At 41.9% G+C, this 72,089-nt stretch overlaps 1 protein-coding gene across 1 annotated transcript; it reads left to right on the forward strand.

The window, feature by feature from the left end:
* Positions 1-7,593: 7,593 nt before the first annotated feature.
* LOC126480698 (E3 ubiquitin-protein ligase Praja-1-like) lies at positions 7,594-59,274 on the forward strand. The gene is made up of 5 exons (XM_050103938.1): positions 7,594-7,663; positions 39,599-40,436; positions 50,474-50,583; positions 50,669-50,770; positions 56,566-59,274. Exons 1-4 carry the CDS (start codon positions 7,604-7,606, stop codon positions 50,765-50,767), a joined length of 1,107 nt encoding a protein of 368 aa, XP_049959895.1. The 5' UTR covers positions 7,594-7,603; the 3' UTR covers positions 50,768-50,770; positions 56,566-59,274.
* The last annotated feature ends 12,815 nt before the right edge of the window (positions 59,275-72,089 follow it).

A 72,089-nucleotide genomic window follows, 5' to 3' on the forward strand; every position in this document is an offset into this window, starting at 1 on the left:
GATGATGTTCTTGTCACGAAACACTATTAAGAAAATTTTGCAATCAAGCATTTGTGGCTGACTGCAGAGCAATTTTACTGCCATTAACATATATTTCAAGACAAAATCGGAGAAATTAGGACTCAAATGGAAGCATACAGACAGTTTTTCCCCTCACTCTATTTGTCAGCGGTATAAGATATGAAATGACAAGCAGTGGTACAATGTACTTGCAGAGTATGTGTGTAGATGTAGATTTGTGGCTTCAGAATCTGTTGTAATTAAAGTGGAAAGCAATAAATGCAGCCACTTGGACTTAGAAAAAGGAAATAAATAGAAATTATTTTCACCATAGAGTAAAGTTCCTAAGGACATTTAGTGCCATGAGGAGGCTTGTTTTCAAACCCAACTGCAACCATAAAAAATGATTGAAAGCATCACCGTTTCATTCTCCTTGAGAACAAGGCCCTTCATTACTAGGTTTTAGTAGGGCCATTGCTGCCAGTTATACACAAATCTGGAGTGTCCAACTTTGCCACATTTGTTCCCACCTGTTACTGCATCATCTCTGCTTGGATGTGGTTTTTTGGCATTTAAAATGTGTGCCTTCTCTATACAAAGACTACTTACATTAGGACATAACCTGAGAGACAAATAGGGCAGATGAGTGTGTGCTTGGGCAGGTTCTGCCAGGCTTAATAGCATTATGACCTGAAATTATATCCCTTGCAATAAATTTGCAACATCAAGAAGTCACCTTATTTTTAGTCTAGCACTCGTGCACGGCAAACAAGTTTTAAAATATCTTAAGATTTGGAATAAGGAATATTATATTTTCAGAAATAGTTGCAAGCAAGGATGCGTACGCATTGTGGCTGTTAAAATTGCTACACCAGGAATGATAGTAAATAATGAAATTTTAATTATTGTGTGGATACACTATAATTGTTAATTTATATGAATCAGTTTGTAGTGAAAATTTAGTACACAGAGCTGTCTCTCTGGCAGCAACAATGGTTCTAATCCAGCTCGGCAGTGAGTAAAAGTGAGCTTGGATGGCAGACACAGTTACACTGTTCCACACTGCTTCCACTGTATGCCACAGTTCATCCTTTGTAGTGTGGCTGACGCATGGTGGCATTCCATTTCTTGACAACCCATGACCTGATGTTTTCAGTGGGTGAGTAAATTGGAGAACATGCTCATCAGGGCAACAGTTGAGCACACACTCTATCAAGGTAGTCTAGAAATTTATGAACAACATATCTTATGTTATCTTGTTGAGAAATACCATCAGGAAGCACTCAAAAATGGGGCAAAGCTACCCATCAAAAATGTAATGGCTGCTGTTCCAAACTACTGGCTATTTAAACCATGAGTGATTGTGCTGTGTACCCAATGGCACACCACACCATCACTCAAGGTGAAGGGCCTGTAGTATGATGACAAATGCTATTTGGCAATATTTGACCTTCTCGGAGTCTCCACAAATAGATGCATCCATTTCTAACCCGCACGCAGAACTCTTATAAAAAAAAGATGACATGGTGACACCTTTGTGTCCAGTATTGTTTTTAGACACACCACTGTTGGAGCGCCTCTCCCTCAATTGTTACTTCAAGAAAAGCTGCAACAATGACTGACATGCTGACAGTTGTGGTGCTTTAGATGTCTTTGTATTTTGTGTCGATGCTTTTCTTGCTGTAAACAAGCCCATTTCCTGATTTGAGGTACTGCACAGCGGAGCAAAAACAATGTGTCTGTCTGCTCAGACATTATATGCACAGGACCATTGAGATCTTGCCTGATATGGAGTATGGTCCTCCTTCGCCTACTGACATTCGCGTGGCAGCCATGTGATCCCAACCAATGTGAGCAGCAATCTCACAGAATGACAAATAACAATCCTGATAGGTGATAATTCTGTCACTGTTGAATTCCAACAGTTGTTGGTTGATGTTTCTCCTACTTACATGGGACCTATCACTAGCTCACAAGCAACCAACATTCTTAATGAGGAATCTGCTGCATAATCTTTCCTTGTATACAGAATGTAGATGGAATTATTTCTACCTACTTTGTGTCATTATGCAGAAATGCTAATCATTTGCATATCCAAGCATGTAATACCCTTCATGCCTGTTTGATATTTGGTGCACACCATCTTTATGGTGTTGCAATTTTAATGGTCAACAGTGCTTACGCCTGACACTGTGTTAGAAGAAAATGAAGGTTGCTGACTCAGAGAACAGACTGGAACCATGCTGAGAAAGATAAGAAGACGGCTCGCTTTTCAGAAGACAATTAGTAAAACTATATATGCTTCACGTGAAAGCTAATATTATTAACCTAGGAAAACAACTCCAGAACAGCTATCTGCTTAATGAGTGTAAATACAGCAACAAAGAATTATCTGATAACTGTGAAATAAATACAAAAGAATTGCAAACTTTTGCTAGCTTTCAGCGTGAATTCCACACACACAGCCAAAAAAGGAATGATGTTTGGGAAGGAGGACAAGGTATTCATAATATGAAACGATTTCAGCAAGCAACCCATAGTATTTATTATTCAAGTTACTGATGATAACAATATAAGTACGTAGTTACGGCTCTTCCATTTTCAAAACAACTGGTCAGTAGCCCAAAGACATCCTATCATAACAGCAACAGGCTTTATTTATCCTACACAGTTCCTGACTACTGAAATTTATACGTGTATACTGTAGGATAAACTGAACTTCATTCCATATATTTTATATTGGTGACACTTCAGATGATGCTGCGGGAAGAGGGTGGTAGATGTTGAACATAAAAACTGAAGTGGCAATTTTATAGACCTTGACCCAGACAGCACACTCATGAGTGGTATGGCAACTGGTTGTGAGATTTCTTCAACATAGGACCATGCTCTTAATGTCAATGGAATAAATACAAGCCGTGATTCGATGCTATGGGAAACTGTACCGTCACACTATGATACCGCCCCTTTGAGTATTATTATACTCTAAAATAAACTGTATTATTTGATTCTGGCCTAGGGAACTCTTTAGATGGATTAACTGGTCATTTTGTCCTAGATACATGCAGGATTACCAGTGATACAACTTTCCCCAGTGCTTATCCAAGCTCTAATCTTCAAGTGTATGCTGGTAACACTTGTTGCAAGAGATCATGGGAAGTTGTAATGGCAGTACAGTTGATTTGTATGTCCAATGAAGTAATTATATGTTTTTTTTTATGATCACAGAAGAAATATTAGTACTTAATGCGCCATCAACTTTAACATACTAGACGTTACAGAGCGATGAAATTGAACTTCAAGGGGGACAGCATAAAATAAAGAAAAAGAAGACAAAGACAATTCATTTGCAGGAGAAAATACAATGAATTTTTTCTTTCTGTTTTCAGTCAGCTTCTAAGCTAACATAAGACTTCTGGCTATACTACAGATCATTCTGTCACTGCATCCAAGATTTCAAATCCACATTTCTTGGCTTCATAAACTCACAACTGAACTGTAGCCATCTAACTAAAACTAGACCTGTATGTACACTACAGATCAGTCTGTCACCATAACCTAGGGTACACACTTAAGACAAAAAATTAATAACATTTCAACACAAAAGGAACAAATGTGCTATTCAGAAAAGTCGATATGTGGCAAAATCAAAATGTGAAGGAAAGGCCAGTAACAAAATGTGATTAATTCATATGTAACATATAAAGGTATGTTTGATTAACAGTAGTTTATTAATACCTCTAACTTGAAAGACACAAGGACACTGCCAACATCTACCTTATAGCACAGAAAGTGCAATATATGGATGGCCCTTTGTAAAGTTTAGCCCTACCAATTTTGTGCTGTCCATGGCATCACTACACAATACCATTACAAACTTTTGCTGACACTAGTGTGTGTATTTCTTTTATTCACTGCTTCCATCATCAACTTATGTTGCTGTGTGTGATCTATGCAATGCAGGAAGTGTCAAAAATATCCAAAGACCACACTCTACACCTAATCCAGCTGCTGCTACCACATGCAGTCTTTTGCTTAAACATGTTTTATTCCAATGACTTCTGTTAAAGGAGAAAAATATGCAACAGTGACAGATAGATGTGACAAGACTCCCTTTAGAGATCAGCCTGAGTTAGACAATAACACACTTTCTTCTAAACCATGATGGGCAATGAGCTATTGTTTGTAATGACATTAGTGGTAAGGGTCTTCACACACTTCGCTGGGACACACCTAAACTTAATTCTACATCTGTGAGGTCCACGAGAAAGACAGGCCATGCTGCATACGTCACAGATAGTGACACTGCAGGTCTTAAGAGTGCCAACAGCCATATCTGGCAGAGAGGGAATAGCTGTTTCAGACATGTTTAATAATTCTTGACTGCATGTTTAAATGCATGTATGTTTTCAATAGCACATGACAAAATTAAGTTCTGTAGTGTGTACATTTTCAGTTACATATTGATTTACAATGGGCCCTACAGAGAGCCAAGTGTTTGCAACGTGTGGCAGACAAGCCAGCTAGAGTGATATCACAAATTCATTGCAGGGCTCGTGTATCTCAATGGCCCCATACGACTGTGAATGACTCTCCCTCCAGTGAATGAAGATTTATCCTCCCCACCAAGTAATTTCAGTTCACCAACAAATTCTGTTTGATACCTCATATGATCACTTTCACTAATAATTGTTGGTATGGTACTGAACAAAACGCTCTTTGGGTGTACAAATAAATAAATAAAATAAGAAGTAAATGCTGCATCCTCCCTGCTTAATCGACAGCTTTCAGAAAGTCATGTGACACAAAGGTGGGTTGAGCTTAACAGAACAAATGGTTTTTGAGTCTATTCTGGTTGATATGGAGGAATTCATTCTCTTTGTGTTTCTTCATTACCCATTCCTGTTACTGGTACAGCAGAAGAGTGTTCAGGTCTACACACCACTGGATATTGAAATTAAAGAAATATCATCACTGTCATCTTTTAATACACAGAATTTCAACTGCATTAAGGTGCATTCAAGTGTGTTTAGAAGCAACAGTAATTTTTCTGTATAAGCACAAGGTGCAAAAGAATTGCTTCCCTCACACCAATCCATTCCTTAGAATGATAGTTCCCAGAGTCTGAAGAACGATAAACATCAAACTCACATTAAATGGTGCCACTGTGCAGGTGACATCTACAATTGATGTTCTCTACCCATCTCATCTCTCTGTGTGGAGAGACTTGTTGATCAACCTAGTCACCTCATTTCATCAAATGCAGTTATCTTCTACAGAGATAATCTGGAATATAGACATGTCAGTTTTGGAACTAATGAAGTAATTTATGGGGACTTAACATCATTCAATCTGAGATGAGGCAAAAGCCATGGGCAACTTCCTTAAATTGTTTCAACAGTGTCTCGTGAGCAATGGCTGTTACTTTAATGATGTTCTTTTGAAGTGATTTAAATAACTGTATTACATGTACTTAAAATAAGTGGACATTATTTTTGGGTTATGTATTTTAGTTGATTTTATTGAACTTTAAAAAGTGGAAGTATTGTCAATTGTGAAAGTTATTTCTTCTACTGCCTGCATTTATTCAAGAGGATTTTAGTTCTAAGTCGGAGTTTCTGAAAGGATAAGGCAACCTATAGTAAAACAGTGAAGTACAGCAAACTGTCACAAAAGGGAAACAAGTTAAAGGACTTTCAAAAAATGATGCAACTTTATTGAAGGAAGTTTACTTTTTGTAAGTATGACCCTCAATTAACAGAGGAAAAAAATGGGCTACATATTAAAGCAGAGTGTATTTACACAACCAATACATTTGATGTGTCAGTTTTGCCAACATTCAGAAAACTTTAATGAAAAGTAAGTTAAGGAGGCACAAAACAAATCCACCATCCAGAGGGCACAACAAACAACAACACGACATCTACAAACACGCCACACTCACAAACCAAACTCCGCGCCGTAATGACGTCACACACCACAACACCCTTACGTCACGGGTCAAAGCCGACGCGTGAGATCGGATGTTTCTGTTGACCCCTATTTGCAGAAACAGACAGCTTTGCTTTTTATGAAGGCATCATCACTAACTTGCTATCTATGTGTGTGAATTACTGCTGCTAAATTTTAGATGTGTCTGGCTATCAAGTAACAAAGTAAGCAGCTCATTCAGCACATAGACTACAATGTCCATTTCACAACCTATGTCACCTGGACATGCTCCACGCCTCCACCCAAGCATAAGCTCTATAATATCACCTTGACTATATAGTAATGGCATTTATACGATAGCCACTTATTAAATACAAAATACATTACACCTGAAGCAGGTTTTACATGCATGTCTTCCTATAACTGCGGAAAAAAACAAAAAAAAGTGGTGGCATATTAAATAAAAGTACAATCCACATTCATGTTCTCGTCAATATTTTAATCCTGAGAGTACTACAGTAGCCTACTTCGAAGCACACTTACAATGTTTCCCTGGTCCAGTGGCTTTACAAATTTAAAAATAGTATTTGTCATTTGTATTGACCTGACAGATAAAAGCATGCGCAACGCTTCTACGCAAGTCCACATTGGACGCCACAGAAATATATAGTGCAATTAAATACAATTTTGATTACCAGGAACGACAGCAAACAGGTTATATATTAAGAATGGGTGCGAGTAAGAGGTTACAGCTAAAATTTTCGAAGAAAAATTACGAAGCGAAAAACCGAGAAACGTCCTTGTGACGAACTCTTACTCCAGGGCCAATAGGCGAGACCAAGTAAACAAAATTATTTGGTGTCTTTGGAGTGCTTAGGTAATCCGTGAGAATGGAAACAAACTCGTGACACTTATCACCAGCGGCTGCGATAACTAATGACGGGCCAGTTTTCTAATGTGCACATCCAAGATCAAAGTTGGCGGTAGGGCAGGAAAGAGCAACATCGTACAGTTTGAAAGCCATCAGATTTATTTATGGATACGTTAGGAACAGAATGAACGCTTTAACATCGTAATATATTTACCTATTAATAAATGCCAGTTCTCAAACTGGTTAATTACAGCTTTTCCTGTACTATACTCCGAAAGCTACATACACACTTTGTTCTGAACAGAGTACTGTGGTCTTCCGTTGTAGGACAATCTTTATAGACCTATTTGCGACATTAATCGGATTCGTTTCAATTTATGCTAAGAACCGCTCATACTTTCACCATCTAAGGTTTCATAGTAACAAATATAGCGGCTACGTTTTGTTTCACACAAGAGCCTGGGAACAACAGACGCAAGTATTTGAATTGAAGGCTCCCGAATGAAGTAAGTTCTGCTATCTGAAGCATAATAGAGGTCACGTGGTGCTACTGAGATAAAAATTAATTGTATTGTTATCAGTCTGGGAATCATGTCCAAATCGACTCAGGCGTGTATTAATAAGTAGTTTGTAACTTGTAAAAAGCATCAGCAAATAATTTTCATAGTGAAAATGTAGTTATTTTATGAGAATCAGAATAAAAAGCGACAAAAGCTGAGTACCTTATCTTCTTGAAGTACCGGAAAGAAATGAAGGAAAACTCTCATGTTGGCATGCCTGAAAGACGCTTATTTTGGGGTCATGTGTCATTCCACTAATCAAAGAAGAAAACAAGTAGTACTGTTGATTAGCAGGTGGGAAGTAAGTGTCACAATATTTTTACATATACAATAGTTCACGATTTCATGGGTTGCCTTTTAATTTGACTTGGGCATAGATTCATTATATTAAATGATTCATGTTTCGACGTGCATCACAGGAGTAATTTAAAAAAAATATTTTAACTGACGATATTAGGATTGAGATGTTAATGTTGGGATTATTATAGAGCTTTTACTATCTTTAAATTGCCCTCCTCGTGTACATATAATATTCTTTTCTGTCGGCACTTCTTACATCAGTGGCGTGAAGATAATAGCGTATAAAATTTGTTTTGTCGGAAAAAACGAAGAAAAGACATCATTAATAGTGAATGCCTTTATTTATGTATAAAGGGGTAAGGCCTTGTACTATTTATTCATATAACTTCACCTACCTGTGGTGGGGATAGGTTCCAACGGTACATCCAATAACAAGGAAGTATAGACTAGTTGATATGAAATTAGGTCATTGACAAGCAGTGCATTATCACCAGCACCATGGTAAGTATCATCCATACAGAAAAGTTACTTTTAGAAGGTAAAGTTACAGAATAAAAAGCAATTTATCAAGATATTTTAAAAGTTTTTCTTACACAATAAGACTTAAATTGTAATTTTTTGTACATGAGCTGCCATTTCAGAATATCAAAGTTGTTTTCTAAATACTTGACATTGCTAATATCTAAAGTACTGCATTATGATTTTTCACGAAGAGAATTGTATGAATTTATATAGCACTCCTGAGATGTAGTATTTTTTATTGATCCTGTCACTTACAAAAGTAGCATAAGACATTGAGCAAGTCATTTTGTATGTATAAAGGCAAAAGTGATTTATGTGCATACATATTTAAAATTACTGCTAATACGCTTCTTCATACAGTTAAATATTCTTCAGTGGAGTAAAAGAAGTGATGCTGTAAATATGATTTTAAAGATTTTCCAAGGATTTGGGCTTTAGTATTTGCTTTTATGTTTTTGGGAAGTTTGTCATAAACTTTAACTTTCAAAATGAAACTATTGGGTCATTTGAAGTTGCCTGGTAAAGTGGTCATAAATATGTCTTTCTTTGTACAATCTGATGTCCTTACTTATCAAATTTCTTTTAAAGACCATAAGGGTTTCCAGAATACAGATATATGGTGAAGGAGGGTCTATAGGGTTGCGTCCAAATGTGATTCTAATAGCCCTTTCTTGCAGGTTGACTGTGCTGATAGATGCTTTAGAGTTTTCTCAAAATGTAACCCTTTCAGATGATAATGAAACTAGGTGTGATATGCAGTCTTTACTATTTTCTCTGTGCAGCACGATTTTAGTGAGCAAAGAAGGTGACATGCCTTGTTCAATTTTGCATCAAGATATTGTAATAAATAAATAAAATAAAATATATGGTTATCCCATTTTACATTGCTTTGCACCCATAATCTAAGCTTTCCAAAATAAAATGTAATTTATTGGCTATTCCAAATTTCATTCTTATCAGCAGTGACAGACTGGTTAGACGGGTCAAACTTGTTTCTAATTAAGTTTTCTGGCCCAAGAAACACACACTCATGATCGAAAAATGTCAGAATGGCTTCAAATTCTTTTGTAACAATTGTTACCTCATGTCTGTAATACATAATATTAAACTCCACTCAGTATGCAAATGAACTATCATGTCTCTTAAATTGTGCATAATGTTAGAGAACTACATACTTACAGCCAAGAATGTAAGATAATTTTTAAATCAATAGTACCCACCTACCACTGAACGATAAAGATACTGCCAAAGGGTGCTTATTATACAACAGATTACCAGGCAGTTTCAAAAATGTAAAAGCACTTCCCATCTTCAAAAGAAAACTATGAGAGTGCTTTAATACGGCATGTTTGTACAGTTTTAAGGAATATTTTGAGACTATCCCAAAAAATCTTCAAGGACTTTGTAGTACTAAGGCATTACCCTGAGACGTGTGCTTCATACAGGGTGTCTCGGGAGGATTGCGTAGTATTCAGGAATATGACAGAAACACGCATTTGAAGCAAAAATAATCACACAGACACAAGCCCTATTTCAAGTGGTGTCCAAGGTAGAACACATTTAATGTACATTTGTTTTTGGGCTAGTGGCACATGTGCTTCTTACGCACCCAGTTTTTGGCAAATTCATTTGTTGAATACCTTGAGGGCTTTCATTTGGCCACACAGACTGCAATGTACTTCCAGAATGATGAAGCCCCTCCACATTTTACCAGATGTGTGAAGGAACATCTCTACTGCATTCACTCTAATCACTGGACTGGTCATGATAGTACAGTTAACTGGCCACCAAAGTCATAGAACATTACACCATTATGTTTTTGTTTATGCAATTGGATGAACTCTTAAGGTGTACAAACAAATCGTGAATATGTAGATGAACTGTATGGTCGCATCATAGATGTCCTTACTAGGGAACAGTGGAGGCACTCAGATAATCAACACAGCATATTCTTCCAAGAATACACAAATGCATTGCAGTTGGCGGTAGGATACTGGAACATTTGTTGTTAACTGCACAATGGCCGTAATGTAATGTGATGTGTGCAATCATGCTTATAGATGAATGTGTTAAAATACGTATTTTTGAATTGATACTTTGTAAAATGCATTTTGTAAAGTGTAATGACTGTTGTACATGTGTACGTATGTAAACCTGACAGTATGTTGATTGCTACAGAAAATAAGCAACAATGTACATTAAATGTATTCTGTCTTGGAAACCTTTCAGAATGGGGCATACGTTACACGAAGTTTTATTCTTCAAATGGTTGTCCCTGTCATATCCGTGAATGTTGATTATTACTCCTGGGACGTGCTGTGTACTGCCAATGAAAAGTACACATGAAATTTTAATGAGCATTGTAGCAGAAAATGAAATTAGGTGACCATACCTAGGAAATTACTTAAGCAATAAAGCTTCCATTTTGGTTTTCCTAGTTAATTTTGTAGTAAATTTCAGAGTTGCCTCCTTGAAACGTACAGAAAGTTTTCTATCGCATGTTTACCGTGTCCAAGTTTCTGCTCAATCTCCAATGTCCTCATCGAAAACCCCCTAACCAACCTTCATTTTCTTCATGATCAGCAAACAGAATATACCAAGTCAACACTAAAGAGTACATGAATTGGTTTTTAGGCTGTAGTACTTTATTCACTTTAGAAATGATATAAGAGAATTTAATCAGATTTAATTAACAGTGTGAGCCATTGGTATATTCTTTGAAGTATGGTGTCATATATTATGTAGATGGTATCTTAAATGTATTGGTATGTTTAATTTGTGATAGCTTTGATCATGTTCTATACTAAATCGAAATGTGACAGTTTGTGAGTTGAAGAAGTCAAATAATGTTGTGGCAATAGTTTTTACATATATATTCATTGCATTGTGTGGAACCGGGGACCTAGAAACAATGGAGAGGCTTTGTCCTCGCTGTAGCCCTCTGTGGTACACAACAGGCTACAGCAGTGCAGTTCGGCCCCCAGTGGACAGACCCCCCCCCTCCCTCCCCCCCTCCCCCCCCCCCCCCCCCCCGCGCGCACACACACACACACACACACACACACACACACACACACATACACACACACACACGGGAATGTTTCACACCAGACGAGTGTAACCCCAATGTTCGTGTGGTAGAGTAATTACGGTGTACACGCACATGGAGAAAGTGTTTGCGCAGGAATTGCTGACATAGTGTAACTGAGGCGGAATTAGGGGAACCAGACCGCATTCACCAAGGCAGATGGAAAACTGCCTTAAAAACCATCCACAGGCTGGCTGGCACACCGGACCGTGACACTAATCTACTGGGAGGATTCGTGCTGGGGACCGGCACGCCTTCCCGCCTGGAAAGCAGTGCGTTAGACTGCACGGCTAACTGGACGGGCGCACATTACATACTTAAATTTGTTTTTAATCAAAATCTGTATCATCTCTGATTTTTTTAGAGTTTTAAATATATTTTAAGGTGTTATTAACAGGAACATTATTAGCTCACAATACCTTGTTCCCACAAAGGTTCCATTAGTGCATCTTATTTTTTTAATGTCAAAACCACTCCCAAAACCCTGAATGACTCATAATAACCAGATACTGACAACCACTCTTATCTTCTATTTGTCATAGAAGTACTTTGTCCTCAATCCTGCATAGATATTTGTGGCGTGCACACTAACCAGTTTTGTCTGATCTTAGCTGTCTTTATCCCAATGTGTTTTCATGGTAGTGACCAGTGTGATGGCTTCATGAAAATCTGTAAATATTAAAAGTTGTGTAATATCAATAATAATTCAGGTTTTACAGCTGTTAAACATTTATAAATAGTGGCCATTAACTTTTATTTTTGGTTGTTAAACTGTAACCTTCCTTTGTGATTCTGTATTGGCAGCTGCAAAATCATATCCTCAAGTTGTCTTTCCTGGCATTCCCCATGGCTCTGTTGCACATACAATTCTCATATTTGCTGCCAGATAACGGTGTGCAGAGTCCCACAACATTGCTGTGAAACCAAGTTACTCCTCTTCAGGAGTTTATAGTTGTTATCCTACTGCTACAAGGTGGTGATTGCAATCTTGTAACAGGCAGTACCATAACCAAATGTAGATCTTGAACAGTCCCTTCAAAGAAGTCTTATGTGAAATTACACAGTGTCAGTTTGGGGGGGGGGTACAAACTTGAAGTGTATTTACATTACATCTATTTTGTAGCATTCATGAGCTGGGTATCAAAAGCTGCATACCAGTTTTAATGGGTAAGAGAAGATTGCTGTCCCTTCAGTAAAACTTTTTAACAGAGGCAGCCTTATTTGCACTTGTTACCAGCATTATCTTATTTCAAATCCTTAAGTGTGAAATTATAGAATGATTACATTTTTGCCTTTTGTGGTTTACAGATGCAAAGCCATTTGATTTCATCTCCCACTACATCAGCCTTCAATTATGTCACACCGACATATCCAAAGCTTACCTATATTCTTTTTATCTTGTAGAATCTCACACTGACATCTCAAAATTTAGGTCATAAACATGTATATTAATGTCACTGGATAACATGCTAAGACTCAAACTACCAGCATTTTGAAAATGAATTTTTGTTACATGGTCATGGGCATCAGATTGCTGGCATGGTTTCTACCATCTGTTTCAGCCTTGTCAAGTCTGTCTGGACTTGATTGTCTTTTATAACTCCTAGTATTGCCCTTATGACTTAATAGTCAGTGATTTCTTTCTATCAATTTTGATGTCACTATGATTACGAAAATTCATTCACTTAATTGAAAAAAGGACTGGGGATTTGGGGATTATATTCTCCGCCACTGTCATTCCAAAATGTAATAAAGGATTTTTTTTTTTTTTTTTTTTTACTCATCAACCCAAGCTAAAGTTTTCAGGGTTGAAACATGTATAATAAATTATTGGTACTGTGAGCTCAAGAACATCCTGAAGAAGCCTGTTTAGAGAACTACGGATATTAACTTAATGCTTTACAATATATTAATCCATTAGTTAAATTTGTCATAAAAATCTTTTTCCCCAAACCAACAGTTCAGTTATTGGAATCACTACTAGAAATAAGAATAATCTTCACAAAGATTTAAAATCACTTACTTTACTCCAGAAATATGTCCATTATTCGAGAACACACATTTTTACTAATTTGCCAGCCGCCATAAAAAGTGTAACTGCCAATGAAGTTTGATTTAAGAGGAACATAAAGTATTTACACTCTCTCTCTCTCTCTCTCTCTCTCTCTCTCTCTCTCTCTCTCTCTCTCTCTCTCTCTAAAACCCTGAAACCCTGCCCCCCCCCCCACCTGCTTCCTCTCTCTCTCTCTCTCTCTCTCTCTCCCTCTCTCCCCCCCTCCCCCCACTCTCTCTCTCCCCCCCCCCCCACACTGTGTCTCCATCTTCACCCCCCCCCCCCCCCCCCCCATGTCCATTTCCCTCCTGCCTCTCACTGTCATTTTTCTTCCACTTTTTTTGTCCACCTCATCCTCTCCCCATCCGTCACCATCCATTTTTATCTCCTCTCTGCTTCTATGTGCCCATCCCTATATACAGCTTGTGCGAAACAAGTCAATAAAACGTGCCTGTTGTGCAGCATAGCCTAACATTAGGGACTGTAAAACTGGTTCTTGTTCCTGATGTCTAGGCTATCATGCAAAGCAGTTCAGTAAGGCAGGCTAATGCTATTCCCACACTACATACACACTTGTTGTGCAGGGGCTGAAGAAACAATTTTTTGCCTGTATTTCCACTGCTATTGAAGCTAGAAGGTTACAAATATCGCACTCCTGAGGCTTTTGAAGATTGTGGTGTGTGTGTGTGTGTGCGTGCGTGCGTGCCGAATTTGACTAAAATTGATACAGGGATTTGGAAGGAGATCCTGGACATGCATCTGTACAGTCTGCTTTACACAACCTGAAATGTTATAGCTGGCCTTCATGAACCATTGGTGGAATTTCCATATTATCTTGCTCACTATGCAAACTGTTAATGCTACATAAAGAATGAACAGGACCTTTTGTAGGACCTTTTTTGTAATGGGATATGTTTTCGCTACAAGCCATAGTTCGTGTTATTAAAGAAAAACGTACAAAAGTGACATTTAAACACACCCCAACTCCCACATTCAGCTGTCACTGGTCAGGATTTCTAGTATGTTGTTCATGGCACTCCCTCCTGCCACTGTACAAATATTTGCAACTTCTCAAATTATTTTCACATTCAGTCTTGCTCACCTTTATTGACTGGCCTTATTGTGCCGCCATCTTAGTCGAGCAGTTAGAAATTGTAAAATTGACATTTGTGTAAAATCCAGGATGTAATGTAACAGCCCAATCAGTAGAGTCAAAAAACAGTTGACTGTCGGGAATATTTTGTATCATCAGAAATTTTTGTACAGTGTTAGCAGGGAGTACCACAAACATACTAGACATCATGACTGGTGAAGGGAGTGCATTGGAAGGTCATTTCTGTACATTTTTCTTGAATAACTCAAAAGTCTCCAGTAGAAACATATCCCAGTTCAAAATTTAACATCAAACTTGCTACAAAAAGGTCTTAGTAATTTTTTTCTGTAGGACTAATAATTTGCACAATGCCAGCAAGAATGTAAGAAAATCTCATGCATGGTTATGAAGGCTAGCCATAACATTGTGTACAGCATAAAATGACAGCAGTAGGGGCAGCTGAATCATCCTGTATATATTAGCCTTTTCTGCGAGGTTTCACCCACATACATATTTGACATGTATATTGCATACACCATCTCCTTCCACCTGCTTCTGCCAATATTCTTCTTCCCCTTCTCTCCTTGTCTGCCTCGTCCTCCCTCTTCTCCCGGTCCCTCTCCTCCTGCTCCCCTCTCCATGCATCACCTCCTTCAGACCTCACATTAACTTATCCCCTCCTATCTACTCTCCCTGTCTGTCTCCAGGTCTCCTCTTCCTATTTGTCTTCTTCCCTCCCTCTCTGCCACTATCCTTCCCCCTCACCCTGTCCATCTCCTCCACTCCCTCACTCTGTCACACCCTCCTGCCTCTTCTCTCTATCTCCTCCTGCCCCACCTTCCCATTATCGCCCCCCTCCTGCTCCTCTCTCTATCCATTCCCCTGCAGTCCATTTCAACCTTCAACCAGCTGTGTCCATCTGCATGTGTAACCTGAGCCCAACAGAACTGGTCGGAGTGGGTGGTATCTGCGTGGATGTTTCGCAGATGAAATGTCAACATGCATCAGGTCGCTCTGCGGCCACGTCTTCTAAGAGGAAAGGTTCTGTCTCTGGTTCTGGTACTTCTGCCTTTTCCCCCTTGGCCACTCCCTGGGAGGAAGGACAGGTCTGCCAGCTTGGGGCGAAATACTTCCCCCGCTATTTAATCTGTTCTCGGAGCGATGGGGGGACGTTCGCCACCCCCAAGCCCATGTTCTTTGTACAGCATATCGAGAATATCTTCGGAGAAATCGAGGCTCTTAGTAAAATGCGTTCGGGGTCCATTCTCATAAAGATCACCTCCGCTACAGTCAGCGGCGAACCAGGCATGCGGCCCACTAGGGGACATCCCAGTGTCCATTGTCCCACATCTGGCGCTCAATAGGGCGCAGGGGATTATTTTCCATTGGGACCTCTTGCTGCAATCTGATGAGGAGCTCAGAGCCAACCAGAAGCGCCGTGGCGTGCATTTTGTCCGGCGAGTCCAGCACGGCCCCAAAGACCGTCGCGTCAACACTGGGGCCATTATCCTCGCCTTCGAGGGGATGTTCTCCCCGAGAAGGTAAAGGTGATGTGCTACCGTTGCGACATGCGACCTTACGACCCGCCTCCTATGTGATGCTTTCGATGTTTGCGCTTTGGGCACGTCGTCACGGTGTCAAGCTGAGCCCCTTTGTGGCGATTGTGGACGTCCTCTTCTTGAGGGACATACATGCACCCCACCAACTTGGTGTGTCAATTGTCCTGGCCTCCACTCACCTAGAACTTTCGACTGCCCCGCATATCAGAAGGAGAAGAAGATACAAGAATTGAAAACCTCGGACCGTCTGTCTTATTCTGAGGCCAGAAAGAAATATGACTGCCTCCATCCCGTGATGTTGACAACGTCGTTTACTTCGGTCGTGTCCACTCCTTCCACAGCATCTTCACCCCTATCCTGTCCCCCTTCCACCTCCTCACCCCATCCGGGGTCTATGCCTCCGCCTCCCAAATCCCTCCCTTCCAAACCCTCCTCCCTTGCGGCCCCTGCCCCCTTTGCCCCAGGGGCCACCCTTCCTCCTCCCTCTTCCCCCCCTCCTCCCTCTTCCCCCCCTCCTCCCTCTTCCCCCCCTCCTCCCTCTTCCCCCCCTCCTCCCTCTTCCCCCCCTCCTCCCTCTTCCCCCCCTCCTCCCTCTTCCCCCCCTCCTCCCTCTTCCCCTCCTCCTGCTCCCCTCCTCCTGCTCCCCTCCTCCTGCTCCCCTCCTCCTGCTCCCCTCCTCCTGCTCCCCCCCCACCTCCTCCCCCCTTCCTCCCCCCCTTCCTCCCCCCCCCGCTTCCTCCCCCCCCGCTTCCTCCTCCCCCCCCCCCCCCCGCTTCCTCCTCCCCCCACTCCCGCCCCCCACTTCCTCCTGACCCCCCCCCCCCCCCCACTTCCTCCTGACCCCCCCCCCCCCACTTCCTCCTGACACCCCCCCCCCCCCCCACTTCCTCCTGACCCCCCCCCCCCCCCCCCCCCCACTTCCTTCTGACACCCCCCCCCACCCCACTTACTCCTGACCCCCCCCCCCCCCACTTCCTCCTGACACCCCCCCCCCCCCCCCCCCACTTCCTCCTGACACCCCCCCCCCCACCCCACTTACTCCTGACCCCCCCCCCACACTTACTCCTGACCCCCCCCCCACTTCCGCCCCCCCCCCCCCCCACTTCCTCCCCCCCCCCCCCCCCCCACTTCCTCCCCCCATCCTCCCCCCCCCCGCCACTTCCTCCCCCCCCACTTCCTCCCCCTCCCCACTTCCTCCCCTCCCCCACTTCCTCCTCCCCTCCCCCACTTCCTCCTCCCCTCCCCCACTTCCTCCTCCCCTCCCCCACTTCCTCCTCCCCTCCCCCACTTCGTCCTCCCCCCTCTTCCTCCTCCCCCCCACTTTTCCTCCCCCCCCACTTTTCCTTCCCCCCACTTCCTCCTCCCCCCCCACTTCCTCCTCCCCCCCACTTCCTCCCCCCCACTTCCTCCCCCCCACTTCCTCCTCCCCCCCACTTCCTCCTCCCCCCCACTTCCTCCTCCCCCCACTTCCTTCTCCCCCCCACCCCCACCCCACTTCCTCCTCCCCCCCCCCACTTCCTCCCCCCACTTCCTCCTCCTCCCCCTCCCCCTCCCCCCAACTTCCTCCTCCCCACTTCCTCCTCCTCCTCCCCCCAACTTCCTCCTCCTCCTCCTCCCCACTTCCTCCTCCTCCTCCTCCCCCCAACTTCCTCCTCCTCCTCCTCCTCCCAACTTCCTCCTCCTCCTCCTCCTCCTCCCCCCAACTTCCTCCTCCTCCTCCTCCCCCCAACTTCCTCCTCCTCCTCCTCCCCCCAACTTCCTCCTCCTCCTCCTCCCCCCAACTTCCTCCTCCTCCTCCTCCCCACTTCCTCCTCCTCCTCCTCCCCACTTCCTCCTCCTCCTCCTCCCCCCTCACTTCCTCCTCCTCCCCCCCTCACTTCCTCCTCCTCCCCTCCCCCAACTTCCTCTTCCTCCCCCCCTCACTTCCTCCTCCTCCCCCCACTTCCTCCTCCCCCCACTTCCTCCTCCCCCCCCCCCACTTCCTCACCCCCCCCCCCCCCCCACCCCCCCCCCCCCCACTTCCTCCCCCCCCACTTCCTCCTCCCCCCCCCCCCCACTTCCTCCTCCTCCCCCCCCCCACTTCTTCCTCCTCCTCCCCCCCACTTCTTCCTCCTACTCCCCCCACCTCCTCCTACTCCCCCCACCTCCTCCTACTCCGCCCCCTGCTACTCCGCCCCCGCCCCCTCCCCCTCCGACGCCTGAGAAGCGATCCTCTACTCAGGCGTCCACCGGGGAAACGTTACGGACCCCGGCTTCCGAGGTCCAGTGTTCCAAAAAGGACCCAGAGCATGAGGACTTTCTTCGGGTCCAGCCCCCACAGCCCACCGTCCCTGTGACTCATCTGCGAAGGCCTCAAAGAAGAAGTCTTTATCCCCATCTCCACCCTGGCGCATTTCATCTGATGCTCCATCCGACAGTCGCTGCTCTCGGCCGTCCTCAGTTTTGCCGGGATGCCCTGCTGCCAGGTGTTCAGCTGGCCTGTCATTGGCGGATGATGCTGTCCCTCCTGCGCTACTCAGGAATGTGGCCGCAGCTGGCGACGACTCAATGGAACAGGATCCGCCTCCCGACGGTTGTAGCGATGTTCCCCCGAAACCTGGCCCTCCGCGGCCGTCGAGGTGACCAGCTCTTAACCCGTTTCATTCCCCCTTTCTCTGCAATGGCTCTGTTACATTGGAACATAAGAGGTATTCGATCTAATCAGGAGGAATTAAAACTGCACCTCCACCTGCACTGTCTGCTCGTCATTGGTCTCCAGGAAACTAAGTTACGCCCAACTGACCGTATTGCTTTTACCCACTATGGCTCCAAGCGATATGACCTAACCCCTGTGGATGGTATTCCAGTTCATGATGGGGTCATGTTGCTCGTTTGGGACGATGTCTGTTACCATCCCATCCCATTGACCACGCCACTCCAAGCAATTGCTGTCCGTATTACTCCTTCTGCCTTTACTTTTTCTTTTTGTACTGTCTACACTCCATCGTCATCCGCAGTTGGTCGGGCTGACATGATGCACCTGATCGCTTGGCTTCCTCCGCCGTTTTTATTGTTTGGGAGAGGCTCCCTCTTGGTGGATGTTTTCAACCATCTCAATCTTGTCTGCCTCAATACTGATGCCCCCGACTTTCCTCTCTGACTCTACTCATACCTACTCCCCCTCGGACATCTCGATCTGTTCTACCACTCTTGCCTGTCGGTTCGAGTGGTATGTCCTTTCTGACACCTATTCGATTGACCATTTCTTCTGTGTCGTTCGTCTACTGCACCACACCCCATCCCCATGTCCCACAAGCTGGAACATACCGAAAGCTGACTGGGGACTTTACTCCTCCCTGGCGACCTTTCCGGACAAAGATTTTCTCAGCTGTGACAGTCAGGTCGAATACCTCACGGCTGTTATCATCAATGCTGCTGAACATTCCATTCCTCGTACTACCTCTTCTTCACGTCGCGTTTCAGTCCCCTGGTGGAATGAGGCTTGCAGAGACGCTATCCGTGCTTGACGACGTGCTTTATGCACCTTCCGCCGCCATCCTACGCTGGCGAATTGTATTGATTACAAACGACTCCGAGCGCAATGTCGTCGAGTCATCAAAGACAGCAAAAAAGCTTGTTGGGCCTCTTTCACAAGCTCCTTTACCAGTTTTACTCCCTCTTCTGTCGTTTGGGGTGGCCTGCGCTGGCTGTTGGGCATTAAGGCCCACTCCTCGATACCTGGCCTGACTTCAGGTAATGACCCTGTGGATGTCTCAAATGCCTTCGGCCGCTTTTTAGCGGAGGTTTCAAGCTCCGCCCATTACCACCCTGCCTTCCTTCCCAGAAAAGAGGCAGAAGAGGCTCGGCGACCTTCCTTCCACTCGCTGAATCTGGAAACTTATAATGCCCCCTTTACCATGCAGGAACTCGATTGTGCACTTGCACTGTCCCGGTCCTCTGCTCCGGGGCCAGATGCCATTCACGTTCAGATGCTGACACACCTTTCTTTGGCAGGCAAATGCTTTCTTCTTCATACATATAATCGCGTCTGGACCGAAGGTCAGGTCCCCATGCGTTGGCGTGAGGCCTTCGTTGTTCTCATACCCAAACCTGGGAAGGATAGACACCTTCCTTCTAGTTACCGCCCCATTTCTCTTACAAGCTGTGTCTGTAAGGTGATGGAGCGCATGGTTAACACTCGGTTGGTTTGGATTCTTGAATCTTGACGGCTACTTACCGATGTTCAATGCGGATTTTGTCGACGCCGTTCTGCTGTTGACCACCTTGTGACCTTGTTGACGTTCATCATGAACAACTTTTTGCGAAAGCGCCGAACAGTAGCTGTGTTCTTCGATTTGGAGAAGGCTTACGATACCTGTTGGAGAGGAGGTATCCTCCGCACTATGCACAGGTGGGGCCTACGTGGTCACCTGCCCCTTTTTATTGATTCATTTTTAACAGATCGAATGTTCAGGGTACGTGTGGGTTCCGTATTATCCGACGTCTTCCTCCAGGAGAACGGAGTGCCTCAGGGCTCCGTTTTGAGCGTAGCCCTTTTTGCCATAGAGATCAATCCAATTATGGATTGCATTCCACCTAACGTCTCAGGCTCTCTTTTCGTCGATGACTTCGCGATCTACTGCAGTGCCCAGAGAACATGCCTCCTGCAGTGCTGCCTCCAGCATTGTCTTGAACGCCTATACTCATGGAGTGTGGCTAATGGCTTCCGGTTCTCTGAAGAGAAGACGGTTTGCATCAACTTTTGGCGCTATAAAGCATTCCTTCCACCATCCTTACATCTCGGTCCCATTGTTCTCCTATTCGTGGAGACAATGAAGTTTTTAGGGCTCACACTGGACAGGAAACATTGTTGGTCTCCGCATGTCTCTTATTTGGCTGCCCGTTGTACATGTTCCCATAATGTACCCGTGTTCTTAGTGGTGAATCTTCGGGAGCAGATCGCACTGTCCTGCTTCGCTTATATTGGTCCATAGTCCGATCAAAGCTGGATTATGGGAGCCTCGTCTACTCGTCTGCTCGGCCATCCCTCTTACGCCGTCTCAACTCCATCCATCATCGGGGGTTATGTCTTGTGACCAGAGCATTCTATACTAGTCCTGTCGAGAGTCTTTATGCTGAAGCTGCCAAATTACCATTGACGTACTGGCGCGACGTACTACTTTGTCAGTACGCCTGCCAGCTGTTGTCAATGCCCGACCACCCCTCTTATCAGTCCTTCTTCGCCGATTCTCTCGACCATCAGTATGGGTTGTATGTGCCTGCCTTGCTGCCCCCTGGAGTCCGCTTTCGTCGCCTGCTTCGACAATTGGATTTTGCCCTCCCTACCATCTTCAGAGAGGGCAAGAGCCCAACACCACCTTGGCTCCAGGCTCCGGTTCACATTCATCTTGACCTCAGCTCGCTCCTGAAGGAGGGTACTCTGGATGCAGTGTATTGCTCACGGTTTGTCGAACTTCATGCGCGACTTGCCAGTAACACCTTTATTTACACTGATGGCTCCAAAACGGACGATGGTGTCGGACGTCACCTTTAAATACCGGCTCCTTGACCAGTGTTCCAACTTTACGGCCGAGCTTTTTGCTCTCAATCAGGCCATTCAGTATATCCGCCGCCACCGCCATTCTCCGTATGTACTCTGCTCTTCAGAGCCTTGGAGCTCCATATCCGGTCCATCCCTTGGTGCAACAGATCCAGCAATCCCTCCATTCTTTTGCTGATGATGGCTCTCCTGTTAGTTTTATGTGGGTTCCAGGCCATGTAGGAGTGCCTGGGAATGAGGCTGCTGATGATGGTGCGGTCAAGGCTGCAGTCCTCCTGCCTTGGCCAGCCTCCCTTTGTGTCCCATTGTCTGACATTAGTGGGGTTGTTTGTAAGAGGCTTGTGTCATTATGGTGAGATACTTGGTCGTCACTTCAAGAAAATAAGCTCTGGGCCATAAAACCATTTCCAACAGCTTGGACAACTTCCTCCCGACCATCTCGGCGAGAGGAGGTCCTTTTGGCCAGGTTGCGGATTGGGCATTGCCAGTTTAGCCACCGCTACCTGCTATCCGGTGACCCCGCCCTGCAGTGCCCTTGTGGTCATGCATTGACAGTGCGCCATGTTTTATTGTCGTGTCCCCGTTTTAATCAATCTCGTGTTGTCCTGTCTCTGCCATCTACTTTACAGGAAATTTTAGATGATGACGCTCGAGCAGCTGCTCGTGTTCTTCGTTTTATTACTTTGACGGACTTGTCCAAAGACATCTAACTCTTTTAATTATTTTATCTGCGTCTTTGTAAGAACTTCCTGGTGCCTCCCCCCCCCCCCCCCCCCCCCCCAACCCCCCACCCCCTCCCCGTTGAGTTTTACCAGATTATATGTGCGCTTACATTTGTGACTGGGCGCTAATGACCTCAGTAGTTGAGTGCCCTAAAACCCTGATCGTCGATTGGGTGAGGGGGTCATCTGTTACCTGCACAGTGGTGGTATCCTGACCAAGCATGGACTCCGTTATTGGTGCCTGTGCTGGGAACTACCTGTGTATGACAAGAAGTATGTGCCCATCATGTCTGGGGCCCGGGGACTCTGGGCGATGTCATGGGAGGAATGTAGAACTAAGAAACAAAGGCAGAAATACTCCCCCACAATACTGAATTTTCTCTAGGACTGGCAGGACTCCTTTTTATCACGAAGTCATTATTCTTTGTCAAACACCCTGAGGACAGGTTTCGGGAAGTAGCAATGATTCCGAAAATGGAAAGTGGTTCAGATCTGATTAAAAGGGCACCTCTTACTCAATCACAACACTGTTCACATGTGACAAGCTGGGTGACATTCCTGTAACTATCACCCCCGTAACAGTCGTAATACGGTAAAGGATATCTTATTTCTCTGCGACATCTGTTTACAGACCGATGACAAGTTACATGCCAGGTCATACCAGTGGGGGTGTGCATTTTGTCCATTGTATCCAGTGGGGACAATAGGGTTGATATTGGTGCCGTCATATTGGTCTTTTAAGACAACTCCTGTGTGAAAAGGTAAAGTTGATGATCTATCGATGTGATGTGAAACTGTATGTTTCTCCTCCCATGCAGTGCTTCAAGTGCATGAGATTTGGGCACCTGACTTTGTATTGCAACGTCAGTCTTATCTGTAGGGATTGTGGCTGGCAGTTGCACACTAATGCTCCTTGTGCCCCTTCCCTTTTTGTGTCAAGTGCAGGGAGTGCCTTTCGCTCTGTTCACCAGACTGCACCATCTTCCTAAGAGAAAAGATACTGTTGACCAACTCAGTTACCATGAGACAAAAATAAATATGAACATCTGTATCGTGTACATATAAAGATGAAGATTGCTATGGCTGTGAAGATTTCATTCTTTCTGGTGACTATACCCTTGCCGTCATGCCTTCTATGTTGCGCCCTCAAGGCTGCTCGATTACACTCACTCCCCTGCTGGTTGCTGGCCCTACTCCTACTGTTTCCCCCACTCCCACTTTGGGAGCATTGATTCTCCATCCACAGATGTCAATCCCCAACCTCCAGCCAGAGAAGCCATACCCCCCTCCACTACCTCTCACCAGGACAGGATCCCTCAGGATGTTTCCTTCCCAGCATTCTGCTGATCTGCAACCAGATATGAATCAGGGGTGAAGGAGCTACAGGTTGCTGGTCTTAGGACTTTGCGTTTCTTCTTGTCCCTGTAACAAGAGCAAATAAGATGCCAGGGGCACTGAAATCCTCCAAGAAGAAGATGCACAGAAAGAAGACCTCCAAGATGGTGGAGGTTCTGATGGTCCTAATGTCACTGGAGCCTGTATGTTCTGGCTCTGTATTCAGAGTAGAGTTCCTGGTGGTGCCTGTGGCATTGGATCCTCCTACACAACCTGATTCAGAACCAATACATATTGATACCATATCCTCACAACCAGCGGCAGTAGGTGACTCTGCAGCACAGCCTGCATGCTTGTCTAAGCTAAGGTGTTTCTCGCACATTTCATCTGATGTCTGCATTGCACTCCAGGAAACTTTGTTCCCAGCAACGTTGACCCCAACCCTCTGTGGCTATAGTCTGCCAGTAAACTCAAGAGGGAGGGTGTGAGTGAGTGAGTGAGTGAGTGAGTGAGTGAGTGAGTGAGTCCACACTTTGCATACCCAGCTACTTCACAAGGTGCTTCTACAGGCTGCTTCACAAAGTAGTACTAGCCCTTCCCCAGTGAATACTTTAAATCAGTGGTGGCTTGGGTGCAGGTATATCAGGGCAGCGTTTATTTTCAGATAAATGCATTAACACTACTCGAATACAGAAGATAGCCCTCTTCCCAAACACAACATTATAGAGTAAATTAATTACATTAATGCAGTAGCAGAAGTCATAGGTCAGGGTTCCTATATCTATTACAAATACAGAACCGAATGTCTGTTTATCTGAATGCATGTTCATCTACTATCTCCCACATTGATGGATATATTCCAATAGGATTTTAACACAGTATAGTGTAATTATACTATACAATTTAAGGCTCATTCTTGCATTGTTTATCTACATCTACATCTGTACTCTGCAATCCAACATGAGGCGCATGGCAGAGTGTATGTTCCATTGTACCAGTTATTAGGGTTTCTTCCTGTTCCGTTCACGTAAGGAGTGTGGGAAGAATGATTGTTTGACTGCCTCTGTGCATGCAGAAATTATTCTGATCTCCACGATGCCTATGTGAGAAATACTTAGGGTGTTGTTGTTTATTCCTAGAGTGATCATTGAAAGCCATTTCTTGAAACTTCGTTAATAGACTTTCTCAGAATAATTTTCGTCTATCTTCAAGAGTATTCCAGTTCAGTTCCTTCAGTATCTCTGTGACACTCTCCCATGGATTAAACAAACCTGTGACCATTTGTGCTGCCCTTGTCTGTATACATTCACTACATCCTGTTAGTCCTATTTGGTATGGGTCCCACACACTTGAGCAATACCCTTTAATCCCACGAATGATTTGTAGGTTGTCTTCTGTGTAGATTGGTTGCATTTGCCCAGTATTATACCAATAAACCGAAGTCTACCACCTGCTTCACCCATGACTGAACTTGCGTGATTATCCCATTTCATATCCCTCCAAAGTGTTTCACCCAGGTATTTATATGAGTAGCCATGGGAGACTGTTTTTTTTTTCCATTTTGTGAAGTGCAAAACTTTATATTTCTGAACATTTAAAGCAAGTTTCCGATCTCTGCACCATGTTGAAATCTTATCAAGATACGACTGAATATTTCTGTAACTTCTTTCAGATAGTACTGCGTTATAGATAACTGCATCATCTGCAAAAAGCGTCATTTTATTATTAATATTGTCTGCAAGATCATTAATATCAAACATGAACAGCAAGGGTCCCAACACACTTCCCCGGGGCACACCCAGAGTTACTTCTACATCTGGTGTTAACTCTCCATCAAAGATAACATGTTGCTTCCTCCCTACCAAAAAGTTCCACATACAGTCACAAATTTCATTTGACATCCTATATGCTCGTACGTTTGACAATAAATGTAGGTGCTATCCTGAGTCAGATGATTTTTGGAAATCGAGAAATAGAGCTTCTACTTGGTTTCCTTGATCCAAAGCTTTCAGTGTGTCATGTGATAAAAATGAGTTGGGTTTCACATGATTGTTTTCAAAATCCATGCTGGTTGGCTTTGAGGAGGTCATTCTGTTCAAGATACCTCATTATGCTTGAGCTCAGAATATGTTCAAAGATTCTACGACAAATTGATGTCAAGGATATTGGACGATAGTTTCATGGATCACTTCTACTCCCCTTCATATAGATGGGTGTGATCTGTGCCCCCCACCCATTGTATTTTTTATTTTTTTTGGAATTGGGCATACTTTTTTGTTCAAGGGGTCTAAAGTAGATTATAGTTAAAACAGGGGCTAACGCAGTCACAAATTCAGTATAGAGTCGGACAGGGATTTCGTTGGGCCCCGGAGTTCAGTTTTAACGATTTCAGCTGTTTCTCAGCAACACTGAGACTAATATCTATGTCACTTATCTTTTCAGTGGTACAAGAATTAAATTGGGTCAGTACTCATGGGTTTTTCTATGTAAAGGTTCATTTGAAAATGGACTTAAGCATTTCAGCTTTTGCTTTGCTACCATAAGTTTGTTTCTGTCTCATCCTTGGGTGCCTTGACACTAATTTTGTGTCACCAACAGCTTTTACATATGACCAGAATTTATTTGGGTTTTGTGATGTTTGTGCGGCACTCAACAGCGCGGTCATCAGCCCCCGTACAAAGTCCCAATTTTTATGAAGTCCAGTTTTTACACAATCCAATCTACCCACTGTCACAGATGATGGTGATAACAATAACACAAACACCCGGTCCCCGGGCATAGAAAATCCCCAACCCGGCTGGGAATCGATTCCGGGTCCCCATGTTCCAGAGGCAGAAATGCTTGCCGCTAGACCATGAGCTATGGACAATTTGGGTTTTGTGAATGATCTTTCGACAATATTCTGCTATGTTAGTCATTGAAGACTTCACGTGTTGCTGTCTTGACAGCCAAACACACTTCATTCAGCATCTCTAGTGCTCTACTTTATTTTACACCTATCATATAGTAGCCTCTGTTTCTTTAAAAGTTGCTTTACACTGACTGTATACTATAAAGAGTCCTTCCCATTGCAAAGTGTTCCACTGGGTACATACATGTACAGTAAATGGTCAGCTATTCTTCTATACTTGAAGATAATTCCTCTACATACTCCTGTCCTGGGCTAAAAGTTTAAAGTTCCTCAGTGAGATTTCACACTAGTACTTTCTTATCTAGTTCACTGAACATATAAATCTTTCTACTTGTTTGTTATGCTTTGTACTGTGACTAATACTTACTTCATTCATGGCTCTGAGCACTATGGGACTTAACATCTCTTATTTCATTCATCTTTTCAGTGGTACAAGGATTAAATTTGGTCAATTCTCCTGGTTTTCCGTTGTAAAGGAACATTTGAAAATGCATTTGAGCATTTCAGCTTTAGCTTTGCTACCCTTAATTGCAGTTTCTGTCTCATTTGCTAGGGATTGGACACTAACTTTGGTGCCACTAACAGCCTTTACATATGACCAGAATTTCTTTGGGTTCTGTGAAAGATCACTTGACAATATTCTGCTATTTGTAGTCATTGAAGGCATCACGCATTGCTGCCTTGACAGCCAAATCCCCCCTGCGGGTCCGGGGTAAGAATGGGCCCGAGGTATTCCTGCCTGTCGTAAGAGGCGACTAAAAGGAGTTTCAACCGTTTCGGCCTTCCGCGTGATGGTCCCCCTTGGGGTTTGACCTCCATTTTTCAAAATTCTACAGAAGTACGAGCCTTTTGGGGAAGGACACCTTACGTGGTGTACCACTGGTCCTAAGTGCACTAAGACCTTGGCACTCAGCATTGTACCGGAGTTGTAACCATGCCCGCTATTCCTCAAATTGGGCCTAAACGCCTGATGGGTTGTACAAGTTACGCCCATAGTGCATCCCCATCTGCACCAGAGATCATGATGGACTTTCCATGGCACCAGAAATCCAGCACGGTATCCAGCCCGTTGTGGTGGGGTCGTCATGTACCCTCTAGGTTGTAGCCCCCTGACAACACAGGGATCGTACTGCCGATACCTGAGCTGCACCCTCCCCACATCGGCCAAGGAGTAGATGCCCGTCTCCTTGGGGCATCAGGACTCCCGGCAACGGTCATCCTGCCAGGTGGCCGTTGCTGAGGCTGGGTGGCGCCCGTGGGGAGAGCCCCTGGTCGGAGTGGGTGGTATCGGGGCGGACGTTTCGCAGATGAAACGTCAACACGTATCAGGTCGCTCTGCGGCCGAGTCTTTCAAAAGAAAAGGTACCATTTCTAGTTCTGGCTCTCCTGCCCTTTCCCCCTTGGCCACTCCCTGGGAGGAGGGACAGGCCCGCCGGCTTGGGGCGAAGTACTTCCCCCGCTATTTGGTATGTTCTCGAACCGATGGGGGGACGTTCGCCACCTCCAAGCCCATGTTCTTTGTTCAGCACATTGAGGACATCTTCGGGGAAATTGAGGCTCTCAGCAAGATGCGTTCAGGGTCCGTTCTTATCAAGACCACCTCCGCCACACAGTCGGCAGCGCTCCAGGCATGCGGCCCACTAGGGGACATCCCAGTGTCCATTGTCCCACATCTGGCGCTCAATAGGACGCAGGGGATTATTTTCCATTGGGACCTCCTGCTACAATCTGATGAGGATCTCAGGGCCAACCTGGAGCGCCGAGGCGCGCATTTCGTCCGGTGAGTCCAGCGCGGCCCCAAAGACCGTCGCATCGACACCAGGGCCTTTATCCTCGCCTTCGAGGGGGACGTTCTCCCGGAGAAGATAAAGGTGATGTGCTACCGGTGCGACGTGCGACCTTACGTCCCGCCTCCTATGCGCTGTTTTCGGTGTCTGCGCTTTGGGCACATGTCGTCACGGTGTGAGGCTGAGCCCCTTTGTGGCGATTGCGGACGTCCTCTTCGTGAGGAACATACATGCACCCCACCACCTCGGTGCATTAATTGCCCTGGCCTCCACTCGCCTAGATCCTCAGACTGCCCCGCATATCAGAAGGAGAAGAAGATACAGGAACTCAAAACTTTGGATCGGCTCTCTTATTCTGAGGCCAGGAAGAAGTATGACCGCCTCCATCCCGTGCCGTTGACCACTTTGTTTGCCTCAGTTGTGTCCACTCCTTCCGCGGTATCCTCACCCCTATCCTGTCCCCCCTCCGCCTCCTCCGCCCATCGGGGCTCTGCCTCCGCCTCCCAAATCCCTCCCTTCCAAATCCTCCTCCCCCATGGCCCCCGCCCCCTCTGCCCCAGGGGCCACCCTTCCTCCTCCTCCTCTCCCCCCCGCCACCTGAGAAGCGATCCTCTTCTCAGGCGTCCATCGGGGAAACGTTCCGGACCCCAGCTTCCGAGGTCCGGCGTGAGGACCTTCTTCGGGTCCAGCCCACCATCCCTGCGCCTCCTCGGCCTTCCAAGAAGGCCTCAAAGAAGAAGTCTCTATCCCCCTCTCCACCCCGGCGCGTTTCGTCTGACGCTCCATCCGTGAGTCGCTGCTCCCGGCCGTCCTCAGTTTCGCCGGGACGCTCTGCTGCCAGGCGCTCAGCAGGCCTCTCGTCGGCAAATGATGCTGCCCCTCCTACACAACCAGGGGCAGCGGCCGCAGCTGGCGACGAGTCGATGGAACCGGATCCGCGTCCCGTCGGTTGTAGCGTTGTTCCCTCGCAACCTGGCCCTCCGCGGCTGTCGAGGTGACCAGCTCTTCCCCGTCTCATTCCCCCAACTTTTTGACTAGCGATGGCGTTGTTTCATTGGGACATAAGAGGTATTCGATCTAATCGGGAGGAATTACAACTGCTCCTCCGCCTGCACTGTCCGCTCGTCCTTGGTCTCCAGGAAACCAAGTTGCGCCCGACTGACCGTATTGCCTTTACCCACTATACCTCAGAGCGGTATGACCTCACCCCTGTGGACAGTATCTCAGCTCATGGTGGGGTCATGTTGCTCGTTCGGGACGACGTCTATTACCATCCCATCCCATTGACCACCCCACTCCAAGCAATAGCTGTCCGCATTACTTTTTCTGCTTTTACTTTTTCAGTTTGTACCATCTACACTCCACCGTCATCTGCTGTTAGTCGGGCTGACGTGATGCACCTGATCGTTCAGCTTCCCCCGCCGTTTTTATTGTTTGGCGACTTCAATGCCCATCATCCCCTTTGGGGCTCTCCTGCATCCTGTCACAGAGGCTCACTCTTGGCGGATGTCTTCAACCATCTCCATCTTGTCTGCCTCAATACCGGCGCCCCGACTTTCCTCTCGGACTCTACTCATACCTACTCCCACTTGGACCTCTCGATCTGTTCTACCACTCTTGCCCGTCGGTTCGAGTGGTATGTCCTTTCTGACACCTATTCGAGCGACCACTTCCCCTGTGTCGTTCGTCTCCTGCACCACACCCCATCCCCACGTCCTTCGAGCTGGAACATACCGAAAGCTGACTGGGGACTTTACTCATCCCTGGCGACCTTTCCGGACCACGATTTTCCCAGTTGTGACAGTCAGGTCGAATACCTCACGGCTGTTATCATCAATGCTGCCGAACGTTCCATTCCTCGTACTACCTCTTCTTCACGTCGCGTTTCCGTCCCCTGGTGGAATGAGGCTTGTAGGGACGCTATCCGAGCTCTACGACATGCTTTACGCACCTTTCGCCGCCATCCTACGTTGACGAATGGTATTGAATACAAAAGACTCCGAGCGCAATGCCGTAGAGTCATCAAAGAACGCAAAAAAGCTTGTTGGGCCTCTTTCACCAGCTCCTTTAACAATTTTACTCCCTCTTCCGTCGTTTGGGGTGGCCTGCGCCGGCTGTCGGGCATTAAGGCCCACTCCTCGGTACCTGGCCTGACCTCAGGCGATGAGGTCCTTGTTGATCCTGTGGCTGTCTCCAACGCCTTTGGCCACTTTTTCGCGGAGGTTTCAAGCTCCACCCATTACCACCCTGCCTTCCTTCCCAAGAAAGAGGCAGAAGAGGTTCAGCGACCTTCCTTCCACTCGCTGAATCTGGAAACTTATAATGCCCCCTTTACTATGCGGGAACTCGAACGTGCGCTTGCACTGTCCCGGTCCTCTGCTCCGGGGCCAGTTGCCATTCACGTTCAGATGCTGGCACACCTTTCTCCGGCGGGCAAAAGCTTCCTTCTTCGTACCTACAATCGCGTCTGGACTGAAGGTCAGGTCCCCATGTGTTGGCGTGATGCCGTCGTTGTCCCTATACCCAAACCCGGGAAGGATAGACACCTTCCTTCTAGTTACCGCCCCATTTCTCTTACAAGCTGTGTCTGTAAGGTGATGGAGCGCATGGTTAATGCTCGGTTAGTCTGGATTCTTGAATCTCGACGGCTACTTACTAATGTCCAATGCGGCTTTCGTCGCCGCCGCTCCGCTGTTGACCACCTTGTGACCTTGTCGACATTCATCATGAACAACTTTTTGCAAAGGCGCCAAATGGTAGCAGTGTTCTTCGGCTTGGAGAAGGCTTATGATACCTGTTGGAGAGGAGGTATCCTCCGCACTATGCACGGGTGGGGCCTACGCGGTCGCCTGCCCCTTTTTATTGATTCCTTTTTAACGGATCGAAAGTTTAGGGTACGTGTGGGTTCCATATTGTCCGACGTCTTCCTCCAGGAGAACGGAGTGCCTCAGGGCTCCGTCTTGAGCGTAGCCCTTTTTGCCATCGCGATCAATCCAATTATGGATTGCATTCCACCTAATGTCTCAGGCTCTCTCTTTGTCGATGACTTCGCGATCTACTGCAGTGCCCAGAGCACATGCCTCCTGGAGCGCTGCTTTCAGCGTTGTCTAGACAGCCTCTACTCATGGAGCGTGGCAAATGGCTTCCGGTTCTCCGAAGAGAAGACGGTTTGTATCAACTTTTGGCGATATAAAGCGTTCCTTTCGCCATCCTTACATCTCAGTCCCGTTGTTCTCCCATTCGTGGAAACAACTAAGTTTCTAGGGCTCACGTTGGACAGGAAACTGTCTTGGTCTCCACATGTCTCTTATTTGGCGGCCCGTTGTACACGTTCCCTTAATGTCCTTAGAGTTCTTAGCGGTTCATCTTGGGGAGCGGATCGCACTGTCCTGCTTCGCTTGTATCGGTCCATAGTCCGATCGAAGCTGGAATATGGGAGCTTCGTCTACTCGTCCGCTCGGCCATCCCTCTTACGCCGGCTCAACTCCATCCACCATCGGGGGATACGTCTTGTGACTGGAGCCCTCTACACTAGTCCTGTCGAGAGTCTTTATGCTGAAGCTGCCTAGTTACCGTTGACCTACCGGCGCGACGTACTGCTGTGTCGGTATGCCTGCCAGTTGTTGTCTATGCCCGACCACCCCGCTTACCAGTCCTTCTTCACCGATTCTCTCGACCGTCAGTACGGGTTGTATGTCTCTGCCCTGCTGCCCCCCGGAGTCCGCTTCCGTCGCCTGCTTCGACAACTTGATTTTGCCCTCCCTACCACATTCAGAGAGGGTGAGAGCCCGACACCACCTTGGCTCCAGGCTCCGGTTCATATTTATCTTGACCTCAGCTCACTCCCGAAGGAGGGTACTCCGGCTGCAGTGTATTGCTCACGGTTTGTCGAACTTGGTGCTCGACTTGCCGGTCACACCTTTATTTACACCGATGGCTCCGAAACTGACGATGGTGTCGGCTGTGCCTTTGTCGTCGGGGCCGCCACCTTTAAATACCGGCTCCTCGACCAATGTTCGAGCTTTACGGCCGAGCTTTTTGCTCTCCATCAGGCCGTTCAGTATGCCCGCCGCCACCGCCATTCATCGTACGTGCTCTGCTCTGACTCACTCAGTGCTCTTCAGAGCCTTGGAGCTCCCTATCCGGTCCATCCCTTGATTCAACGGGTACAGCAGTCCCTCCATTCTTTCGCTGCTAATGGTTCTCCTGTCAGCTTTCTGTGGGTTCCCGGACATGTAGGAGTGCCTGGGAATGAGGCTGCAGATGCTGCAGCCAAGGCTGCAGTCCTCCTGCCTCGGCCAGCCTCCCATTGTGTCCCGTCATCTGACGTTCGTGGGGATGTGTGTAAGAGGCTTGTGTTGTTGTGGTGGGATGCTTGGTCATCCCTCCAAGGAAACAAGCTCCGGGCAGTCAAACCGCTCCCAACTGCTTGGACAACCTCCTCCCGACCATCTCGGCGAGAGGAGGTACTTCTGACCAGGTTGCGGATTGGGCATTGCCGGTTTAGCCACCGCTACCTGCTCTCCGGTGACCCAGCCCCGCAGTGCCCTTGTGGTCAGGCATTAACAGTGTGCCATGTTTTATTGTCGTGTCCCCGTTTTAGTCAATTTTGTGTTGTCCTGTCCCTGCCATCTACTTTACCAGATGTTTCAGCTGATGACGCTCGAGCAGCTGCTCGTATTCTGCGTTTTATAACTTTAACTGGCTTGTCCAAAGACATTTAACCTTTTTACTTATTTTATCTGCATCCTTGTCAGGTCCTTCTGGTGTCCCCCCCTTCCCCTTGAGTTTTACTAGATTCCATGTGCTATAACAACAGTGACTGGGCGCTAATGACCTCAGCAGTTGAGCGCCCTTAAAACCCCCCCCCCCCCCCCCCCACACACACACACACACACACACAAAAAATTTGACAGCCCAATGCATTTCATTCAGCATTTCTCTATCTATAGCCCAATGCTTTGTTTTACACCTGTTATACAGTAAACTCTATTTCTGTAGAAGTTTCATTGCAGTGACTGTATACCATGGAGGTTCCCTGCCATTATGAACTTTCTACTGGGTACATATCTATCCAGTGCATGGTTAACTATTCTTTTAAACTTGTGCCGGGGTTCTTCTGTGAGCTCCTGCCCTGTGCTGAAAGTTTAAAGTTCCTCATCAAGATATGACACTACTGATTTTTTATCTAGTGTACTGAACATACATACATTTCTCTCTGCTTGTTTTAGTTGTCTTTTTTTTACTTTAATAATAAGTAGATTTTTGACAAAGTTTTTGAAAAACCATAATTCTTTCTACACAAGGAGTGATCAAAGGTGATGGCGATACACAATTTCTTAGTAGAATAATTTGCATGAGTGTTTTTTGACATTGTGTTGATAAACATTTCTGAAATTTTTGGTTGAACATTAGGTATCTTGGATGTTTAGTCTGCTGTTACCTGTTAAAAAGATTACACATGTTTTAGTAGTATCGGTGATCATTTATTTTGTATAAAAATGGATCAGGGCATTCGTATTAAATTTTGCTGTAAGAAAAATAAAGTGAGTCAGACTATTAGAAATGTCAAATATTACTTTTGGTAAGTCTACTATGAGTAAAACAAGGGTTTACAAAAGTATATCAAAGGTGAAGGCCACAAAATGGGTCATAATAGGAGATGAAGTGTGAGTTAATGGATATGTTGTTGAAACTAATGCTTAGTCATCACAGTCTGGATTGCAAAGACCAATAAATTCTCCACAAGTGCAGTCAAATGTGGATGCTATGCTTGTCACAGTGTTCTTCAATTTTAACAGTATAGTGCACCAAGACTTCTTGCCAGAAGGTGAAACAATCAATAAGGAGTACTACTAAAAAATTCAACACATTATGCATGAAATAGTCCAAAGGGGAGAGAGGAAAAAAAAGAAAGGGAAAAAAGTCCAGATTTGTGGCAGAATATTTCGTGGTTTCTGTACTATAATAAAGCACTGGAATATCTATAATATGTAATGTGAAATATTTTGGTGAGGATAACTTTGATGTAGATTAATAACAAAGCACAATACTTGTTCATCATTGCTGCTTCCGCAAGTATTACCCACGTTGGTGTCAATGCTATGACTCTGCCAACATTCTCTAAGGGTAATGTTGTTTGTTGTCCACCTAAGTTTCATTGATATAAAAGAATTTACTGTTCGCTCTCTTAATTTCCTTACTTGTATCAAGTATTTGCATCGCCAGTCAATTACATTAGTTCTCTTCAGTAGAATGTTCCTTCTACTTGGAGAGATCTTTCAGGCAAATCCCATTTCATACAATGTCTTCTGTAAAATATCTGTCTGCCAAGGAAAATGGACTTTTTGTTTTACAGCAATAAGTAATTTGCTTAATGTTGGCACTGTTTTTATGTATGTGTGTGTTGAATTACCGATTTTTGAAAGCTGTTTACAGAGATGGGGTTTTTCCCAAATTTCTTAATGCTCTTTCCTTGCAATTGTCATAAACCATGTGGTTTATTTTCGCATTCCATTCTGATGCGTCCAGTCGTCAGAAGGCTGAGTTTTGTATAAATTATAACCCTTTGATTGGGACTGGCAATATTAACCAGCAGTTCTTTTTGTCCCAACTCATTAATACAAGCTGAAATTGTGTTAGAGGTGATTGAACGCTCTTTATTCTGAAGGTACTGTACTTTGTGTTGTGAACATTTTTTTAAGATGTTGGACACTTATTCATCATTCTGAATAACTATCATCTGTAATGTGTATCTCCCTTCCGATGGTTAAATGTCTGTGTTGTCTGATCTGATTTTTCAACTCCCCCACCCTTCTTCATTTTGGGCAACTTCAGTGATTGCATCCCTTTGTAGGGTGGAACTATGGCCACAGGCTGCAGTAGCTATCGAAACTTTGCTTGCAGAGCTCAATCTTTGTCCCATGAATACTGGTGCCCCCATGCACTTCAGTGTGGCATATGGCTGTTTTTTGGCCATTGACGTATCCATCTGCAGCCCTTTTTTTTCCCTTCCATCTGTTGGAGAGTCCATGATTGACGTGTGTGACACTGATCATTTTCAGATCGTCCTGTCCCTCTCTCAGCATCAGTTGCTTATGTGTTCACCAGAATGGGCCGCAAGAGTGCTGACTGGGATGCCTTTGCCTCTGCCATTGGCATTATCACCTTACCACATTGAGCTATTGATGTGTCTGTCCAGAGCACAACCACAGACATTGTATCTGCACCAGACTTTGTGATTCCCTATTCCTTGGGATCCCTTTTTGGAAGACCATTGTAGACTCCAAAAATTGCCATGACCATTGTAGATTGTAGATGGGTTCTTGAATGCCATAAGTTACCTCCATCGTAGGAGAACCTTATTGCCTTTGAATGGCTCTGTCTTCATGTCCGCCACCTAATAAAATGACAGAAACAAGAACGCTGGGAACAGTATATTACTACCATCAGACTGTGTAATACTCCTGTGCAAGTTTGGGAAAAGGTTCGAAGCCTGTATGGACACCAATCCCCCTACAGGTATATCTGGTGTCTCCTTGAAAGGTGTCTACAGTGGCCCAGATGCTGTTGCCAAACATTATGCTCATGCCTCTGCATGTAAGAATTGTGAGCATGCATTTAGTGTCCTCAAGCAGCAGGTGGAGCGAATGCACTTTATCTTCCACCAAATATCACCTGGAGCCACGTAATGCTCTGTTCAGTGCATGAGAATTCCTGAGTGCCCAAGCCCTTTGCCCTGAGATGGCTCTAGAAGCAGGCCACATCCACAATCAAATGCACAAACACTTATCAGAGATTGCCAATGTCGTCTTGTTGCTGTTTGAAACTGTATCTGGAGGGAGGGTGAGTTCCCACCTCAGTGGCGAGAAGGTGTGATTGTCCCAATACTGGAAGAGGGTAAACACTTCTGTGAGATGGGCAGATATTGCCCAATTAGTCTCACTAATGTTCTCTAAAAGTTTCTGGAATGTATGGTGTGTCAGCAGCTGTGTTGGAAGTCTCAGGATCTTTTGACTCTGTCCTGGGGCCATTTTCACCAAGTTGTTCTATTGCTGACAGTTTGGTCTGTCATGAGTCTGGTATCCAGTCAGTTTTTCTCAGTGTTAGTGCTTTATCAATGTCTTTTTTGACTTGCAAAATGCTTATGACTTTGGGGCATGCTCCCGATGTTTGTTCAGAACTTGTTGCCACACCATAATTCCCAGGTTCAATTCGATGCTCCCCACAGTACAGTTCCCCCCCTCCCCTCCATACACAAGAGACTGGGATCCCACAGTGCTCTATATTGTGTGTGCCTCTTTCTAGTGCCTCTTTCTAGTAGCTGTCAGTGGTCTACAGTCAACCTCCTTGTATGCAGACAATTTCTGCATTCACTATTGCTCCTTGACTGTGGGTGTTGCTGAACGCTGATTGCAGGGTGCTATACAAAAGGTACAGTACTGGGCTCTTAAACATTGCTTGTGGTTTTCAGCCACAAAGATATGCATTGTGCACGTATATCATTGTCATAATGTCCATCCACAACCAGAACTCTACCTCAATGACCAACTGCTCATTGTGATGGAGTCTTACTGCTTTTTGGGACTGATCTTTAATGCTTGTTTGACTTGGTTTCACCATCTTTACCAGGTTAAGCTAACATGCTGGTCCCACCTTAATACTCTTTGCTACCTCAGTAACAACAGTTATGTCTCATTGGCACTATTGCAGACTGCTCTACACTTTTTGCAGCTTTACAGATCTTTGAACCTGTCCTGTCTTGATTATGGGAATCTAGCATATAGTTTGACGTTGCTTTCAGCATTGTGGATGCTGGAACCAATGCATCATTGTGGGGTCCAATTCCCGGCAGGTGCCTTTCAGACCAGCCTTGTCAGGCAGCCTACTCACAGAGGCTGGGGTCCCTCCACCACAGAACAGCCGCCAACAACTGCTGCTCAGCTGTGCGATACACATTTGCCACTCCCTTTTTTCTGGTAAGGGGAGCCACCTCCCACAACAGAGGCCCGGGACTGGCATCACAAATGCAGTTCGCATACAGTATCTCCACTCTGAACACCCAACTTCCCTCACTGTCACCTCTGGTCAAGGACCAATCACATACACCCTCATGGTGTGTACCCCGCCCTCTTATCTACCTCGACCCATCCCATGGACTGAAATATTCTGTTGACCATGAGGTTTTTTGCCACCTATTCCTGGTCGTTTTCAAAGGATTTCTTGGTTCAGGAGTGGTATACACTGAGGGCTCTGGTTGAAGGACAAACCAACTGTCCCTAGACACATTCAAGGTGCAGTGAACTAAGCTCCCTGCTGAACAGATGCAATGTATGCACTGCAGAAGAGATGGCCATCGCTTGAACCCTCAGCCACCATTGTTCTTGCACCAGCAAGTTGTTCTTAATTGGCAGTGACTTCTTGAATAGTCTTCAGGCTGCTGACCTACCCTCAGCTGTTGGTTGTGACTATCCAGGATCTCCTTTCTGACCTCCTCCAACCTGGATGGTCCCCCCAGGGGGCCTAGCCACTCTTTGACAGGTTCGTGCTTGGCTACCAAGGGGCTCCAGCCTTTGCAGCATTTTTTCCTGCCGTGCTGCAGGTCTATCTTCTTGCTATTCTTTTTCGCCTCCCTTGGGGAAAGTGTCTGGGATGTTATTGGGAATGTTCTGCATTGTCTATCGCTGATGTAAGAAATGTCTCACCTTTGTTTTTTCATTCCCTTCTCCTTTCTTTGTTTCCCTTCTCCTATTGTTCCTCCAATTTGGCATTTGAGGTTCCTCTTTTTCTTCTTCCTCCCTGTGCACTCCCGAAGGCCAGCCCACCCATCTGACGCATAACAGCTGACTGGGTAATGCATAATTCCCAGCCCTGGGTCGACAGGTTGGGTTCTCACGTACCCCCAGGTACAGGCCAGGCACAGGGATGGGGAATTGCCTGAGCTGCAACCTTCCCAAAATGTTGATTGGTCCTTCCGTTAGGTGTTCAGGAGGAGTGACCTGAGGTCTGAACAATCACCGAAGGCAGGTGCGCCCCCTTGTGAAGGGGGCCCTCAGTTGGAAGGAGTGTGCCATCGGAGATGCTGGCAATCATGTGGGATTTTCTTGCAATGAGTCAGTCAACTTCATAATCCACATCTGCGAAACATAAACGTAATAAGGCTAATGATTCAGAGACCCTTCCCTCTGCACCACGGTTCCTCATGGTCTCATCTACTGAATACGGTCAGTCCTTAACCATGGCTAAATCTGTTTATTATTCATACAGGTGTTGATGCAGTTGCCAGACCTGTGAAATCCTGCTTTGTTTACAGAATGGCACTTTGCTTTTAGAGACTATTTCTTATTCTCAAGCACAACTGCTTGCTGCCTCACTTCTCCACAGCTACCTTGCTCATGTCGAGGCTCATAGAACTATGAATTCTTCCCATGGTGTAATTTACACCACGCTGCTCAATGGTCTAACAGAGGCCAAAATCCAATCTCACCTCTTTGATCAGGGTGTCATTGTCATTGCTGTCCATAGGGAAATGAAAAGGGTAGATTCCTCCTTAGTGTCCCCCCCTCACTCTTTTTCTCACCTTTGAAAGAGTGGTGCTTCCGTCCAAGATCAAAGCAGGCTATGAAATTATCACAGTCCAGTCGCACATTCCGAACCTGATGCGCTGCTATCAGTGTCATGCGGGTTGTCAAAGAGATCAGGGTAAAGTGAAAAGTGCCTTACCCAATCGCTTGCAAGTGACTGTCTAGTCGCAAACCCTGTGTTCTCCCATCTGGCACCTATAGTTCTGTTCTTGTTACCCCCTCGCCACATGAAGGCCATGGCCACACAGACTTACGACCTCCAATTCAGCTCTGATGTTGTGAAATCGCCCAGTGTCAAGGTAGCATTGTCGTCTCCCCATCCAGCTGTGCAACAAGCCGTCAGACTCTCACCTCAAGGGGTGAAGCCACCAGCTACACAACCAGTAGGGTGTAAAGGACAAAGGAATACTCCCATGAAGACTTCCTCCATCCCTCCAACCAAACAACTACAGAGTCTTCCTCTTACCGGAAATGCTCAAACAATCCACCAAAGGCAAACAGTCTTCTCCTATGCTAACTCAAAGATCCTCTTTGACGGTGTCGCCATGTGATACCTTAGCCCGGCAGGACTAGTTAATCTGACGAGTGGTGGTAAGAACTAATGTGCACTTTCATGTGAGAAAACATACTACTTTTATAAGAAAATAAACAGAAATCATGTCGGTAGTGAAAAACATTATTTCAATACTACTTTTCATAGTGCATAACAAAATTCATTATACTAATCCAAGTCTTTTATTTCAGAGCTGTAACATGTTTGATGAAGATAAGAAATCTGAAGAAGGAAATCATTTGCATGGAAGCTGTTGGTCAAAAGAATCCTGCCAGCTGGACAGAAGGAATTCGTTAGCGGAAACTGAGAAAGTAGAACACACTCTAGTGGCAGGCAGTGATAGTTTACACAGACATAATACATCCCACTGTGAAAGTATTTATGAGTGTGATGATTCTTATCATGATGGTCACCCGTATCTGTTTAGTGAAATACACGATGACGGTAGTCAATCATATGAAATTGAAGAGCTGTGCAGAAGTGATAATTCTGTAAGCAGAGAGTCTCATGTGAGAAGAAAACAAGATGGATGTAGTGAATGTAAAGAGAACTATGAGAACAGCCAACCAGCAGTACATAACACTGAAGAATTGAATAATTGTGAGACTGGCAATTGTCTGTCAGAATCAAATCATACTATAGGAGACGATTCCTGTGAATGTAATGAATCTTGTGCAGATAGTCAAATTGATGATGACAATCAGTCCTACAGGAGTACATACACAACGGACCTTTCAGAGGGTGAATCACTGTACTATAACAGTGAGGCTGAAAATGATGATGGTGATGATGATGACGATGATGATGATGATGATGATGAGGAGGAGGAAGCAGATGACAGCACACGTCCTTTGTACATTATTGAATGTAACTCTGAAGAGTTTCTAGAAACTCGTCCTTCTACAGGCTTTGCAACAATAATAAGGGCCTTCAGTGTTTGGGCAGAAATGGAGCAATTTGAGAAGCCACCGCCACCAGCAGCAAAAGAAGTGATACAGAGTCTGGAAAATTTGTCGATTACAGAAAAAGGCAAGTAAGAATTCAAGCAATTAACATACAAAATCTCTAAGTTTCACAATGAAATTACCAATAGGAGCTGATATGGCTATTGTGCTCTACATTTCTGTTTTCTTGCCTTACATACGTCTGAAACTGCTACTTTTATGCATGAATACTTTATACTGAACTCCATTCTTCAAGTAAGTGTACAATGGAAGAGGTGACATCCTGATATTTGGAATTTGTGTTTAGGAAAAAGTTTTTTTTTTTTTTGATATGACAAAGTATGTCACCCATCTCTGTAGCTAAGTGGTCAACATCTCTGACTGCCATGTGGAGGAACAGAGTTCAGTTAACAGTCTGCCAGGAATTTTTCCTTTCCTTGTGATGCTAAGTGTAGAGCGACTTGAATGACAAGTAGCAGCTCGAGGATCTGGGAATTGACACCTGGGAGAGCAGTGTGCTGGTCCCATGCCCCTCCATACTATGTCTGGTTGCTGCCCCGTGGTAGAGTATGCCCAGGAAAGTGCAATACACTAGGCCTGATCTTGGAGTTAGTTTAATTTTAACGGTGAGGTATATACCCAGGCCAATGAGTATATCTGTTTAGTAAATCTAGGATGGAATGTGACAGTATTATAAAAAGGATAGTTGCTACTTACAACAAAAAGATTATCAGAATGTGAGCTTTCAACCACCAAGGCCTTCGTTGAAAATAGATAAAACATGCACGTGCGCAAGCACACACGTGTGCGACTCGCACACATGGCCACTGTCTTTGGCCAAAAGCTAACTTTTTGATAGTGTTTTTGTTATGCATACCTGTGACTCAGCATCTCCGCTATATGGAGAATAGCAACAATATTGCATCTGTTTCATAACAGAGCAATTTTTCACCCAAAATTGATAACATGCACTGATATCTGTAGTGTGCTGTGTTGATTCATATGTATGACAGATGATGGGTTTCTAATGTGTTCTGAACTGAGAGAGACAAAGAAGAAAAGTAGTGAAGAATGCAGTACAGCCCATCAGCTTTAACTACTGATATCACCTAGGCAACTGTTTACCAGCACTGTGTAATATTTATGGCATCAACACTCACATGTATTTTAACAACCAGAGAATTGTTATTACCATGAGAGTATGTGGGTTTTGAGTAGGAGCATAAATATATCTAGGAAATGAGAAATAAAAAAAACACTTTAATTGGCCCTTTGAACTGGCAATCATACTACCAGATTCTGGCCCAAGCTAGACCTTGGACTGTGCAACAAATAAGAATGTCATTGACGTTGTTGCTGTTCAAAGCAGAGCAATCCGAATTGTGAACTTCAGTGCCTGGACAATAGGATGTTGCCAGTTTGCTCTGTCTGTTCTTCTCTTATTCCACAATGCATACTTCACTTCAGCTAACAGTTGCAACACTGGGGATATTTTCTGCTACTGGTTCTCTCTAATATTTTCAGTTGCTTTTTTCTGTGATATTTATCTAAATCTTCATTTATACTCTACAAACTGCTGTGAAGTGCATGACAGAGGATATTTCCCATCATACTAGGGTTTCTTCTCATTCCATTCATACATGGAGCACAGGAAGGATGATAGCTTAAGTGCCTCTGTGAACACTGTCATTAGTGTAATCTTGTCTTCACAGTCATTAAAGGAGTTACTTTTTCTTGAAACTTTGTCACTAGACTTCTGTAGGATGTTTGGTGTTTATCTTAAAGTGTCTTCTGGTTCATAGTTTTCAACATTTCAGTGACTCTCCTGTGAGTCACACAAACTTGTCACCATTTGTGCAGCCCTTCTTTGTATGCATGTTAATACTGTCATCCAACATCAGAATCTTGATAACAGTATAGTTATTACTAAATGCGCACACCACTCTTTCATATGCAAGTTGTGGAGAATTTTTGTAAACTTTTAAATAAATTGAAATGAATCTTACATATATTCTTATACTTACTCCCTGGTGTCTTACTCAGGTGGACTCTAACAAGCCTGATAAGTTGTGTATTCTTAACAGCAAACTGCACTCACTAACTTTGAAGAGCAGCAATCACTGTCCATGTTTAGGATCCAGGGATACCATATAATTATAATGTAGAATTTAAATGAGGATCAAAGATAGGGAACATGTCATAGAAAAAAACCATATTCTGTCTGTGACAGAATGATTAACATATTGGTCACTTTTTATTTTAGACACAATCGCGTAATGTGATAACAGCCATAGTTGGTTTCAGCCATACATTGACCAGCTTCAGACTTTATATGCCATAGGCAGCATTAGGCAAACAAAGTGTTCATAACATGTGTAGTCATTATGTCATTGTGCCTAAAATTAAACGAGGGGAATGTGTGTTCTTTTATTTTCTCGTGTTTCTATTTTTGTTTACAAAAAGGAGAGATTTGACATCATTCATTCATATCACAGCTACTCTGTTGACCATTAAAATTGCTTTCAATGCACACCAAATTGGCATACTGTATTACATCTTGAATATTCAAATTACTAACATTATAGCAAAACTACACAAAGTAGGTAGAAGTAATGCTATATATATTTATACATATAAGGGAAGATTACACAGTGTGTTTCTGATTCAGAAATTACATGTGGTGTTCTTTGTTTGTGTTATGTCTCACATAAAAGGGGGAAAAAATCTGCCAGTATATGTTGGAATTAAACAGCGGCAGGATTGTAGGCTGTTGATGGCAGTTTATTCGTTCCTGTCTATTGCTGCTCACATTGGTTGGAACCCCTGAATGTCACGTGAATATAGAATTGATCGTTCAGGAGGGCCATACTGAATGCAGTGCATGAGTGGCTCCATGTGTAATAACCAAAAGGACACACACATCGGGTACTTGGCCATGCAAGATTGTGCAGCCACACCATATACTTAGTCAGGAAATAGGCTTGTTTGCATCAAGCCAGGTATCCACTTGGGCAGTGCAACTCCACCTGGGGCATCACAAACTGTTAGCCTGGTGACCATTGTTAGAGCTTTCCTTGATGCGGCAGCAGAACAGTTCCAGTTCTGTGTACATCTTTACAATGGATGTATCTGTGTGTGGTGGCTCAGTGGAGGATGAATGTGGCCAGACTGTTTGTCTTAGTCATATAAACCCAGCACCATGCTATTGGGTACACAACACAATCACATCTGGCTCCCATAGCCAGTAATCTGGACAGGAGGTGTTACATTTCTGCTGTGTTAATGCTAGTGGCTGTGCCCTATCTTCAAGATCTCTTTGATATTCTGTTTAAACAAGATAGTGCAAGATAGCTTGGAGGGAGTTACTGTTCACGGGAAGCACAGTCTTTGGATCACTTACCAACTGAAAACAGCCGAGATATTGGCATGCCACCGGTCGCCAACCACTAAGACTGATTAACTCTAGCATAAAGTTGAAGCAGTGTGGAATGACATACACAGACCTGTCATGCAAGCTCAGTTCGAATCAATGTCCAGCCAAGTTAGAGCTGTTGTTGCTGCCAGGGGTGAAAGCTCTGTATACTAAATTTTGCTCCCTGTATGTTCCAAAGTCACCTACAAATGTAATCATATATTTTTCTTACTGTACTTTATACTCATGGTAAGTAACATTTTGTTGTTTACTGTTCTTTCAGGTGAATACATTACTGTAAAAGGGTCAAAAGAAGTCTTGTAACGAATAAAATATTAGTAACACAATGAAACGTTTCAGTGTAGGTTTGAAGTTGTCACTCACATATTACTTGAAGTTAGTTTCAGAGTGACTGACTGAATGGGTGAGTGAGAGTGTGTGTAATGTACTACTTAGGGCAGTGCATGATACTAGCTACATATTCCATTGTATTGCCAGTTTCAAGTTAAAGATTTTTGAACAGCAGCCAACATGAATTCTGCAACAAACTGGAGAAATTATTCTTTTAGAAATTTTATTCCCTAAGAATATCCTGCAGGAATATAATGAGTGGCCTTAAGAAGGTGGTACCATAAAACATTGTTGAAAATAACTAAGTCAACGGGTTCTCACGTTTCCCTCTGTCTGTGTAGGAACATAGCATTAAACTGTTAAAACAGTGATCAGCTAACAGAGAATTACTTTTTACAGTTGGTATTGTGTACTCATTCCAATCTGTTTATGGTAAAATCTGATAAATTAAAAATTTTATTAGGGGTTAAAATTTGAAGATAATTTCTGTACCATTGGGAAAATAGTTTTGTGTGGTACATATTGAGGACCCACAAACTACTTAAACACGAGCCCTGTTTGTGGTATATTTCATATCAGCAAATGCAGACCAACATATTCTTTGGAAGCTTTGTTCTTTGTAAATCTTGGTTGCACCATCTACCTTCTTTATCAGCAATTTTCTGATGATCTCAAAACTTAAGATCAGTAATGATACCCTGTACATAATTTTAAATTGTAGCAATATTCTGTTAAGATATCTGTTATTTAATAACAGGTTAGCACAAAATATATTATACCCACCACTCCTCTCTCTCTCTCTCTCTCTCTCTCTCTCTCTCTCTCTCTCTCTCTCTCTCTCTCTCTCTCACACTCACACTCACACACACACACACACACACACACACACACACACACACACACTGAAAAAATTTCTTTCCATAAATATGCATATTGTGGTAATTTTTTAGTTAGTTTCACAAAACAGTATTACTTCTGCATTAATTTGATTTTCATTTGTCATGGATATGGATAGTAGTAGCAATAGCAGCACAAGTACAGGAAAGTACATGTTCTTTGTAAGGAGTCTGAACCAGTTCATTGTGCTGAGTGACAGCTACTTTGACTTCTGTTTTGAACCATTAGGTGCATGGGCACTTTCTCCTCTATTAGGCTTTAATCTGATGATTTGCAAGCACAGTACTGTAAATTGTCATTTACACAGTTTGTTTGTTGCATTTGTTCCTGTAATATTTAAGCACTGTGTGATCATATTCTTTTTTGCTTTATCTTATGTGATTAAGTAAATGTTTTCTTTTGAAATTTCTTTGTTAGATTGTGGAAATTAAACATTGATTGACTCCCAAGATAATTCAAATAATGATAAGTACAGGGTGGTCCAAAAGTCCAGAAACAACCTCATAAAATTCAAATGGAGTAGCAAACAAGGAAACAGTCTCTACACATGAGGAACGGGAAGGGGGAAACTTATAGGCTATGCCATCGACATGGTGGCCATCTTGAAAGCCACCATCTTGGATTCAACTTCAAATGGGAATGTGTTCATGTGACATATCAAACAGAGAATTTCACCAGAAAAGCAATGCCATTGTTATTTTAAACATAGCTTTATTCATTCTCGGGTTATAGCCAGTTACATGTGGCAGCAGTGGGACGCTCGGCAGCATGTGTGTTATGTGCCGAAGAGACATTATGCTGATGTTACACAGTCCCGAGAGACCACCAACAATCATAGGAATGGCTCGATATATTGTCCATTATGTTGGATTGTTAATGCTATCATCTGAGCCCAGTCCTGAAGAGCTTTGACCAACACATCTGGCTGAATTTGACCACACGCGTCAACAATGCGCTGCTTTAGATGATGCAAATCCTGTATTTTCACAGAATAAACCAGTGCTTTGGCATGACCCCAAAGATAAAAATCCAAAGGAGTCAAGTCTGGTGAACGTGGTGGCCACTCCACAGCACCCGTATGACCATCCACTTTTGAGGGAACTACACATCCAGGTATGCTCACACAATGTGCCCATAATGTGATGGGGCTCCATCATTCTGGAAGAATTCTAGAAATGTCCCGTCCTCTGTTAACATGATAGACACACTTCTTCATCCAATAACCTCAGATAACCGTTGGCTGTTAACGTACCATCAATTAAAAAAAAAAAGTCCAACGTCTTTAGTACCCCTGCACACCACACCAGACCATCACGTTTTGTGAGTCGACAGTTTTTGAAGCATCAATCCAGTGTGGGTTTGTGTCGGACAAGTATCTGTGATTCTGCTTGTTCACTTCACCATTGATAAAGAAATTGGCTTCATCACTGAACAGCACCTGATAGGGGAAACATGGGTTTATCTGCAGCTGCTGTGTCACCCATTCTGCGAACTGTACCTGACGGTCTGGGTCATCCTTGTTCAGGTTGGAGCAGCTGAATTTTGTACGGGTGCCATTTGTGCTGCGATAAACTTCACAGTATGGAGGTACGGCTAACCCCACATTCTTGTGACAGGTGACAAGTACTCCGTTGCGGACTCTTGCTAAATGATGCCAACACGCTCACTGTTGTTGCTTCATCGGTGGCGGATTTTGGTCTTCCGAGCTTAGGTTTATCTGCGACAGAACCTGTTGCTCAGAATTTGGCCAATAGCTTGGCAACTGCGCTGTGAGTGATGGGCTGTCTGGTTGGGTGTTGACTGTTGACATCCTCAGCAATGACCTGTGCACTTCTTTCTCCTGATATCAAGATGATTTCAATGTGTTCTTCATGTGTTAAAGACATTTTGTAACCTGTAAATAAGGAAACAATGATTAAAACATTAGCATGAGTAAATGATAGCTAACAGTTAAACACATGTAACATATCGGACATGGGATAGTCACTTTGCAGCGTTCCAGACTCCATTTTGTGACTTCTCAGTATGTAATACTCACACTGCCGAGCGTAATTGGCTATAACCCGAGAATGAATAAAGCTATGTTTAAAATAACAACAGCATTGTTTTCCTGGTGAAAGTCTCTATCGGTTTGATATGTCACATGACCACATTTCCATTTGAAATTTTGGAGTTGAATCCAAGATGGCGGCTTTCAAGATGGCCACCATGTTGGTGGAATAGCCTATAGTTTCCCCTTCCCCTTCCTGTTCCTCGTGTGTAGGGACTGTTTCTTTGTTTGCTACTCCATTTGGATTTTATCAGGGTGTTTCTGGACTTTTGGACCACTCTGTAGAATAGATAGGATTACTTAAAACACTGTTAATAAGCCCTTATGAGATTAAGGAAATTAGTAGTTCTAACAAATACAAAATCACAGCATCAACCCTTTCCACTCCAATGTCGTGCCTCATTAGAAACAATTTTTCATAGCTCTCACATGCTCCATTCCTGAATCTGTACTAGGCAGCAATGCTGCACAGTACTGCCATCTAGGAAAGCCTCTGTTAATTCTTTGTCAAACTGTAGCACTTGTGTTAAGAGAGAGGTTGTAATTATTACGTTTAAGCTAGTAGGTGTGAAATGGCCAGTTCTCCATCCACAGTTCTTTCTATCAAAGAGACTGTAGAGCTTTTGGCATGATGTCTTAAGCAAAAATAAGAATGACAATGATTTTGATGATGACACTGATTCATTTGTAAACAATTAGAGTGAAATGATGGAAACTGACCATCTTGATGTCTTTGAAAAAGTATCACACAGTGAAAAGTTTTGTGCTTTAATCCTTATGTAAATATATTTGAATGAAAGGGCACTTTTTGTTTTAATGTATACCCTAATTGTTGGTCAGTGAGCTCGTTATTTCCAGATATTCACCATGTAGAATAGGCCTAACATGGTGTGCTTCACTTTAATGACTGCTTCACAATCTGTGTAATCTGGGTTCTTCCCACCAACACCAGTTTTCCTGAATTGTGCAGATGGGAACTCTCCCTATAACATATCCTTCATTCTCATAACCCCACTGGCCTCTCAGCCTCAGTACTGCAGGTTTTCTCTCTCACCAATGCATCTACATAATCCTTTCCTCTTTTCTACTTCTCTCCCCCAACCATGCTCCCTGCACAACCTTGTGATGTTGCATCTGGCAGCCCTTTCCAATCACTACCATGACCCTGCTCACTCCTACAGTCAACACTAATATCTTGCCCCACACATACCCTGCTAACCCTCAGACTTACCACCCATGCCTCTTCCTTACCCCCATCCTAGTTTGCTTCTAATGTCAGAAGCAATTGCAGTGAGGCCTTAGTGCCCAGGGACAAAAGTGGCCACCTGTGTGAAATGTGATTTTTGGAATGTGTGTTTTTTCTACTTCTTTGTCAGAAAGCTGAAATATTTCTAGTATTCTTTTTCATTGTGCCTGTCTGTGGCTTCATGCCTCCTGTGTGTGATGAAAAGCCTTCTGTCTTATCCATATTATTGAGGAGGAAAAAAGTTCTATGAAAAACATAATGTTCTGTACCGTGTTGGACAGGGTGTTGCCTAATGTGCAACCTACCTGTCTACCTGTCCACCATCCCTCTTAACACTTCGTGTTCCTTTCCTTCCTAAGGCAGGATCCCTCATTGTACCCCTGTCCTGCTGTGCCCTTGTGCTGTACCACACTGTAGTACATAACTTTGCTCCTCGCCCTCCTGCAGTGATTACCTGCATTTATGATCCTGTTGTCAGGCTCAGTGACTGGCGAACATTAAAAAAAGTGTGTGTGTGTGTGTGTGTGTGTGTGTGTGTGTGTGTGTGAACTGATGTGGTAAGAGAAGTTAGCTTAATGTATGCGAAACTCTCATTTCTCGATTTCTCGACTACAGTATTATGGAAGATTGTTACTCACCATAAAGAGAAGATGTTGAGTCACGGACAGGCACAATAAAAACACTGCTATACATTTGAGCCTTTTTGGCGAAAAGGTCATCTTCTGAAGTAGAAAACCACACACACACACACACACACACACACACACACACACACACACACAGGTTCATGAAGCACAACCCTCATACACATGGCCACTGAAATAATGTTCTGGGGCAACTCTTCTTTAAGAAAGGAGGTCTTTATCGTGAAAAAAATGTGCACATCTGTTTAAGGAGTTGGACATTTTGACTATTTCTCCACAGTGTATTTATTCCCTTATGAAGTACATTGTAAATAATCTACTACAATTTTTTTGAATGTACATAATTACAACACCAGGAGGAAAAATGACACTACTGCCTATAAAGGTTGTCTGTAGCACAAAAAAGGGGTGTATAGTACTGCAACAGAAATTATCATTTACCCATTGATATATAATGTCTGACAGACAGCAAAGTAAAATTTGAAGACAAACTGAGAAAGTTTCTCCTTGACAACTTGTCCTATTTCAAAGAATTATTTCTATTACTGTAAGGTATAAAAGGTGGTGCACAGGACTCACTAACTCACAACATCTGAATATCATTTTTATTTAAAAACATAAAAGTAAACAATTTAGTAATGTTCAGAATGCAACCATTTGTATAAATTAATTTACGATGTGAATGTAAAGTGACTCATTCTACATCATTACAATCTATCGTGCAAATTTATCCGTGAAACATGAAACTAACCAGTTTTGTCGTTATTTCATCCTGGATTTTCCATTGGTTCCTGTTTCTACAAGATGCACAAATCTGTCATATTTTACATAACATGACCCCACAATTGAAGACAGTATGTTTGAAATCCATATATGGCTACCTAATTTAGATTCTGTTCTTTCAGACATGTCCAAAAGAACACATACCGTCTTCATATAGATAAGGCTTACTGGCCAGTGATCTTCATTGTGGATGCACTCACATTGCTCAAACTCTTTTAGGAAACAGTAGAATGACTGCCGTGAGTAATAAGGAGAGTGGGCAGGGGCACTACAAATGTAGTATGTGGACAGTAAGTTGGAAATGTGGGTCTCATGAGGAGCATGCTAGAAATAAGTCCTTGCAGTCACCCTCTTCTCTGTGTCCACGATGGCTCAGTCGGATAGAACATCTGCCATGTAAGCAGGAGATCTCAGGTTCAAGTCTCGGTTGGGGCACAAATTTTCAACTGTCTCATTGATATTTATCAACGCCTGTAAGCAGCTAATGGTCTGAATTTCATTGTAATTTCAGATCTCTTCTATTGTTATCTAGCTGTGTCCCTTCATTCATAATTTTGATGATTGTCTGTTAGACTTTGATCTTCCTTTTATTTTGCTTTCATAGTATCTCCTTTTATTTCTAAAATTCAAAGGTAGATCACATGTAAAATTACAAAAATTAACCATTATAAATGTAGCTACCAGCATGAATCTGCTCATTATTGTGGATATTTCAATAATTACCAGTATTCTTCCACAGGGTACCAGTGTCCAGTGTGCTTAGGAATTTGTGAAATCGGCGAGACTTTAAAATTGCTTCCTTGTACTCATGCATTTCATAATGAGTGCATTCTGCCATGGTTAGAAAAGGTATTTGTTTTCTCACTGTCACAGTTTAGTATGATATTGTAAAGATTCTGTAACAAGGTTGTAAATTTTTCCTGACTATTTACAGACAAATACTTGCCCATTGTGTCGACATGAAATGCCAACTGACAATGAAGATTATGAGTTGTTCAAAAGAATTGAAACAGGAAGGCAACTGAGAAACTAAATGGTCTGTGCATTTATGTTGTTATTCATGAGTAAAATATACCAAATGATAGAATTTTGTAGCTGGAAACATTAAACATGTCATTCATCTGCTTGTATCTGGTTGTCAGTGGAGAAGTGTATTATATTATTGTGCTGTGTTGTATTTTGATGCCAGAGTTTTGTACTGATAAGGGAGTGTGAAGAAGGCACAATTGATTTAGATGTCATGAAGAAAAAGTAGTTGCATTTTCATCTATTGAAAGCTATTGACCATTGAAAATGGTTGTGTTAGTGTCTTGTAATTGAGGAAAATTCCTATGTCAACACAGAAAATGAGAAATGTGTATTTCTATAGGCCTTAATGATTTTTAAGTATGTGTCAGAAATATTATAATATTTGTTTCCATAATACAATGAAACGTAATGTGGAAAGAGATTTTTATGTGAGAAAATGATTAGGGAAAACTTTTGTATATTTAAAATAATTGTCATCAAACTTATTAGGCAATGACAATTTTCAATAACGCCACAATTATTTTGAAATGGTTAGGTTAAGTATGTTGTTAATGTTTGCATTCCATTGTATTAGGAGTAACTGCAATCTTCAAAGAAGAATTGACTATTCTATTCATTGGCGTGGTGAAGAATTGTTGGTAGATAAAACAAAAGTTTTGAGTTTTCTAGAAGAGAGTGGGGCTAGTGTGGACATTTGTTTCATGCTTTGTACTAAGACCATTTGAAGTATTTTTTTTTTTTTTTTTTTTTTTTTTTTTTTTTTTTTTTTTTTTTTTTTTTTTTTTTTTTTTTTTTTTTTTTTAAATTCAGTATCTTTGGATTCACCAGTTTTCACACTACCAGAATCATTACAGCAGTTCTTTGTATCGTCAACATTTTGACCATGAGCTAAAAAAAAACAAGATGTCTGCAATCTGCCCACATTTGTCCCATGTTGGGGCAAATGTGTTCATTGACTGAAATTGCATGAGGTAAAAATGGACAGTATGTTTTTTATATACGTAAAGTCAAGTTTGCCAAAAAAATGTTTATATAAATATGAAACATCAATATTAACCTAAAGAATTCTTTTTTGCTTTTTAAACAAATATTGTACTTCTCAAAATTAACATTAAACTGCCGCATCCTCCCATGCCTTTGTGTCCCAGTTGTTTTTGCAGAAGGCAGGAGACAAATAATATCAGGCCTCTCCACTGTTGACTCAACTGGGACAAAAGGGAATACAAATCCAGATCCTTTTTTCCACAGATAGGAAGCAGACACTTCCTCTTTCCCAACGGTATTCACGACTTGCCCAACGTAATATTTAAAAGTCTTCTTGGTGGCAAAATGAACCAAAACAAAATCACTATACCTCACTTCATCATCATCATCATCATCATCATCATCATCATCATCATCTATCAACATTTGTAAAGTTTGGGCTTTTATTGCTGTCTTTCACAGCATCCCTAATTATCAGATTCCAGCATAGGGGACAAAAGGTTTTCCAATTCACTGTCTTTATCATCAGTGATTTTATTTTTTTGCAGAGATCTTCAGGTCCTCCTTGCTCTGGATCAGTCTTCTTCAAAGCTGATCTCATTTTACCCACTACTGCTGCTTCCAATTCGTCTTTGATTGAAGTACCAGCATAAACTGTGGATTTCTTTTGCCCCGATTTCCTTTCTTGCCTTGCAAATTTTGGGAAAGGTTGACAAGTCTTCAGGAATTGGAATTTCAGTTAGGACTGCACCTGAAGTGTAAGGTGAAGCATCATACAAAATTGGAGGTTCCACAGGAGAAGGTATGTCACAACTTGACATAGGCTGCTCAGTTACTTCCGATGGCCTAAAATCGCCTTCAGTGAATGCCAACCTATTAAGTGGCCACAATCCAGGCATCTTAAAGCCGGATACAATATCATTTTGGGTAAATGAAACTGGATATGCTATCTCATAAAACATAGTGATCTCTGAAATAGTGACTTGGTGGCCAGGATGCATTCTCATCCAGTCAGCCATTGCTATTCTTAGATATCCCTTGAATGGCCCAAACACAGTGATATCTAGTGGCTTCATCCTGGGGAACAATGTGCTGGGAATGTCAGCAGAGTGATTCCAGCATCTCTGGCCATATTGATAACATAAATGCTGGTGTGACTTGCACGATTTTCCAGAAGTATGAGTAGATGATTGTCTTTCGAACAGCTGATCTTCTTAGCTACATGCTTCAAAACTTTGAGGAACAATTCAGTTCTCATGAATTCAGATTTGTTGGCAAATCCAATACTACCACTTGGCGCACCATACAGAAATTTCTTTCGTATGGACTCGTGGAAAAATGAACACTAGTGGTGTGGCCGTCCCTAAGGCTGAATAGAAAGCACACTTGGTGACATTTTCCCCTCTCTGTTGCGATGCTACCATTCCTACATGCTTCTTACCACATTCTGCAATATCCTCAGTTCATTATCCTGTCTCGATTGAACTTAAATTCGTACAATACAGTCAAAAAATTGTCAAAGAAAAGGTTAATATTTACTTTGTTAAATGCTGCATCCCTTGTGAAGCTCATATTTTCAGGTCTACAAAGAGATAGCTTCTGTTGGCTGTGTAAAAATCCAAATAACCAGTCCTTTCCTGCCAAACACCCTACATTCCAGCTCCTAGGATAATTTTTTTTTTTATACATGTATGCCAGTTCACATGCTTAGTTGTATGGCAGTCCATAAAGTAAATTTGATGCCTTCATGAAGTATTGAGCTAGTAGTTTCTCTTGAGGATCTGTAAAAACCTTGTGAACTCTGTATTTGGACTCTGTCATATTAAGTGTTTGGATTTATTCATGTGAATTTCCAGAATCATTTCCATCACATGGATCTGAAAAAGTATATAACGTAGTCAGCCACAATGTATGGAATAGAGAATGATTTTTGCAGTTACACAACTGTATCTGTTAACAGTTAGTTCACAAAGAACAGTAGAATTATTATTATATGGTGGCATAATTGTTTGGAAACTCACCTGGACGGATCTGAATGCTTTCAGCAGCATATTTCTTAGCTGTGGTGATGTGTTTCTGTAGCATAGACTTCTTCAATCCAAATTTCTCTACAGTTCGTCGAATACTCCCCTTTTTTAACCAAATTTGTGAACTTTTTCGTCGTTAACATTAGCCCTGTCAGTTTTCTGGATATATGTCCTCACCATCTATAATATAGATAATTTAATAAAATTTATAATTTATAAATTAATAATTTATAAACATAAAACTATGAAACTAAATGTTGGCCTCTGTTCTAAATCAGGACTGGGTTAACGGTGGTTACTGTCCACACTTGCCCTAAGGGGCCATTTTGGATATGAAATCAATTTGTAGCAAATGTGTTGTATTTAGATGAAACATTACGCAAGCAAAAGTTAGGGAAATCTTTATAAATTTATAAACCACAACTGATAATCTGTTCAGTACTAACCATTTGGAGTAATCTTGAAATTTATGACAAAAATCGAATAGTGGACGGAAATCGAATTTTCACTTATCTTGCTTGCAACAATAACCAGACTGGCACCAAATTTTCTTTGTTTTGTTTACTACATCCTACAGAACTACCAACATGAACAGGCAAAAATTCCAAAGAGTATTTCACTGAAATAATTCTGTGTCCACTCTTCCCCCACGCCCACAGTAACCCCACTCTTCCCTATAAGGGTATTTATTCTTAATCCCTTTAATGCAGTTGTATTGAATTCATACATGCTTTGTGGGTTTGTTTTGTTTAATTTAGTGTCTCCGCACATTTGGCTTAAGTGCTCAATGCCCAGACCTATGTTTCATACAATTAAGAAACTTGTCTGAAATAGCGTAACAGCATAAGTATATGTCACTTGAAAGCTAGCAAAATCGTACTTCAGGTGCTAGTACTGCAAATCAAAAATTTAAGAGAAATGTTGTGATTTCTACGTCTTTCTAGTTTCGGATTCTAATTATTGGTGAAATACAATTGAAAAATTGCTATTATGTTGGTATGATTTTTAAATAGCATGAATGTTAATTTTAATGATTGTTAAAATATGTAAAATTGCAACACTTCTCACAAAAATGGGAGGGAAAAGTATCAAATTTTGAATTGTTGGGACAAAAGTTTCAATATTATAAGTAAAAAAAAAGTATGTATGAAATGTTAAATATATGGTTGATGGCACAGGAGTAGTGAAGAGTATTAAATTAATTGTAAAAACTGTTCATTTTTCTCTGAAGCTTTATGTAAATGCTGTGTGTCCTGCTTGGAACACTGGGTCTCATGAGATTAGGTCCTCTCTGCAGTACTGTCCGTCCCTTCTGCTGGCATACCTGGTATTAATGCTGGCAATCGATCTTCAGTTTGGTTCCGTACTGTTGGAACCATATACCTTGATTCCCAGAACATCTAGTTCTGAAAACTTTTGGGCTGTATTGTGCATCACGTAAAACATAAATTTACACAAAAAAAATTAAAAATATTTGTTGTAATACTGAGGTCAGGTCTGAAGTTAAGACACTCTTATAAGAAAGGCGTGAAAAAGATTGCCTTTTTCATTATTGAATAATTCATGAAGTGATTTTGTTCTCTGGTCAGTTGAAATATGTGAATAGTGTTTCATTATCTCATGGTTTTCATTTTTTCACAAACCCTTTCCAGCGTGGAAGTCTTATCTCAAACGAGATATCACAACCTTTTAATACATTTCATTACATGATGGTCTGCATCCTTTTCTGGAGTCCTCTGACTGTGTGTCTTACACTGCCCAAAATGTTGTCTTCTGCATTGTAGCAGTGAAAGAGAATCCAAGTAAACATTAAACTAGCAAAAGATGTTATATGACAACTTAATGTAGGTTCATAAATTGACAGTCATAAGTCAAACAAGGTACACAAATGCACTTGAGGAGGATAAGTTTATATTTGAATTTGCTCTTTTTTTTGTATGGTACATGTAGAATTCCTTCAAAGTTATTAATCCTGACGCACTTTCTGCATCCAATAAACAAAGTGAATAGTATGTGACTGTTCAAGGCATATATTTAGGACTCTACGCAATGTCGTCATCATCAGACAACATGCTATCATTATTTTGTGCTATTGAACAAAGTAGCTTGTTCATAAGAATCAAACTTGTGTGTTCAGTACAGTTCTCAGTACAATTAACTAGTAAGCCAATTGCCTGTGCACCAGTTAGCTGTGTTATTGCTTATTTAATGTTGTATTATCCTCTTCTGTTATAAAAACAGTTTAGTGATAAGACCTTCGGATTAAAACAGAACAAAGTTTTACCTGTACTTTCTCTTTGCACAAAAGTATGATTTTGTTAAGTATGTAATCTTCCGTACTTAGGGTTAATGAAGCAGACAATGTTAAAATTTTGTTATCCCCCTCCCCCTTGCACTCTGTCCCCACGCCCTCCCTCCCCCTCCCAGTCTGCCATGTATATATGTCATTCCTTGTTACAGTAGCAATTGTTAATTTGGGCTACCTGTTCAAAAGATAAAGCTATATCATTTTGATCAAAATTGTATTTTGTTGAGTCAGTATCTAGTGGATGGAATTTGAATTTTATTATGTACTAAATTTTTACCCCTTTTTTCTGTGCACGTTTTAGCATTGTCGTGAGGTGTTCTTTGTGACAAGAGAAAAATCACAAATGTAACATCCTGTGTACTAATCAGATATGTTTTGTGCATGTTTATGTATCTAATTGAGAATGCATAGCTAGCATGTACGATGGTGACAATGTAAATCGGTGCCTATTATGCCCACCTCTTTATAAATGTCTAACATCAGGGCACCAGTGGCATATTCACTTATAAACTTGCTTCCATAGCAGTGAGGACATCAGCTACTAAACTTTTCACTGCAGAAAATAAGTGAGCCTCCAATTTGGTCTCTTTTATTATTTGTTTATGTTCAAACAACTGTATTTACTGTTTTCCACTAATTGGAATAATATTCATTCCTAACAGAGGGAGAGAGGGGGAATTGCTTAGAAGGGTGAAAGAAAGACTTCAATTTTTTATGGATCAGTAGAAATATTGGACATTGTAGGATGTGCTATTGTCATGCTAAATGTGTAAGCAAATCTATTTGAAAAATGCAAAGAGTACCAGTTTTAATCAAAATTATGATTAAACTGGGAAATTTGCTTTGTGTTTGACTGTACTTGATTGCAAATAAATTGCTGAAAAATAAGATTATAAACATACCAACCCAATAAAAAGGCACAATATTAAGCAGTTGTAGGAAAGACTTTTCCACTAATTGATCAATATTTAAATGCAGTGTGCACCCTCTACAGCAGATTGCATACTTTTGTCTATTACCATTTTTAGGGTTCCGTCCATCAGTTGGTAAAAAGTCTCCTTATAGGTTCACTTTGTTGTCCGTCTGTTAAAAACCTATTTTGTCAGGGATGGGTAAATAGCTGAAGTGAAATTTTATGTCCCATACTAAAATCTGTCATCCCTTGGTGGTGTGATCAATGTAAGCTTCTAAGTCAATGAAATCGAAGGATACGACCCTTTGTCACATATTTTGATATTCACAAACTCGCTCATCAAATCATATGGGTTACTTCGCATTGACCTAGAATCGTGAAACTGGCTGAGAAGCAAAGTTTCACAGTACAGCCCAAGGAAAATCCAAAAATTGTTAATTTGTGATTACATCACACGGAGAAAACATCTAAGGCTTTCTCGAAAGCCTTAGAATTTCCAGGACCAATATCTTGCCAGCATTGATACTGATAACAGGCAAAAATCTTAGAGATTCTAGATTTCCGGGATGAATGAACCATTTATACATGTAATGAAATTTGTATGGAACCCTCGGTGCACGACTTCTAACCGCACGTATCTGGATTTTTATTTAATCTCACTTCTCTGAGTATAAACATGAGGAATGGCAGGTAAATATTGTTATATTTTTTGTTGTTTTAGTTTTAGGAATTTGTTGCTAACAAGGAACAGAGTCTCAAATGTTGTGAAAGTAATTTGGACTGACGAATTACAAGTATTTACTTTTGCCAGCCCAAATGTGCAGTTACTTTTATTTGTCTGTATATATTGTGATAAGCTTCATAAACTAATGGTCACATGTAAATACCTCATAGCTAGTAGAGATGATGGGCATATTTAGTTGCATTGGTGATTCAATCAAAAGCTTAATCTCCCATAAAATACACACTGAAGTAATTACTTTAATTCTCAGTTTAATTTAATTTATTAGCTATTACTAACCAAAGAAATATTTTCAAAGTTTCACTTTGAGCAGCTTTTCAGGTGTTTTAGGCAAAGATCTGTATTATTTATGGGACTGATATTCTGATGGATTATGTCTAACAACTGTTTAAAAATTTACTTTCAATGTAGGTTGTTATAATGTAAGTGTGGAAAAGTTATTTCGTTGTTGTTATGTGTTTGTTTTGTATGTTATAGTATAAAATGAATGTCAACATGTGTTATTTATAGACATGTAGACTTCTTCAGATAAGACTGTTGCACCAATGTATGGCTGTGTCAAATATGACAAATCTTACAGCAAAATGTAAGAAGACAGTAAGCAGATCATTTGAAAACTTGTATCACAACTCGTTAAGAATGAAGGTCTGGAACCCAATCTTTGAATTAATACTTTGTTGGAGCAGCAAGATTGGATCAATGAAGTTCTCACAACAACATATTTATTAACAAATAATCTTTAATAACTTTGCTTAGTAATTATTTATTGAAATAAGTCATATTTCTGTGTAAAGTATAAGGAACACTGTTATCCTCATGTCTCAGTGCACGAAAATCACAGGCTTGTCGTTCAGAACCATTTTATGCCATTCAAACAAATTTAATTTAGGCTCTGCATTATCAGCACATTGTTTGTATCTTGTTGTAATAAGACTTCCACTTTTTGATAAAATTGAAATTGGGATGTTTAATGCTTATTAGAACTGTAAAGCAAAAGATTCTCTCAACTGTTTAAGTAGTCTAAGTGAAGTGCAAAGTGATTATTTCTCATCTGTATATCATAAGATAGCTCTTATTGTTGTAAAGGGCTTTTAGACAAGTTTATGATACTATATTGTGCAGGATCAATAATGTTCATGGAGTAAGAGACAGATTTAAATGTTCCTCATTTTCATATTTAATCATTGTTGTGTTCTCTTTCAAACATTAATGCATTGTTCTGTGTTATTGTTATCTGCATCTGGGATAAGAGGCAGATACTCAGGAATTTATACTAGTCAGTGCTCAGAGTAGTCATTGAATCATTTAACAGAAATAAAATACCATTCAAACAGGTTTCTTTGAAAACCCTGTCATCTTGTGGACAATTGATGCAGCTACCTGCTACTGTCTTCTACATACAGACTGTATTAACATTCTTGTGATCTGCATTATTAATTTAGTATTGATGATTAGTCTTTCAAAAGCAGTGACCAAAAATATTGTATGTTGTTACTTGATGTAATTCATGTTTCATAATAAAATGTTTTTATTGTTATTGTTGGCACTTTATCTTCTCATACCTGCAGTGAAAGTTTATTGCCAAAGAAGAGGTATTTAACTGGATGAAGAACCAGATATAAGGTGTCTGTAAACACTTGCAGTAATAAAATTTCCAAGGCATAAACTAGCTAATTTCACTGGAGAAAAGCCATTCATACTTCAGTGTATACTACTAAAATTTTTCCACATGTTGCTTATGAATTAAGGAGAAATGTAATTACTGGCACGGAAGGTGGCAATGGCGCTCCCATAAAGATATGATTGTAACCTCTAGATCTTTTACAACCAAATGCTCCTTTCTCAAGAACAGAGAGGAAAGAAAGAGATGAAAACAACCCCATAGGCTGTGCTGTGAGATTGCGTACCTATTCATAACTGTGGGAGTTAAGACTGTGATGTCATATTGGCACGAGTTCCTGGTGGCCACTGTCAGTAATGAACTCAATGAGCAGGAAATTAAAATATCTTTGAAAAATCTCTGATTATTTTGGGAATGACATTTTTCTACTCTTTAGTGAATTATCCAATGTAATCAATATTTGCGGCAAATTAAATTTTTTAAAAACAAAGATGATGTGACTTACCATACGAAAGCGCTGGCAGGTCGATAGAAACATAAACAAACAAACAAACACATACATACACACAAAATTCAAGCTTTCGCAACAAACTGTTTTAAATATATTTTTCCCGCGTATATTGATATCATAAATTAAATTTTTTGTTGGATAGTAATGTGGACTCTGCTGCCTACCATTCAGTGGCAAGTGTGCTATCCATGTACTTACCAAATATGTGAATTTGTCATTTGTTTCTCTGCACAGTCCATAGAGAAGTAGCAAAATGTGCTACTGCAAAAGAGGTTTTGTAACAGTAGGTATAGAGTGGTTCAACAAAGAATGTAAAAATGAATGGAAGGAAATAGGAAAAAAAAGAGCAGGAAGTAAAGTGAGGCAGGAAAGATTAAGATCATAAATACTGGGTCAGGACAACTATTTATAATGTGAGCAGAAAGGGGAAGGAAGGAATGTTGAGAATGAGGATGAAGAGACTAAGTAATACAGGGTTATTACAAATGATTGAAGCGATTTCACAGCTCTACAATAACTTTATTATTTGAGATATTTTCACAATGCTTTGCACACACATACAAAAACTCAAAAAGTTTTTTTAGGCATTCACAAATGTTCGATATGTGCCCCTTTAGTGATTCGGCAGACATCAAGCCGATAATAAAGTTCCTCCCACACTCGGCGCAGCATGTCCCCATCAAAGAGTTCGAAAGCATCGTTGATGCGAGCTTGCAGTTCTGGCACATTTCTTGGTAGAGGAGGTTTAAACACTGAATCTTTCACATAACCCCACAGAAAAAAATCACATGGGGTTAAGTCGGGAGAGCGTCAAGGCCATGACATGAATTGCTGATCATGATCTCCACCACGACCGATCCATCGGTTTTCCAATCTCCTGTTTAAGAAATGCCGAACATCATGATGGAAGTACGGTGGAGCACCATCCTGTTGAAAGATGAAGTCGGCGCTGTCGGTCTCCAGTTGTGGCATGCGCCAATTTTCCAGAATGTCCAGATACACGTGTCCTGTAACGTTTTTTTCGCAGAAGAAAAAGGGGGCGTAAACTTTTGGTGAATTGCGAATTTGCTGCACGAATGTGTGAGGATTCTCTACTGCCCTGATTCGCACATTGTGTCTGTTCACTTCACCATTAAGAAAAAATGTTGCTTCATCACTGAAAACAAGTTTCACACTGAACGCATCCTCTTCCATGAGCTGGTGCAACCGCGCCAAAAATTCAAAGCGTTTGACTTTGTCATCGGGTGTCAGGGCTTGTAGCAATTGTAAACGGTAAGGCTTCTGCTTTAGCCTTTTCCGTAAGATTTTCCAAACTGTCGGCTGTGGTACGTTTAGCTCCCTGCTTGCTTTATTCGTCAACTTCCGCGGGCTACGCGTGAAACTTGCCCACACGTGTTCAACCGTTTCTTCGCTCACTGCAGGCCGACCCGTTGATTTCCCCCTTACAGAGGCATCCAGAAGCTTTAAACTGCGCATACCATGGCCGAATGGAGTTAGCAGTTGGTGGATCTTTGTTGAACTTCGTCCTTAAGTGTCGTTGCACTGTTATGACTGACTGATGTGAGTGCATTTCAAGCACGACATACGCTTTCTCGGCTCCTGTCGCCATTTTGTCTCACTGCGCTCTCGAGCGGTCTGGCGGCAGAAACCTGAAGTGCGGCTTCAGCCGAACAAAACATTATGAGTTTTCCTACGTATCTGTAGTGTGTCGTGACCATATGTCAATGAGTGGAGCTACAGTGAATTTATGAAATCGCTTCAATCATTTGTAATAGCCCTGTATATATAAGAAGACATGAATAATAAAATTCCAAGTGTATGATCAGGTGTTACAATCAGTGACAGGACACTGGGTATTGCAAGGGTAGCAACTTAACTTGTAGCCATTCATTTTAACATGATGGTGGTTGTGTCAATATAAAATACAGGAAAAAAGGTAAACTGATACATTACATGTGTGCTGTCTTTGATTGCTTATGTTTTGCAAGTTGTGGAACTGATGGGGCACTTGATTTTCTATTGTTATCACTTATCACACTATAGCTAACACCTCCTTTCAGTGCTGTACTTGTAAAATGAGTTGTATGGTAACTTTTTGCAGTGCCCTTTTATCAGAGAATTCTTACTCGTGAATTAATTCTTACTCCACTCCTTATTTAAAGGCACCTATAGGTAGACAGAAATCGTGCAAAATTAATGTGATGGAGCATACCTGTGTCAGCCATACCATATGTGACTACTTTAAAAGGCCTTAGCACAGTTGTTATACCTCCACATGCTTAAGCATTTAAATAGTTTTATTAGCTTAAGTGTATTCATAGCTGGTCATGGAAAAGCTTTATATGAAAACTAACAAATTGTAGTTAATTTGTTTTCAATCTCTTGATTCTGAACAAAGCGCTGTTTTATATACTTCCAAAATTAATGTTATTCCACAAAAATCATTTATGTGATATAAAAACATTTTTTTTTAATGAGATTTGATAGTTATTCCCGTCTCTTTGCTAGTACTTAATGCACCAACTGACAGTTTAAAACGAATGCTTCTGTAACTATCAAAATGTTATTGACATAAGTCTTGGTTTCTGGAGCAACTCCTCTCCAAGGACTTAGTGTATAAATGAACACACTTTATATTCAGTGTGAAAGGCAGTATACAAAATTGGTACTCTTTTTTAATTTTCTATATGATGTATGGACAGACTCTAAAAGCTCCTTCCAGTAGCCAACAGTCATGTCCATTCTATTTAGGTGGGTAACTTCTGAAAATATTGCTAATAATTCCTTCATAGGCACAAGCTGGCCCCTCTCAATTCTGGTAATTTGATTAAGGCTGATGACATAAATAAAAAATGTAACAGACCTGGCTCCCTTTCTTCCCTGCTAGCAATTGCTTAGTGTATGTGCCTTGTGCTCTTTTGACTAATTCATGAATATTTGTTTTCACCAGTAACTAGTTTCAGCTTTTGGATATCAAATTTGGTAAAATGAAACAAAAATTACTGTTATAATTATTCTGTGGAAAATAATTACTGCAGAGGAAAAAAAGGAACCTAGTTAGGAATAAAAAGAAAGATTGAAAACTGCAATTTCTTATTTACAGCTGGAGAAAAATGTAAATCGAAAATTATGAACTCAGAGGTACGTGAACTTCATTCACAAATAAAATTACTAAAACCACACATGCCACTATCACGAATTGAAGATATTAAAAGCAGCTTATACATAAAAAAAGTTAGAATATAAAAAGTAACTTTGTTGGTTTCCAGAGCAACTACTTCTTTTTCTAGATTACTTAGACAACTTAAGGGGAATTAGAATGGAAAAGCTTTTTTTTTTTTTTTTTTTTTTTTCAGATTTTTATCTCGTTATAAAATTTGCAGTTTTCCGAATAAAATGATATATCACTTATAAACTCACATGGGAAGTATTTTATCTTATTATTTTTTTAATATAATCTACACCAGTTGAAAATGTTAAAATTTTTACATGCATTACTTAAAGATCTACTACAATCAGTAATTTTTGTATATAGAAGGCTGTGGATTTCTGTGTTATAAGGGTTAAATGTCATGTCATGTCATGTCCAGAAGAGCATGGGTACCTGGTTGAGGAAGTTGAAACAAAGTTTGACAGACAAGAAACTCTCTGATGGTAAAACCATAAGAGGCAGGCTGACAGACAAAATGATTGAACTACAGCATGGCCATTAGAAATAATACTGAGGATTTGTTGAAAATGAAGCAGGCAGTACAGGCTACCTTCTTCCACCAACTGTCAACTGATGAAAAACCAGTACGCCACCTTTGCCCTCCTGGACCTGATTCATGGTTCATACAGCCATAAACATTCCATCCCAGCAGCAGTCATGGATATCATAAAACCTATCTACAGAGACCTGGCAAATCCTGAATGACTGAAGTGTCTGCATGGTCAGACTCAAAATCCCAATGAGTCGTTCAGTAATCTTATATGGACGCACTTATCAAAAAATGTTTTTGTGGGAGTGAATACACTAAAGTGGGGGACAGTGATGCTGTTACTGCTTTTAATGTCAACACTGGTAGGGTGAAAGTGCTACAGCATATGGGAATTAATCCTGGAGCAAACTGCATCAGAGGACTTGAATGGATGGGCAAGGTTCACATTGATAAAGCAGAGTTGGCCACTAAGGAGTCCAGTTAGGTTTTTTCATTAGCTCATGTATGTTTTTTCTACAGAAATAACAACTAGAGGTACAATTAGTGATGGCAGGCTTGGTTTCACTGCTCTATACCTTATAAAATCATGTTAAAGCACTGTGGGAAATTATATTTTCATTTATTTAATATTCACAGTTGCAGCCCATTACCTGAAGAACTAAAATAGGCCACTCAAATCATATTTTCTTGGATAATAATAAGTTTTACATACAAACTATTTACTTCTGATAATTAATTTGTTTACTACTACCAAACTATAATAAAACCTTTAACCAGTTATCCAATTGTTTACACTACTGTTAGTGTGTCAGCAGTGTTTCCACTATAACAAGCAATTCCACTAATCCTTGTTACGTCGTAAAGTTAACACTTCCATGATCACTTGCACCAATGCAATGTAGATTATTGAGAAAACTTTCATTCAGTAGTCGACAGCCTCAGTTGTCTTCACTCCATCTGCAGAGTGTCTTGTCTAGCCGGGATGACAGCATGCTGACATATGGTTGAATGGCTCATGAAGTCTTCCTTGGTCTTCTTGGAGACTGCGGTTGTGGTATTATCCAAGATGCACCATGTTGACTCACTCCTGAGTGCTGCTTTGGGATCCAACATCGTTAATGCCTGACAGCCATTGCCTGTTGCATCTTCATAGGGCATGCAATCCAACAAGTGTGTATTCTGGTGTGCCCATACTACCATGGGAGCAACTTTCATTCACTTGTCTTTTGATTTTGTATAGATACTTGTTGGAGTGTTGGCCATGACCAGCAAGGTAATATATCAGTCCACTCAATGGGTAAACTTTTTTTATTTAATTTTTTTTTAGGGTATGTAAATACTGTATATTGGTCAATCAAGCAGAGCTGCAGCAGTTGGGTTATCTGAACATGAGAAAAGATGAAGATTAAGGAAGTAAGATCCAACTTTCACTAATCATCTTTTAACAGAAAACCACTCATATGATGCAGAATGTGAAGTTCTATATTCTGTAAAGAAAAGTAGGAAGATGACCCGGCTGGAAACCATTGAGCATATGACACACAATGCCAACTTTGTATTAAATGACCAGACTCAATTTTCTTTTTTCCCCTTTTTTTAAAAAAATTAAGTTTTAATTATACATAACAGAGTGACATTACATAAGAAATATATACTTCCCTATGTTAACACACTAAATTTCATCCTTTTTATCATCTCTCTGAATAATATTTGTGTAAGTCACCTGTCATTGTACCTGTGACTGCAGCATTCATTTGTTACCTGAAGATGGCCTAAGAAGCCAAAAGCTGGTTTGTGACAAATAAATACAATTTTGCAGAACATCATTGGGAAGTTTTTTCTCTTCATTTATTATTCATTACAATATTCACTTGTTTCAGCTGTGGTTTACAGCCATTTTCAAATCAGTGTTGCCGTATAAGCATATTCTGAGTATGACAACTATAACCACAGAAATAATGCAAGTTAATTCTTGAGAGATGTATGGTATGGAAAGTTCTGGCAAAGTAGTAGTAGTTGTTTGGTTTGGTACAGCTCTCCATGCTATTCTATCCTTTACAAGCCTCTGTCTCTGAACAACTATTGCAGCAACCCATATAATTTGAACCTGCTTACTGTACTCACCTCTTCGCCTCCCTCTGCAACTTTTCTAACACCCCCCCCCCCCCCCCCCACACACACACACACACTTTCCTCCAATGCTAAACTGCCAATTCTTTGATATCTCAGAATGTGTCCTATCAACCAATTCCTTCTTTCAGTCAAATTAGGCCACAAATTTCTTTTCTCGCCAATTCCCTTCAGTACCTCCTCATTAGTTATACAGTCTACCCTTGTAATCTTCAGCATTATTCTGCAGGGCACCGTTTAAGAAGCTTTTATTCTCTTCCTGCCTGAACTGCCTATCATCCACATTTCACAGCACTACACTCCAGACAAATGCCTTCAGAAAAGGCTTCCTAAGACTTAAATTTATATTCAATGTTAACAAATTTCTCTTCTTCAGAAAAGCTTTTCTTACCATTATCAGTCCGCATTTTATATCCCCTCTAATTCAGCCATAATCTGTTACATCCTCCTTTCAGGATGTGGCCTATTTTGTTCAACTGCACTTTCAAGTACTTTGCCCTTCGACACTTATAACTGCCATCTGGTTTCTGTATAAGTTGTAGATAACCTTCTATTCCCAATATTTTACCCTCGCTGACTTTAGAATTTCAAGGAGTGCATTCCAGTCAATTTCATCAACAGGTTTATTTAAGTCTAGAAAAGCTATAGACATAGCTTCTAAGGTATGACATAGGGTCAGTATTGCTTTGCGTGTTCTAATATTTCTCCATCACCCAAACTGATGTTACTCAAGGTCGGCTTCTGCCAGTTTTTCCATTCTTCTGCAAATAATTCCTGTCAGTGTTTTGCAACTGTGATTTATTAAACTGATGGTCTGGTAACATTCACACCTGTCAACACCTACTTTTTGTGTAATTGAAATTATTACATTATTATTATTAAAGTTTGAGGGTATTTCCCATGTCTTGTATATTTTGCACCACAGATGGAATAGTTTTGTTATGGTTGCCTCTTTGTAAGACTCTCAGCAGTTCTGTGGGAACACTGTTTACTCCAGGGATCTTGTCTCAGCTTAGGTTTTTCAGGGCTCTGCCAAATTCTCCTTGTAGTGTTATGTCTCCCATCTTATCTTCATTTACTTCCTTTCATTTTTCCCGTCTTTGCCAAGCACTAGTTTTCCATCTTAGCTCTTGATACTCAAACAGCTCCTTCTCTTTTCTTGCAAAGCTTCCTTAATTTTCCTGTAGGTAGTATATATATTTCTCCTAGTTATATGTGGTTCTATAAGACTTGCATTTGTCCTCTAGCCGTTCCAACTTAGCCACTTTGCACTTTGTCAGTGTCATCTTTTAGATGACTTTATTCTCTTTTGTCTGCTTCATTTTTATATTTTCTCTTTTCATCAGTTAAATGCAGTATCAAATGATTTCTACTAGGCTCTGTCTTTTTACTACTTTGACCCTCTGCTGCCTTCACTATTTCATCTCTTAAGCTACCAATTCATCTTCTACGGTATTCCTTTGCCGTGTTCTAGTTGATAATTGCCTGTTTCTCTCTCTGAAACTCTCAACAAGCTCTGGTTCTTTCAACTTATCCAGGTCCCATCACCTTAATTTCCTTCCGTTTTGCAAATTCTTCAGTTTTAACCCGCAGTTCAAAAAAGAAAGGTAGGGGCATACATGAAATGGATGATTATGTTCCTATTTATAGTGGAGTGAACAGAGAGTGTTGGGCGGAGAAGGAGACATCCATCACAGTACATAAAAAGTGGAAATGCTGCATTAAGAAATGGGACTGTGTGAACGTATATCTGATGTGTGTGGATATGAAGCTAAAAGGATATGACGTAGTGATCACTCTTGCATATGCACTGATGCTGAGAAGAATTATTTCTTTAATGATTACATTAGATTAGATTAGTTTTTCGTACCATAGATCCATGCTGAGGAGATCCTCGTGGATGTGGAACAGGTCAATTTTTTTTTTAGCTGAAATAACAATACTAATCCCCCCCATGAACCATGGACCTTGCCGTTGGTGGGGAGGCTTGTGTGCCTCAGCGACACAGATGGCCATACCGTAGGTGCAACCACAACGGATGGGTATCTGTTGAGAGGCCAGACAAACATGTGGTTCCTGAAGAGGGGCAGCAGCCTTTTCAGTAGTTGCAGGGGCAACAGTCTGGATGATTGACTGATCTGGCCTTGTAACATTAACCAAAACGGCCTTGCTGTGCTGGTACTGCGAACGGCTGAAAGCAAGGGGAAACTACAGCCGCAATTTTTCCCGAGGACATGCAGCTTTACTGTATGATTAAATGATGATGGCGTCCTCTTGGGTAAAATATTCCAGAGGTAAAATAGTCCCCCATTCGGATCTCTGGGCAGGGACTACTCAAGAGGACGTCGTTATCAGGAGAAAGAAAACTGGAATTCTACGGATCGGAGCGTGGAATGTCAGATCCCTTAATCGGGCAGGTAGGTTAGAAAATTTAAAAAGGGAAATGGATAGGTTAAAGTTAGATGTAGTGGGAATTAGTGAAGTTCGGTGGCAGGAGGAACAAAACTTTTGGTCAGGTGAATACAGGGTTATAAATACAAAATCAAATAGGGGTAATGCAGGAGTAGGTTTAATAATGAATAAAAAAAATAGGAGTGCGGGTTAGCTACTACAAACAGCATAGTGAACGCATTATTGTGGCCAAGATAGACACAAAGCCCATGCCTACTACAGTAGTACAAGTTTATATGCCAACTAGCTCTGCAGATGATGAAGAAATTGATGAAATGTATGATGAGATAAAAGAAATTATTCAGGTAGTGAAGGGAGACGAAAATTTAATAGTCATGGGTGACTGGAATTCGAGAGTAGGAAAAGGGAGAGAAGGAAACATAGTAGGTGAATATGGATTGGGGGGGAAGAAATGAAAGAGGAAGCCGCCTTGCAGAATTTTGCACAGAGCATAACTTAATCATAGCTAACACTTGGTTCAAGAATCATAAAAGAAGGTTGTATACCTGGAAGAATCCTGGAGATACTAAAAGGTATCAGATAGATTATATAATGGTAAGACAGAGATTTAGGAACCAGGTTTTAAATTGTAAGACATTTCCAGGGGCAGATGTGGATTCTGACCACAATCTATTGGTTATGAACTGCAGATTAAAACTGAAGAAACTGCAAAAAGGTGGGAATTTAAGGAGATGGGACCTGGATAAACTGAAAGAACCAGAGGTTGTACAGAGTTTCAGGGAGAGCATAAGGGAACAATTGACAGGAATGGGGGAAAGAAATACAGTAGAAGAAGAATGGGTAGCTCTGAGGGATGAAGTAGTGAAGGCAGCAGAGGATCAAGTAGGTAAAAAGACGAGGGCTAATAGAAATCCTTGGGTAACAGAAGAAATATTGAATTTAATTGATGAAAGGAGAAAATATAAAAATGCAGTAAATGAAGCAGGCAAAAAGGAATACAAACGTCTCAGAAATGAGATCGACAGGAAGTGCAAAATGGCTAAGCAGGGATGGCTAGAGGACAAATGTAAGGATGTAGAGGCTTGTCTCACTAGGGGTAAGATAGATACTGCCTACAGGAAAATTAAAGAGACCTTTGGAGAGAAGAGAACAACTTGTATGAATATCAAGATCTCAGATGGCAACCCAGTTCTAAGCAAAGAAGGGAAGGCAGAAAGGTGGAAGGAGTATATAGAGGGTTTATACAAGGGCGATGTACTTGAGGACAATATTATGGAAATGGAAGAGGATGTAGATGAAGATGAAATGGGAGATAAGATACTGCGTGAAGAGTTTGACAGAGCACTGAAAGACCTGAGTCGAAGCAAGGCCCCGGGAGTAGGCAACATTCCATTAGAACTACTGATGGCCTTGGGAGAGCCAGTCATGACAAAACTCTACCATCTGGTGAGCAAGATGTATGAGACAGGGGAAATACCCACAGACTTCAAGAAGAATATAATAATTCCAATCCCAAAGAAAGCAGGTGTTGACAGATGTGAAAATTACCGAACTATCAGTTTAATAAGTCACAGCTGCAAAATACTAACGCGAATTCTTTACAGACGAATGGAAAAACTGGTAGAAGCGGACCTCGGGGAAGATCAGTTTGGATTCCGTAGAAATGTTGGCACACGTGAGGCAATACTAACCTTACGACTTATCTTAGAAGAAAGATTAAGAAAAGGCAAACCTACGTTCCTAGCATTTGTAGACTTAGAGAAAGCTTTTGACAACGTTAACTGGAATACTCTCTTTCAAATTCTGAAGGTGGCAGGGGTAAAATATAGGGAGCGAAAGGCTATTTACAATTTGTACAGAAACCAGATGGCAGTTATAAGAGTCGAGGGGCATGAAAGGGAAGCAGTGGTTGGGAAGGGAGTGGGACAGGGTTGTAGCCTCTTCCCGATGTTATTCAATCTGTATATTGAGCAAGCAGTAAAGGAAACAAAAGAAAAATTCGGAGTAGGTATTAAAATTCATGGAGAAGAAGTAAAAACTTTGAGGTTCGCCGATGACATTGTAATTCTGTCAGAGACAGCAGAGGACTTAGAAGAGCAGTTGAACGGAATGGACAGTGTCTTGAAAGGAGGATATAAGATGAACATCAACAAAAGCAAAATGAGGATAATGGAATGTAGTCAAATTAAATCGGGTGATGCTGAGGGGATTAGATTAGGAAATGAGACGCTTAAAGTAGTAAAGGAGTTTTGCTATTTAGGGAGCAAAATAACTGATGATGGTCGAAGTAGAGAGGATATAAAATGTAGACTGGCAATGGCAAGGAAATCGTTTCTGAAGAAGAGAAATTTGTTAACATCGAGTATAGATTTAAGTGTCAGGAAGTCGTTTCTGAAAGTATTTGTATGGAGTGTAGCCATGTATGGAAGTGAAACATGGACGATAACCAGTTTGGACAAGAAGAGAATAGAAGCTTTCGAAATGTGGTGCTACAGAAGAATGCTGAAGATAAGGTGGGTAGATCACGTAACTAATGAGGAGGTATTGAATAGGATTGGGGAGAAGAGAAGTTTGTGGCACAACTTGACTAGAAGAAGGGATCGGTTGGTAGGACATGTTTTGAGGGATCAAGGGATCACAAATTTAGCATTGTAAGGCAGTGTGGAGGGTAAAAATTGTAGAGGGAGACCAAGAGATCAATACACTAAGCAGATTCAGAAGGATGTAGGTTGCAGTAGGTACTGGGAGATGAAGAAGCGTGCACAGGATAGAGTAGCATGGAGAGCTGCATCAAACCAGTCTCAGGACGTAAGACCACAACAACAACAACAATACTAATAGTATGAATATATACAATACGTCATTTGTTTCTATTAAAAAATTCGTCAGTGGAGTAGAAGGAGTTGGCCACTAGTAAGTCTTCCAGGCTCCTTTTAAATTGATCTTTATTTGTAACTAAATTTTTTTATGTTTGCTGGCAAATTATTGAAGATGAGTGTTCCTGAGTAGTGGACCCCTTCTTGAACTAAAGTAAGTGCTTTTAAGTCTTTGTGCAGATCATTTTTGTTCCTGGTATTGTATGTATGAACTGAGCTGTTTGTTGGAAAAAGAGATATATTATTTAGGACAAATTTCATTAAGGAGTAAATATACTGAGAGGCAGTGGTTAGTATACCCAGTACTTTGAAGAGGTTTCTACATGACGTCCGTGAATTTACTCCACAAATAATATGTATTACACGCTTTTGGACTCTGAAAACTTTTGTTTGACTTGAAGAGTTACCCCAAAAGATTATACCATATGACATTATGGAATGAAAGTACTCAAAGTATGCCAGCTTTTTCATTTTTATGTCGCCTATGTCTGCTAACACTCGAATTACAAATACAGACTTGTTAAGGCATTTCTGCAGTTCTGTGGTGTGCTCCTCCCAACTGAATTTATTTTTATCAAGTTGTAATCCCAGGAATTTAAGACTGTCAACCTCTTCTATCTGCTCTTCTTCATACTTTATGCATATGCTGGGTGGAAACCTCTTACAGGTTCTGAATTGCATGTAGTGAGTCTTTTCGAAGTTTAATGTCAGTGAGTTGGCTTTAAACCATTTGTTAATATCCATGAAAATATCATTAGCAGATCTTTCTAGAACTACACTTGACATACTATTTATTGCAATACTTGTGTCATCTGCAAACAAAACGAACTCTGCTTCTGGCAGTGTAACTGATGAGAGATCATTCATGTACACAAGAAAAAGCAATGGCCCTAAGATGGATCCTTGTGGTTCACCACATGTAATTTCTTCCCATTCTGATGATGACTGATGACTTAATTCACTAGTCCCTTGTACTTACACCCTTTGTTTCCCGTTAGCGAGGTATGACTTGAACCATTTTGCAGCACTGCCCGTGACACCAAAGGATTCTAATTTATTTAAAAGGATGTTGTGGTTCATACAATCAAATGCCTTTGACAA

This window comes from Schistocerca serialis, chromosome 5 (genome assembly GCF_023864345.2).
Source record: "Schistocerca serialis cubense isolate TAMUIC-IGC-003099 chromosome 5, iqSchSeri2.2, whole genome shotgun sequence".
Classification (NCBI taxonomy): Eukaryota; Metazoa; Arthropoda; class Insecta; order Orthoptera; family Acrididae; genus Schistocerca; species Schistocerca serialis.

Coding starts and splice junctions, on each gene's coding strand:
- LOC126480698 (XM_050103938.1), top strand. CDS start 7,604: ATGTGTCATTCCACTAATCAAAGAAGAAAACAAGTAGTACTGTTGATT. Junction 7,664..39,598: donor TGTTGATTAGCAGGTGGGAA/GTAAGTGTCACA, acceptor CTTTTATTTCAG/AGCTGTAACATGTTTGATGA. Junction 40,437..50,473: donor TTTGTCGATTACAGAAAAAG/GCAAGTAAGAAT, acceptor ATTCTTCCACAG/GGTACCAGTGTCCAGTGTGC.